Source organism: Dipodomys spectabilis, unplaced genomic scaffold, assembly GCF_019054845.1.
Source record: "Dipodomys spectabilis isolate Male_0828 unplaced genomic scaffold, ASM1905484v1 ptg000511l, whole genome shotgun sequence".
Taxonomy (NCBI): Eukaryota; Metazoa; Chordata; class Mammalia; order Rodentia; family Heteromyidae; genus Dipodomys; species Dipodomys spectabilis.
The window spans coordinates 1,034,178-1,104,227 of NW_024871188.1; the positions used below are offsets into that span (position 1 = coordinate 1,034,178).

At 53.6% G+C, this 70,050-nt stretch overlaps 2 protein-coding genes across 2 annotated transcripts; one reads left to right on the top strand and one right to left on the bottom strand.

The window, feature by feature from the left end:
- Window positions 1-10,496: 10,496 nt before the first annotated feature.
- On the top strand, window positions 10,497-53,966 carry LOC122099323 (extensin-like). The gene is made up of 2 exons (XM_042669908.1): window positions 10,497-10,706; window positions 53,157-53,966. The coding sequence occupies exons 1-2, from the start codon at window positions 10,497-10,499 to the stop codon at window positions 53,964-53,966; spliced, it is 1,020 nt and encodes a 339-aa protein (XP_042525842.1).
- A 6,038-nt stretch (window positions 53,967-60,004) lies between these two features.
- On the bottom strand, window positions 60,005-60,657 carry Diras1 (DIRAS family GTPase 1). Its single transcript, XM_042669861.1, has one exon. The coding sequence runs from the start codon at window positions 60,655-60,657 to the stop codon at window positions 60,061-60,063; it is 597 nt and encodes a 198-aa protein (XP_042525795.1). The 3' UTR covers window positions 60,005-60,060.
- Between the last annotated feature and the right edge of the window lie 9,393 nt (window positions 60,658-70,050).

Genomic DNA, 70,050 nt, shown 5'->3' on the forward strand with positions numbered 1-70,050 from the left:
CAAACAAGGCTGGGGGCGGGGCTCAATGACAGGGCGGGGCTCAGCTGGAAGGGGCGTGGTAAAGTGAGGAGGGTGTGTCTGCAGCCAGAGGACTCCCAGGCCCTCAGTTTAAATCCCATAATCCCAAATAAATAAAACACAACGTGGGGCAGCAGGGCCCACAGCTGGTGTGTGCAGGGGACAGTCCTGCATGAACACGGGTGGGCCTGGCTTCTAGGCTGACCTCCCTGAACACCCTTGTGTCCCTCTTACCCAAGGGCCTCCTGTCTCCCTTGGCCATCTACTGAAAGATTGGGGGGCCGGGGGCAGTCACTGCCATGTCCTCCCCTCCTCCCAGTGGGGCCTGGTGGAGCAGAACAAACCTGGAACACCAGCTCCCACGTCTTGTCTTGAAGGGTTGTGTGATCCTTAACCCCTTCCCATGCTGTGCCTGCTGCTCTGGGGAGGGGGCCAGGAGACCCCCCCAAACCAACAAATGGTAGAGAAAGAAGGTAGTCATGCAGGGGACACCTGCTAACGCCCATGTAAAGTGATAAACCGTGACCCCCCTCTTCAGTCTGCACCCTGACAAAGGCACAATGGCCTGGGAAATCTCCCCAGGGCTTTTAGAAAAACAAGTGCATCACAGCTGGAATGTCATCAAGGAAAGGGGGACCCTGGGAACCCCAGCCTCCTCCAGCATTTCACACGCACCTCTAATGTGTTTTAGACAAGATGGGATTGGTGGAAATTGAGACACCAGCCAGCAAAAGCATTCATAAAAAGAGCCGGGCCATCCCAGCTACTCAGGAGGCTGCGATCTGAGGAGTGAGGTTCGAAGCCAGCTCCAGGCAAGAAAGTCCACGAGACTCTCCAATCAAGCACCTCCCCACGCCCCCCCAAAAAAAGCTAGAAATGGAGCTATGGCTCATGTAGTCAAGCAGTAGGTAAGCAAAAATGTTCAAGTACAGTGCTCAGGCGCTCAGTCCAAGCCCAGTGATGGACACACACCAAAAAAGAACAAGAAATAAAATAAATCAGTCCAACCTGTCATTCCGTGATCGCCCAGAGCAAGATGGCAGACACCACCTGCAGCTCCCCACCTCAAGTGTGTCTCCCCAGCTGTCACGGAGCAAAGCCAGGCGCCGTGCTATGGCTGTTCCTATGATTATTTGAAGCCACACAACCTCTGAATCCAAGTCGTTTGCTTCTGTCTGGAAAAGCACCGGGAGTTGCGCTGAAACCAGACACGTGGATGCAGCCATTCCACGGCCACAGCCCCCCCCCCCCCCCCCGGGGGAGGCTCAGGAGCGTCAGGCAGCCGCCCCCAAGCCCACTGGCTGTTGAGAATTTTGTTTCAGACAGGATATCACTAGGAAGCTCTAGCTGGCCTCTACCTCACGATCCTCGCGACTCAGCCTCCCAAGTACTGAGATTACAGGCATGTGTCACTATTCTCAGCTTGAGAAAGGTGAATTAATTTTCCTGGCCTCTCCCTTACCACCTTCCCCTCCAAAAAAAATAGGGGGGGGGGCTGTATTTCCTCAAAGGTGAGTGGGGAACTGGGAATGTGGTTAGTGGTAGAGTGCTTGCCTAGCATGCATGAAACCCTTGGTTTGATTCCTCAGCACCACATAAGCAGAAAAAGCAGGAAGTGGCGCTGTGGCTCAAGTGGTAGAGTGCTAGCCTTGAGCTGAAGAGCTGAGGGACAGCGCCCAGGCCCAGAGTTCAGGCCCAAAGACCGGACCCAAAAAAAAAAGAAGCTCAAGGACAGTGCCCAGGCCCTGAGTTCAAGTCCCAGGACTGGCAAAAAAAAAAGAAAAAGAAAAAGACTGGCCGGGAAGGTGGCTCAGTGGTAGAGTGTTTGCCTAGCATGCATGAGGCCCTGAGTCCGATTCTGAACACCACATAAACAGAAAAAGCCCGAAGTGGCACCATGGGTTAAATGATGGAGTGCTAGTCTTGAGCTGAAGAGCTGAGGGACTGAGGGACAGCACCCAGGCCCAGAGTTCAAGCCCCACAACCAAGAATAAACAATAGATTATAATTGTAACCCCTCTGTACAGTATTTTCACAATAAAAAATTAAAAAAATAAACAATAGATTAAAAAGCTAAGCAAAACAAAAAGTTTACAGGCACAGCCTTCATCCAAATTTAAATCCTTTATTTTTATTTTTAGCTTCCGAGGAAGCCAGAATGAATGTGAAAAGACAACCCACAAAATGGGAGAAAGGGTTTGCAAATCATAGATCTCCAAAGGTATTTATGTCTCTAGAATATATAAAGAAAGTTTTTCCTCTCCATTTTTGGATTGGGAATTGGACCTTAAGCTCTATCCCTTAAACCACATCCCAGCCATTTTGTTTGTATTTTGCTTTTCTGACAGGGTCTGGGTAAGTGCCCAGACTGGCCTCAAACTCATGATCTTCCTGCTTTTGCCTCCCAAGTAGCTTGAATTTATAGGTGTGAAACTCTAGGCTCAATCAAAAATATATAAGGAAGTCTTACAAATCAGCAACAGAGGAGCAAAAAGTGTGTGGGCTGGGCACAGTGACTCATGCCTGTAATCCCACCTACTGGGGAGGGAGAGATGGAGAGAGTGCAGATAAGAGGCCAGGCCAAACATTAGTGAGACCCCATTTTAACCAATTATCAGGCACAGTGGCATGTGCCTGGAATCCCAGTTACCCAGGAGACTATTAAGTAGGGTATTGTGTTTTGTCCACGGTCTCCTGTGGCATTGGGTGACCATGGGCAGAACACAGGACCCTACCTGAACATTAAAGCAAAAAGGAATTGCTTGTGTGGGTGAGCATGGTTCCAGATGTGGGGGCCTGGAGCGGGGCTCATACCTTTACATCTGCCTACCACAAATTCAAGGCCTCGCATGCAAACCCTACCATTTCCAGAAAAGACAAGAAAAATGGCCAAGGCAGGGCGTGAGTGGGTGGCTCACATCTGTCATCCCAGCCACTCAGGAGGCTGAGATCTGAGGATCGCAGTTTGAAACTGGCCCAGGCAGGAATGTCCAGGAGACTCTAATCTCTAATTAACCACCAAAAAGCCGGTAGTGGAGGTGTGGCTAAAGTGATAGAGCACCAGCCTTGAGCAAAAAAAAATCTCAGAGACAGTGCCCAGGCCCTGAGTTCAAGGCCCAGGACCAGCGCGCGCACACACACACACACACACACACACACACACAAATACGAACGCTACCATAGGGGTGAAGATGCAGGTTCAAAGATGAGTGACTGCCTAGTAAATGGGAATTCCTGGGCTTAATCCCCAGCATTGAAAAAAAAAAATGGGGGGTGGGGATAAAAGGCTCTGAATAGAAACTTCTCCAAAAAAGGTATGCAAATGATCAATATACAGATGAAAAGCCATTCGCTAGCATTAGTCATCAGGGAAATGCAAATTGAAACCACAGAGTTGGCCCTGTGAGGGCCGCTATGGTGGAGACAGAAAGTACAGTGTGGGTCAGGATGTGAACTCAGAACGCGCAGGCGTGGCGCGTGGGGACGTGAGGTCAGACAGCAGATTGGGAAATGGGCAGGTGGCTCTGGGAAAGGTCACATGTGGAGCCACCCCAAGACCTGTGATTCCCCTGCTAGAAATGCTGCCTCAGAGAAATGGAAACTCCTGCGTGGACGTTCACGGGGCCCAGTGTTAATTAATCCTGAGGGAGTATCATACAGCCAGGAACAAGACCAAGTTAGGATCCACACAGCAATGCCCAGTGTGAAAGGTCCCCATTGACACTGTGTTCGCTGAGAGAAAGAGACGTAAAAGGCCCTCAGTGTGTGGCTCCATTGATAGGAAACATCTAGAACAGGTGAGTCCAGAGACAGGAAGTGGGGCTGAGGCTGGGAAAGGGACGGGCATGATGCTCACGGGGACATGGCTTCCTTTTGTTTGCGTGTGCGGGCTCTGGGGATTGAACCCCGGGTCTGGGCACCATTCTTGAGCTTCTTTTGCTCGAGGCTGACACTCTACCACTTGAGCCACAGCTCCACTTCTGGCTTTTTGGTGGTTCATTAGAGATAACGAGTCTCACAGACTTTCCTGCCCTGGCTGCCTTCGAACCATGATCCTCAGATCTGAACCCCCTGAGCGGCTCAGATGACAGGCCTGGGCCACCGGCACCCGGCTCTGTCTTACATTTTGGCAAGTGCCATTTCTGGCTTGATGGATGGCATATTTGACCTTCCCAAAGACCTTGAGCATCCACAGGTCAACGCCTTCATGACCCTGTCTCTCAATACTACCCAGCATCACTCTACAGCGCTGGGTACCAAGCTCTGCGTTTCCATGGCAACCTTGCCGCAGCCCCTCCCCACACTCCCCGGTAGAGTTCTGCACCCAAGCACTGCAGGTGCACAGAGGTGCACGTGCTCAAGACAGGAGCGTGAATCTCCCCTGCGCTACCGTACCGCCAAGATCTCGTAGGGGAAAATGAGGGCAGATTTCCAGACAAGGTTTAATACTCCTCCCAGAAGTTTCAAGCAGCAAATTTGGAGGCAGCCCAGGGCCAGGAGTCTTGTGGGAGGGATTCCGAGAAAGAGGCCCTGTGGGTCAGGCTGCAGCTCCAGTGTCTGCTCCAGTGTCTGCCCAAAGGCCTGGATTGACTTTGCCCAGCTCCCTGCCCTCCCCTCCTCCCTCTCCCCTGCACCCCCTCCCCCAGTCCAAGCAACACACAGCCAGAAGAACAGCCTGTGCACAAGGCCTCAGCTACACTGACCTCGAAAGTCAGAGCAAATCAGAGCCAATGAATGCCGGTCCTCAAGCCAGGACTGGGCAGGCCAGGGTGGCCGCTTGGGGCTGGGAGTCCAAACCACGCCACTATGCATGTGCTGAGGCTGACGGTGTTCTGGGAACTGAAATGAATGCCGTATGCCAGACAGAGAACCAGAAGCGGGAGCCAACTCAGGGCTGGGCAGCTGGCCCACCCTTCCTCTTCCTGGCCTCCCAGTTCTCTTAGATCACAATTGCCTTTTATAGCCAGGTTAATATTGAACCATCAGGAGTCTGAGGATTGAGAAGTGAAACTCAGCAGTGTAAGGCAAGTGGGAAGAGCGATTGGATCGGGGCTGAGGTGTGGACCAGTAGACAGGGACTTAAGCACGGACACAGCCAGGACAGGCTGGAGGGGGTAGTTAGTGTCCAGCAAGAGAAGAAAAGACATATTCCCTGCCTTATTTGCTATTATTATTATTACTACTACTACTACTACTTCCAGTCCCAGGATTTGAACTAAAGGCCTTGCATCTACTTGGCTGACTTCCTTGACTGTTGCTTTACCCCTTGAGCCACGCCTCTAGTCTGGCTTTTTGATGGATAATTGGAGATGTAATCTCACAAACTTTTCTGCCCAGGCTGGCTTTAAACGGAGATCCTCTAGAGCTCAACCTTCTGAGTGGCTGGATGTGAGCCCTGAGCTTATGTCTTATTTTTCTTTTTATTGTTTCCCTGTGCCTATATTGGGACTTGAACTCACAGCCTGGGTGCTGTCCCTTAGTTTCTTTCCTGCTCTAGGCTGGCACTTTTCCCACTTGAGTCCTAGCTCAACTTCTGGGGTTTTTTGTTGTTGTTTTTATTGTTAGTTTATTGGAGATAAGAGTCTAAGAGTCTCATGGACTTTCCTGTCTAGGCTGGCTTTGAACCACAGGTCCTCAGATCACAGCCTCCTAAATAGCTAGGATTACTGGTGTGAGCCCCTGGCGCTTGGTGGGGCTGGTTTATAAAGAGAGAGGTTCGCTGTTCCATCCAGTCATGTAGCAAGGGACAAGTTCATGTTCGGAAGGACATCTCACTGGCTTCTGCCAGACTGCTGAGAGGACGCTGACCCCCGACCGCAGGGGACATGCGGGGGGGGGGGGGGGGGGGATCAGGGACTCGCTAAGGCAGGAAATGCCAGGCAAAGAAGCTTTAAGGAATGCAACAGGCTCACTCAGAAATGCCAAGTCAGGGCTGTGTATTTACAGATTGGGGGGGATGACTGAAAATCCCCCCCCCCCCCCCCCCCCCGGCCTGGATTGCTCCTGAGGAGCAGCAGGCTAAATTTAGGAGGGCCAACTATGTGGGGAATGTCAGCTTGTCCGGCTGGCTGACAGGACTGGCTTGTCAGTTCCTAGATGGAGTTCTGAGCAGGCTGAGAGGCCTGGGGGAGCCTGGGAGTTTGTCTTAGCTGGCTTTATTTTAGGGGGGGGACAGAGTCATAAGGAGGGGGTACAATGAACTCTCTTGTGCCTCCTGCTTACAACTAATAGCATGCGAGCTTTCCCCATGACCCCAGGACCCTGGCGGGTGACACTTAAGAGCATCCTACCACTCTAAAATTCAGAGATGAAAACACCTATGGTGTTTGGAGGCGTGGCTCCGTGGGTAGAGCACTAGCCAATGAGTGAAAGTGTCAGGTACTGAGTTGGAGTCCCGGTCTAGGACCAAAGAAAAGAAAGAAAAGAATAACAAGTAGGTGTGGCTTCTCTGCTCCATGGACCCAGGGGATGGTTTATTTAGATACAGCTGTAGGCATCCAAACCCTTTAGTGGTCAGTATGGGCTTCTTGTAGCTGCTGTAACAAAACACATCACTTTGGTGGAATAAAACAACAGTGATGCTGGGCGCTCGTGGCTCACGCCTGTCATCCTAGCTACTCAGGAGGCTGAGATCTGAGGATCGCGGTTCAAAGCCAGCCTGGGCAGAAAAGTCTGGGAGACGCTGATCCCCAATAAACCACTAGAAAACCGGAAGTGGTGCTGTGGCTCAAGTGGTAGAGCGCTGGCCTTGAGCTGAAGAGCTGAGGGACAGCGCCCAGGCCCAGAGTTCAGGCCCCACAACTGGCAAAGAAAAAGAAAGAACAAGAGAAAAACATAACTGCTCAAGTCAGTGTGAGACTCCTTCCACTGGGGGCGCAGCCCAGCCCCACCTCCGCCCACAACCTTTCTTTTCCCAGCTTAGTGACAGAGCTGCCACCAACTATAAGGGGAAGAGGCCTGAGAGCTGCGCGAGGGCAGGGGAACCCCTGGACCACAGAGGGGCTTTCTGGGCAGGCAGAGCAAGGTGCAATGCAACAACAGAACACGCGGCTCACAAGACCTGTGCGAGCCTCTGCAAGGGAACTGAAGAGACAGCGTGGCATTTGGGAGGAAAGGTCACGTGAGCCGCAACTGTGTGGGAAAGCGAGTCGGGGAGAAGGCAGGGCAGGCATGACCCCAGCTCAAAGTCAGAGCCGGCTGCAAGTGGCCTGGAGGAGACGGAGGGAGAGGGCCAAGGACAAGAACAGAGCTGCCCGCTGCACCCACACTCCCCACCCACCCCCCAGGATGCCAGCGGGACCCCCTCCCCCATGCCAGCACCAGCCCGCACCAGGTAAAACCAGCCGAGGGCAGCCACAGTCCCCCTTTCAGTGTCAGCTCAGAGGAGGTGGCTGCAATAGCCGGCGCTCTGGCAGCCTTGGGTGCCCCCAGTGAAGTGGGGTTGTAATCCAGGGACAAGAGGAGGTACATCTGTGCACCCCAAATGGCCAAGGCCGCATATGAGACCCAGAAAGCTTGCTTTCTTCCCGATACCCTAAGGCCCGGTGCTCTGGCCTCTCCCAGCACTCCATTTCCAGGGGAGGGTGAAGAGGAGTTTGATCTTCTCAGGGTCTCCAGAGCATTAAGAGTCTTCCAGGACACCTGGATTTCAAGCTTGTATTTGCAAGTACCACCCCACACACCTGTGTCCACAGGAAGTCTGCATCCTGTTCCAAACTTAGACTCCCAACCAAGTTTTAAAACTCGCAGGGAGATTTGCATAATATAAGATTGACTGTTCTCAAATGAGTAAGTGACTCACGCCTGTAATCCCAGCCACTCAAGGAGAATGAGACCTCCGGATCCTGGCTCAAAGCCAATCTGGGCAGAAAAGTCCTCGTGAGGATTTTGTTTTTTGTTTTCTGCCAGTCCTAGGGCTTGAACTTAGGGCCTGGGCACTGTCCCTGAGCTTCTTTTGCTCAAGGCTAGCACTCTACCACTTGAGCCACAGCACCACTTCTGGCTTTTTCTGTGTATGTATGTGGTACTGAGGAATCAAACTCAGGGCTTTGTGCATGCTAGGCAAGTACTCTTCCACTAAGCCCCTTTCCCAGGATCTCTGTGTATTCTCCCTTCATGTGGCTTGTGTCTGAGCTCCGTTCCTGTTCAGGGCTGAGTAGTATTCCAGTGCACAGATGGATCCCACTGTGTTTATCCACCATCTGTTGGTGGGTGTTTGAATTGTTCCCACCTTTTGGCTGCTGTGGAAATGGTACTTTTGTCTGAAGATCTGTTTCCCACACAGCCTGGGGAACTGCTGGGTAATGACTTCTTACCTTTGGCCCTGACCACGCCTCCTCTCCTGCACTCACTCCAGTGTGACTAGCTCTTTAGTTAGACTTGGCTGGTGCCTGGCTACCTATGTGCTGTCCTCAGCCCCCAGCATGCATGCAGCAGCAGTGCAGGGGAGGCAGGGCCCCCCAGGGCACTTTAAGTATAAGGCTCCCCAGAAGACAGACTGCTGGGCGCAGGGCAGCGGCACTGGTGAGGGTTCTATGCCTTGTTAGATCCTGGTGGAAACAGCCCTGGCAGGGACAGGAAGCGGGGAAGCCCCCGGTGCCTCCCCCCCAGGGGAGCAGGGCCTCCTTTGCAGAGCTTTCTAGCATGCCTGATCTTTGGGGAAGCTCAGAGCCGGCTTCCAGTGGGATCTGTTTGGCAGATGGCGCCAGCGGACATGGCTTCTGCCCTACCTGGCCCCAGCTCTGTTCCCCCAGCAGCAAGCTCTGGGTCCCCAGCTTCCTCCTCCCAGTTCTCCCCACCTGGTGTGTCTGTGTGTGTGGGGGGGGGGGGAGGAGATACAGAGGAAACTTCTAGAAAGCAAGACCCAGCAGGGCTACAGCTTAGTGTCTGGTGGCATGGGTTCATTTCTGTCACCACTCCCGAATTCCTGCAGAATTCTCCCCACCCCCCAGGACCTCAGAATGTGACCTCATTACGGCTGATTGCAGATGGCGGATGACACCCCAGCCAAGCAGGTTGGACTCTTAATCTGATGCTAGGAACTCAAGAGGGTCCAGGCGCCAGTGGCTCACGTCTGTAATCCTAGCTAGTCAGGAGGCTGAGATCTGAGGATCGTAGTTCAAAGTCAGGCGAAGGAGGAAAGTCTAGGAGACTTCTCCCAGTGAACCACCAAAAAAGCTGGAAGCGGCACTGTAGCCTTGAGCGGAAAAAGCTCAGGGACAGCGCCCAGGCCCTGAGTTCAAGCCCTAGGGGTCGCACTGGGGATCGAATTCAGCACGTTGCACTTGTTAGGCCAGGCACGGTGCCAACGGAGCCACGCCCACCCACTGAGCGCAAGCCACGCCCCCAGCCGGAGCCACGCCCCTCGGAGGAGCCACGCCCCCAGCCTGTTCTCGTGTTTGGAGTCTCTGCAACTTTTCCTGCAGGGCCTGGCTTTGAACTGTGATTTTTCAGATCTCAGCCTTCTGGGTAGCTAAGATGACAGGTCCCCAGCAGATAGGCACGGTGGGGGTCAGGGACCACTGTGGGGAGACAGAGGACTCCCCAGGTCAGGGCCGGCCCTGCCCAGCCCTGCCTGACCTGGACTCTGGTCCTCCGGAAGGGATCGGAAGGAGGACGTTTTGCTGTGGAAGGCACCTGTGCGCGCTTCATTATTCCAGCAGAGCTATCCACTGGGCTGAGATCTGTCTTTAACTCCTGGCAGCCAGAGACGCCCCCCCCCCCTCCCCGGGACAATGGGAGGGACGTAGGAGTAGACCAGGGCAACTGCGGGGAGGAGGACCCCTCAGTGGTCCAGGGGAGCCAGAACGGTCTGGTGGACGGGGAATAGGACCCTACAACCCAGCTCGGGAGGCGTGACCAAGTGCCTGCCCAGCAGTGGAGGCCCAGCAGCAGAGGCCTGGCAGTGGAGGCCCGGCTCCACTCAGTAAAGATAAGGGAGGAGACCCAGGGGTTGGGGAAGGGCTCTGGGCAGGTGTCTCCCCCCCACACACACGCACCCAGGGGACAGCTCACTGACATCAGAGAACATTACAAAGCCCAACTTTGGGGGGATTGTGTTTTTTGGGGGGAGAGGGGTGGTGCTGGGTCTGAATTCGGAGCCTCCACCTCCCCCCTTATTTTTTCCAGTTAATTTTTTAATCTGCTGTCTCCTTCTGTTCCAGGCAGCCTGGGATGCGTCTCTCAAGCAGGCAGGGCTGGGCAGCAGCCAGACACCTGAGACACAGCTCCAGAAACTCGAGGCTGGCCTCCAGGGAGGCCCTGGGCAGGACAGAGGGCCAGCTGGGGAGAGGGGGACATTCTCAGAAGTCAGGCTGCTGGCTGCCACCTCCTGCCCTTGCAGCTGGGTGGAGTGAGGGTGGCGCTGGCCCCTTGCTGGGCAGCGGAGCTTCCCTCCCATGCCCCCCCTCACCTCCCAGCCCTTACTAAGCCTCTCTGTGGCGGGATCCAGGGCCCAGGCTAGACAGCCTGGGAGACACATGGCGGGAAGCGATGACGGCAAGGGATGGCAGCGCGCCGGCTCGGTCTCCTCTCCACAGGCTGACTACACGGGAGAGGAATTCCGCCGGCCAGTGTCTAGACTGCGGGGACCGGGGACGCAGCGAGGTGCAGCCAGGAGCCAGGGTGGAGGCAGAGGCAGAGGCGGGCTCTGCTGCCACCTGGCGGGCGGTCACAGCCTGCGCTTGCAGGTGCATGGGGGGGGGAAGGAGCAGGGAGGGGAGGGTGCAGGGAGGGGAGGGTGCATGCTGGGGGGGAGGAGCAGGGAGGGGAGGGTGCAGGGGAGGGGAGGGTACAGGGAGGGGAGGGTGCATGGTGGGGGGGGAGGAGCAGGGAGGGGAGGGTGCACAGGAGGGGGGGAGCAGGGAGGGGAGGGGGAGCCCGCTCCTGTTTCATAATCCAATCATATATCAGAAAAACAGTTTTTGGCAGCACTGAGGTGTTTTTGTTTTTATGTTTTTGTGCCAGTACTAGAACTTGAACTCAGGGCCTTGGAACCTCCCCTTTGTTGTTGTGGTGGTGGTCGTGGGTTTGAACTCAGGAGCTGGGCGCTGGAATCTGAGCTTTTTCACTCACGGCTAGTGCTCTACTACTTGAGCCACAGCTTCACTTCCATGTTGTTTTGTTTGTTTTGCTGGAATTGGAGATAAGTCGCCACAACTTTCCTGCCGGGGGTTGGCTTTGACCTCCTGAGTAGCTAGGCTCAAAGGTGTGAGTGAGCCACCAGCGCCTGGCTCAGCACTGAGGTTTGAACTCAAGACCTCACGCCTGCCAGGCAGGCCCTTTACTACGTGCCCCATACCTCCAGCTACGTCTTTTCACTGATCTTTTTTTTTTACATAAGGGGACAGGGAAACTTCGGGGGTCCACGGAATATTCTGGCATTCATGGTGATGGCAGAACAATCTGCAAATGTGCTAGAACTCACAGAGGTGAGTTTCCTGATGAAAGCTCAGTGAAGTGCGGGGGGGGGGGGGGGGGGGGCTCCAGGCCGTAGGATGAGTGGTAAGTCAGAGGCACGGCGTGGTCCTCCCCCTTCACTGTGCGTGACTTCCCTCCCCGCTGCCCACTCCTGCTCGAGACCACTGAGATGGCTAGGGACCCCACCCAGGACCCCACCCACACCCACAGCAGGGCCCACACCCTGGGACACCTGCTTCTCAGGTCTGCCATGAAGGCCGATGTCAGAACAAAGAGCCTCGGCCACTGACACAAACTAGAAGATCCAGGGCCGGAAGTCAGGGGCTCCCAGGGGTGATGGGCTTCTTGGGGTGGCGTATGTGGCCCTTGGGGTCTGGGGCTGTGCTGCTCCCAGGTTGCCCCAAGTTCACAGCTGCCTCTTGCAGAGAACAGACTTCTGGGCTGCCGGGTTCCAGGTGGAGCTGGGAACTCCAATAACCTCTCTGGGCGTTTTGAGTGTCTAGATTTGCTTATAAATGGGGAAAAAAAATGTCCACTCTCTCCTCCCAGGATGCTTGGAAGACAGCAATGGCCACTTGGCCTTTTTCCCTCTTCCTAAATAACCCCTACAGCCTATTGAGGACTGAGCATAGACTACCACCCCACTTCAGGGCTGCATAGTGTCCCCTTCCAAAGAAAAATGCATCTACTGAAACCTCAAAAGTGGACAGTTAGGGGCTAAACTATATTGCTTTCCATTCCCTGTGTCATGGCGGGGGTGGTGAGTCATGCCTACAATCCCAGCTACACAGGAGGTAGAGCTGGGGAAGACTGTGGTTAGAGGTCAGCCTGGGCAAAAAAAAAAGTTTGCCAAGACTTCATCTCAACCAACAAGTCAGGCTTGGTGATATGTACTATAATCCCGGCTATTCAAGAGCCATAAATAGAAAGGTTGAGGTCCTGGCGAGCCAAGGCCAAACCACGAGGTCCTCAAAATAACTAAAGCAAAAATAAAACCCACGCGGGGTGTGACTCAGGGAGCAGAGCGCGCCTGCCTAGCCAAGCACAAGGCCCTGAGTTCAAACCCCAGTACCGCAGATTTTTAAGCCCCCTAGAATGGTGGTCATGTGTCTCAGTAGCAATTATTTGCACTGTCCCCCCCCCCCCCACTCCCTCCAACTGCTGTCCCCACAGGAATTCAGGCTGTCATTCCCAGGGGTTTTGTCTTGCGTTGAGTGAGCTGGTTAATTGAGCATCTACCATATGTGGGGGACAGGCTCCCCTCCTGCCCTTAGCTGCCCTGACCCACAGGGCAGAGTGCTCAGCTTTACAAAGATCCAAAATGTGGCCCTGTCAAAACCAATGGTAGGCCAGGCATGGGGGGGGGACTCACACCTGCAATCCCAGCTACTCAGGAGGCTGAGATCTGAGGATGGCCATTCGAAGCCAGCCAGACTTGGTTAGGAAAAACTCCATTGAAGCACCAGGAAACCAGCAGTGGTGCTATGGCTGAAGGTGGTAAAGAGCTAGCTTTGAGCAAAAGCAGCTCAGGGACAGCGCCCAGGCCCTGAGTTCAAGCCCCAGGACTGACAATAGAAAAAAAAATGCCACTTCCTCCAGGAAGCCCTCCAGGCACATCCCCAGGGGCGGGTACTGACTTGCACCCTAGAACAGTCTTGTCTTTGACAGCTCAGTCATGGGGGGGGGGGGTCTTATCCTGGGGGACCCTGTGGGGGGGTGCCATGCCCCTGGCATGGAGCCGGTGGAGGCCAGGGGCCGGGCTCAGCCCTACACAGGGCCCAGGGTGTCCCAGGAGAACAACCTGGGTCCCCACCCATCAGCAGAGAGATAAGCGGGCAGCCGGCTGTACAGTGTGGCGCCAGGAGTTGGGGGTGCCCTGGTTAATGGTTTTCTGGGGGGTGCTGAGGGCGCCTCCCCCATTGCTATCTCCCTGAACACACGCCCCTCTCCCAAAGGCTGGCTCCTCCTAGCCTCCAGGACCGGGGTGCTGGCAGCAGGCTTGTAAACACTCTGGGCCCCTCCTCTTCCTTCTCCCTCCCCCCCCCTCCTCCCTGGGGCTTCGGATTCCAGGGGGACAGCTCCGCTCCCAGCCCGCTACTGACTCAGCAGAATGTGTGTGTGTGTGTGTGTGTGTGTGTGTGTGTGTGTGGAGGGGGAGGAACGGGGGACAGGGCACTGGGGACAGGATGCCACATTCCAGAGGCTTCCAGCTCCATGGCTCAGCCCTTAGCCGGCAGCTGACTCAGCCAGGCTGGACGCGTGTGACCCTGTCTCTTTTGGGGGAGCACAACAGTTATGTTCTCGAGGCTCTCTGTGCACTGGTCCCCCCCCCCCATAAGGTCGCCTCCGTGCGGGTCAGGAGAGGATGGTGGGGTTCTTTCCCTCCTTCTCTGAACATCTGGAAGGGCTTTCGCTCACGGGCCAGCTGCTGTGCGGCGCTGGGCACAGCACGCAGCCTCTCTGTGGACTGTCCGCCCTGCCCGCTCGGGAAACGGGGAGTTGGCTAAGGCTGAAAGCAAAGTCTTGGTCAGGGCGGGTGGGGGTGGGGGGAAGTGGGGTGCTTCTTCACCTGGGATTGGAGTTCCTGTTCAAGTTCACCAGGGCTGGGCCCCATTTTCTTTTTTTTTTTTTTTTTTTTTTTTTTTTTTTTGTTTTTTTTTTTTTTGGGTCTGGTCATGGGGCCTGAACTCTGGGGCTGGGCGCTGTCCCTCAGCTCTTCAGCTCAAGGCTAGCACTCTACCACTTGAGCCACAGCACCATTTCCGACTTTTTTCTTTTTGCTTATGTGGTGCTGAGGAATCGAACCCAGGGCCTTGGGCATGCAAGGCAAGCGCTCTACCACTGAGCCACCTTCCCAGCCCTGGGCCCCATTTTCTGGCTGTTGGGTGGGGGCTGCCCTGGGGCTCTGCCTCCTGCCCCATGCTGGGGCAGCTCGCAGCTGGGCTATTTCCAGACTCTCTCTCTCTCTCTCTCTCTCTCTCTCTCTGGCTCTGTCTGTCTGTCCCACCGTCTCTTCATGTCTTATAGAAAATCCCCCCACTTTACCACAGTTGTGTGCTGGGCCACTGGAACGCGTGGATTCTCGCCTCTGTCCCCCGTGGAGCCACCCGTGACTCCCCAGCCCCTGGGCCCCAGGTCCCCGACCCACTATCCCTCTTCCTGTCTGAATCTGCCACCCCTGGGTGTACTTCCGGTCTCTTGGACGATATCAGAGTTCATGATGGGGGGGCTTCATTTACACCTGCAAAAGGCTTTCTGCCTATTACACAAACCCAGGGAGGGGGATTAGATAAGGCAGGGACGCCCAAGGGTGCCATCCTGGAACGGTGCCATCCTGGAACGCAGCCATCTTGGACTGGTGCCATCTTGGAACTGTGCCTACTACAGCAGGGACACACAAAAAAACATGCTGGCAATGGCACCTCGGCAAACACATGACCAGTAACCTATAAAGAACGTGCCCCATGAAGTCCAGGCTCCATGAAGGCACACAGAAGATTCCACAGAGGAGAGTGGAGAGAGGATCAGTCCACTCGCGTTTTCAGGAGGTCTGCGCAGGCTGGGAAGCAAGGGACAGGTCTACGCTTGAGCTTTTCCGTGTCTCTGGGGATAGATGGCCAGTGTGCATCGCAGAGCTCAGCTGTTGGTTGAGAAGGAGTTTATCAAGCTTTCAGGCCTGAGCTGACCTCTAATCCTTATCCTCAGATCTCCCAAGTAGCTGTGATTACCGGCATGGGCGTAACCTTGCCATCTGCCTCTGTGTTCCTCACACAGGAAGGCATGGACAGCCATAGCTGTCCATGGAGGGACACTCCATGGCTGTCTTCCCCCTCCCCCCACCCCCCTCACCCCCCCTCCCTGCCCAAGTAGCTTCCTCAGAGAGACCTTTGACCTTTGACCACCTTCCAAAATGACCTCATGACTGCAGAATTCAGCACCTGACAGTTCCACTTTCTGCTTTTTTGGATAGTTTATTGGCAATAAGATTCTCATGGACTTTCTTGCCCAGGCGGGCTTTGAGCTGCCATCCTTATAGCTCAGCCTCCCGAGTAGCTAGGATTACAGGCGTGAGCTACCAGTACCTAGCTTAGGAAGCCACTCACCCTGCTGGGCCTCAGTGTCCTATCTGTGCAGGGGGTGTGCTGCAGACCTGCGGACATCTGTGTGTTCTCAACAGAGAGCTTTCCTGAGACAGCTGGAGATGAGGGTGTGGCCCAGACCCATCAGGAATTTGGGGTGCTGGACTTGCAAGGGGATAGTTATCAATGGGGTCGGGGAGATTCAGAAAAAAAAATGTCCATCACAGCATGCTGAAATTCTCCGAAGATCAGAGACTTGAAGATTGAAAAGACACACATAGGGGGCAGACAGAAAGACAGACACACCCACCCAACAAGCTGAAGGCTGGGTGTGGTGGCACATGCCGCTCATCTCAGCTACAAGGGCAACACAGGTGGGAGGGTGGACAATGGTCCAGGCCAGCATGACCAAAAAGCTTGAGACTTTTATATGGAAAATAAAGGAAGCAGGAGCTGGAGGCGTGGCTTACATTGTGTGGGCGTGACTTAAGCGGTGGGCGTGAGGCCTAGGTGGCAGGACTCATGTCCGTGGGCGTGGCTTGTGTGGTGGGGGCGTGGTCCAGTGGTAGTACACCAGCTTAGCAGATGCTAGGAAGAACAGAGCAGGAAGCTGATTGGCTCCAGGAACACCCAGAGATGCCAACTGTATAAGGTGAATATCCTGATTGGTCTTGGGCTGTCAGTGGGGAAGAGGAGAAAGGCACCTCATCTCTGTGAGATGTTCCCCAAACTTAAGTCAGGGGGGGAAAGAGATCCTGGCTAGGAGGTCAGTGTGAAGAACACGGGGCCAGCTGCCACACAACCAAGTTTGAAGTCTCAGAGGTGAGAGATGTCTGAGCAGCTGTCATGGCTCAGAAGAGCCCGAGGACATGCATGCCACCTGGGCTCCTGGACCACGGCGAGGGCACCAACTAAGCTGGGGGGTTCAGCTAAGTGCAGGTCATCAGAGTTGGTTTCTTTGCTGTGTAAAATGTTGCCGCAAAGAGAAAATAGGTGTGCACTCAATCTTGCCGGATTTTCTGTAAGCCCAAAGTGAAAAGATTTTTCAGACTTGCCAGGTATGGTGACATATGCCTGTAATCTCAGCGCTGTGAAGGCTAAAGCCAAAGGATCTTGAGTTCCAGACCAGCCTGGGAGACACAGCAAAACCTTGGCTCAAAAAACCAAACCAAGGGCTGGGAAGGTGGCTCAGTGGTAGAGTGCTTGCCTCACATGTATGAGGCCCTGGGTTCGATTCCTCAGACCACATAAACAGAAAAAGCCAGAAGTGGCGCTGTGGCTCAAATGGTAGAGTGCTAGCCTTGAGCATAAGCAGCCCAGGGATAGTGCCCAGGCCCTGAGTTCAAGCCCCAGGAATGGCAAAAAACAAAAATTATATATAACTATATATAAAATATATATTACATATATAGAATTATATATATATATATATATATATATATATATATATATATATATCAAGAAAGAATTCAGAAACACATCTGGCAAAACAGCCCACATTAAGTAGTTAACCCTTCGCTGTCTAAGCTTTTCAGGTGGAGCAGGAGGGCTTTGTCAGTGCCCACAACTTTTTTTTTTTTTTTCCCAGTACTGAGATTTAAACGCAAGGCCTCCTGGTGGTGCACTACCATTTGAGTTAAGTCTTCAGCCCAGCTTTGTTGCTGCTTAATTGGCAATGGAGTCCTATGGGCTCCCTGGGCTGGTCTTAAACTTTGGTCCTCCAGAGCTCTTGCCTCCTAAGTGGCTAGGCTTACAGGAGTGACCCACCAGCATGGACTGGAGCCCCAACTGCTTAGCAGACACCACCTGGGCCCTTCAGGCTGAGTCCCTGTGGCGGGGACTCTGAGGCAGAGCTCTGAGCGTGGATGCTGGCCTGACACAAGCTTTTTTTTTTTTTTTGGTCCAACCCTAATGAACCCTTTCCAGCTCCCACAGGGCTCCACATGTTCCCACAGCCCCCAGACATCTTATCATACATGGCTCCCATCCCCATGAGTGTTTTGAGTCAAAGGAGGCCGAGGTTCCACAAATCCTCAGTGACCAAGCTGTGTGTCACTCCTGCTCTGTGGGAGGCTGACTGCTCAAGTGTGTGGTTGCTCAGCAACAGGCCTTATGCTTGTAGTAGCTGGGCTCACTGGGATAGCTCGCCCCACCCCCCGCCCCCAGCAACCCCTGAGCCCCACTCTCACTACCCCGAACTCGGAGATGGTGGATATGAACCTCTCTGGGTGTTGGTTTCTTCATCTGTTAAACGTGGTGGTAGCAATGTTTGCTTCAGTCATAAAGCCCAAATCAGCTCAGGAGTGGGTTGCTATCCAAGGCTTTTGCAGGAACCATGGGAGTGTCATGACGTAGCCCCAAGCTGGCATGGAACTCTCTAGATCCTCCTGTCTCTGCCTCCCAAGGGCTGGGGTTACAGGCATGCGCCACCAGGGCTGGCTGAGAGGAAGGGCTTAAGTCACCCTGTTAGGTAAGCTTCTGGCATGACAGGGCTCTCCCTCAGCATCATGGGCTCCTGGGGCAGGAGCATTCGTTGTTTGAGGGGTCATCCTGTGTATTGCCTGGTGCTGAGCAGTGTCTCCAGTAGGAAACATCTAGAAATCCTGACAGTTAAAAATATCTCCTGGCTGGGCACTAGTGGCTCATGCCTGTCATCCTAGCTACTCAAGAGGCTGAGAGCTGAGGATCACAGTTCAGTTCAAAGCCAGCCAGAGCAGGAAAGTCCATGAGACTCTTATCTCCAGTTAAACACCAGAAAATCAGAAGTGGCTGAAAATGGTAGAGTGCTAGCCTTGAGCAGAAAAGCTCAGGGACAGCGCCCAGGCCCAAGCCCCATGACTGACCCCCTCCAAAAACAACAAAAAACAAAAACAAAACACAAAAATCTCCTAGAGGCAAAAACTGTTCCAGCTGAGAGCCTGAGTCTGGGATCCCAACGGGTCCAAAGAAATTCTGCGTCCATAGTTATCTCCCCTCCTGGAATCCTAAGTCACTCCCAACTTGGAATGGAAAGAAGAGAGGATGGTGGTTCCCAATGCTGAGTTTCCCCAGCAGTGTGTCCTGCTAGCTCTTGGGAGCAGGGAGAGGACTGGACTGTGTCAATAATTAATGCAAAGTCTTTCCCTCTGTCCCCAGGGCACGAGGGCTTGGTTGCTCTTTGTCTGGCATGTCCCTGACCTCCACCTCCACCATGACAGGCATTCCCCAGTTGTGAAAGCCACATATCCCCAGATAACCCTGCAGGGTTTTCTGCAGAGGGCAGGACCACCCTGAAGTGACCCCGGCTTCTAGGGCATCGGTGTCATGCTTAAGCTCCCTACAAAGCAACCCAGCTTCCCTTTAGCTGCAGACAGGGCAGGGAGAAGGTTCCAGGCATGGTGTGCTACAAGCAAGGGGGCCCCTTTGTTGGGTCTCAGCACAGCACCCGTAATTATGCGTGCATCGTGTATAATTATGCACAGCCAGCAGCCGTGACCATCCTCAGTCAGAACGCTAAGGTTTCCACTGGATTATCTTGGCAGATCTTTCAGAGAACAGCTTGTCCGCAGAGAGAACTGATAATAACATGAGTTTCAACACGCCCGCACAGACTGCAAGGTGGTGACCAGGCAGAGGCCTGCTCTGATGTGGTGGATGGCAGCATAGGAGGTCCACTCTGATTGGTGGATGCTGAAGCTGGAAGCCTGCTCTGATTGGTAGAATGAGGCACTGGAGGCCAGCTCTGACTGGTGGATGGTAGAGTTGGAAGCCTGCTCTGGTGGATGATGAGGAGGACACTAGAGGCCTGTTCTGATTAGTGGATGGTGAAGCTTGAGGCCTGCTCTGATTGGTGGACTATGGCACTGGAGGCTAGCTCTGATTGGTGGATGGTAGAGTGGAGATCAGCTCTGATTGGTGCATGGTGCTGGGGGTCCACTTTGATTGGTGGATGATGCTGGAGTTTGTTCCCACATGAGGCCACTCTCCAGATAAAAGTCTCCCATAATAGCTGGGCGATGGTGGCTCATGCCTGTCATCCTACCTACTCAGGAGACTGAGATCTGAGAATCGTGGTTCGAAGCCAGCCCAGGCAGGAAAGTCTGTGAAACTCTTATCTCCAATTAATCACCAGAAAACTGGAAGTGGCGCTGTGGCTCAAGGGGGAGAAAGCTTGCTTTGAACTGAAGAGCTGAAGGAGAGCGCCCAGGCCCAGAGTTCAAGCGCCACGACTGACCAAAAAAAAAAAAAAGTCTCTCATGATGCTTTTTAGAAGAGACCTTTACTATCTCTCCCGAAGAACCAGGAACTCTGGAAAAACACACTCAGCTACTTGAAGGGCACAGGGACAGTTTGTAGTCTAAGATGAGGTGCTGAGTGATAGACACAGCTTGTGTTGGGGTGGCGATCCCCGCAGCGTGATGAGCCAGCAGATCATTCTCTGGGGTTGTCCCACCCTGCAGGGGGCTGAACAGCGTCTCCCTCCACCTCGGGTCAGGGTCTCCCCCAGCATGACTGCCACATGTCCGCAGACCTCTCCCAGAATCCTCAGTGCCTATAGAATAGCTCCAGCAGTAATGACAAGAAAGCGAGCAGCAAGCTGGGTGCGGTGGCTCACGCCTGTCATCCTAGCTACTCAGGAGGCTGAGATCTGAGGATCACAGTTCAAAGCCAGCCTGGGCAGGAAAGACTGTGAGACACCTATCTCCAATAAACCACCAGAAAACCAGAAGTGGCGCTGTGGCTCAAGTGGTAGAGCGCTCCCCTTGAGCTGAAGAGCTGGACAGCGCCCAGGCCAGAGTTCAAGCCCCACGACTGACAAAGAAAAAAAAAAAAAGGAAGAAAGCAAGCAGCAAGTTTTGGAAAAACAACTGAGGTTGCTCCCACACCAAGAACCTACGCCCAGAACCCACACGCTGGGGCTGCAAGTGTGAGCTAGGAGACCCTGGCTTCTAGGGCCAACCACTGTCTATTCCCAGTGACCACACTCAACAAACCCCAGGGCAGGGGACCCCCACGTTGTCATCCTGCAGACAAAGTAGTCTGTAGCCATCTGGAGAATCTGGAGGAGGTGACAGCCAGCCTGGTCCTGACACTTCCCTTGGCTGGGTCCCTGGGGGCCATGTGTCTATGCCCTGGTCCTGGTGGGTTGTGGGGTGCTGCTAAAGAATGGGTTTGTACCTCCTCCTCCTCCCCAAACACCTAGCAACAAGGGGCCACAGAGTCGGGTGGTGGGTGCTGGCGTGGGGAGAAGCCTCAGGTCTGTGATAGGAGGCCACCGGACAGTCTAAGGAGCAGAATAATGTCGCTGCCAGCTGACACAGTGGACCCCAGTTCTCAAAGAGGGGAGTGAGATTTGCCATAGGCATCTAAGGGGTGGCCCAACGGCCTCACCTCCATCCATCTTCACTCACCTGCATTTCTACACCCACTTCCTCAAGCTCAGGGCCAGGCCCCTGAAAATTGTCAGCCTACTCTGCCCTCTGGTGGTCTTTTGTGATAATAACAGGCCCTCGAACCATAGAGCACGGAACCACCTGAGCAAGCTCCCCAGAGTAGGGGCAAGGATGTAGGGGTTGGGGGGAGGGGGTGCTGAGGGTCTCCCTAGGGGACACTGTGGCTGGCCTGGATACAAGCTCGGGGCTCTGTCCCCAACACAGCGTCCAGACTCAGTATGATTCACAATGGGGCTGTCCTGGGCTCTACAGGGAACTGAGCAGGGCCTTTGTCCTTCCCAATCAAAAACAAGTGTCCTGAACCAGGCGCCGGTGGCTCACGCCTGTCATCCTAGCTACTCAGGAGGCTGAGATCTGAGGATCATGGTTCAAAGCCATCCTGGGCAGAAAAGGCTGTGAGACTTTTATCTCCAGTAAACCACTCAGAAAACTGGAAGTGGCGCTGTGGCTCAAGTGGTAGAGCGCTCGCCTTGAGCTGAAGAGGTGAGGGACAGCACCCAGGCCCAGAGTTCAAGCCCCATGACCAACAAAACAAAAACAAAACCACAACAAGTGTCCTTTTTGACCAAGGGACCAGATGGGACACCCCCAGTGAGACCAACTAGTAGAGATAAAGCTTTATGGGACTCAAGATTCAACTACAACCAATATATACAGAAATGTTTAAGTAATGTTAAAGTCTGGAAGACTAAACAGATCAGCAATGCTCAGTTCTCTGTAGAAAACCCCCTCCAGCATGAAGCTGGGTGCTGGTGGCTCACGCCTATAATCTTAGTTATGCAGGAGGCTGAGATCTGAGTTCAAGGCCCAGAATAGGCAGGAAAGTCCATGAGACTCTTATCTCTAATGAACCACCAGAAAACTGAAAGTGGTGCTGTGGCTCAAAGTGGTAGAGCACTTGCCTTGAGCAAAAGAGTTCAGGGACAGTGCACAGGCCTTGAGTTCAAGCCCCACAACTGATGATTTTAAAAACAAAAACAAAAACACAACAGTCCATCACGAGCAAAAGCTAAAATATTGAGATTCTCAGAAAAAGATCTGTAATATATGTAACCAAGAGACAAATACACACACACACACACACACACACACACACACACACACACACACGCAACTCCAACAGGTCAGGGACAGAAAAATCCCCCATGGAAAAGTCAGCAAAGGAGCCCAGTATGGTGGAGCGTGCCTGTAATCCCAGCCCTAGGGAGGCAGAGGCAAGAGGGTCTGAGGCCAGCGTGGGTTACTTGGTGAAATCGTGTCACAAAAAGCCAAGCAAATCAAACCAAATCAAAACAAAACAAAAAGTGAAGCCAGCAAAGAACACAGGGACCGCTCAGCTCAGAAACCCAAAGATGACCCGACACGACAATAAAGGATTGTTTTTTGCTGGCCAGAGTTGCAGAGGTTTTAAAATTGCACTGGGACTGGGCGCCAGTGGCTCCTCGGGAGGCTGAGATCTGAGGATCGTGGATCAACCCCAGCCAAAGGCACGAAAGCCCACGAGACTCTTCTCTTCAATGAACCACCAAAAAGCCGGAAGCGGAGCTATGGCTCAAGTGGTAGAGCACTAGCCTTGATCAGAAAAGCTCAAGAGACAGTGTCTAGACCCTGAGATCAAGCCCCAGGAGCAGCGCACGCGTACGCATGCATGCACACACAGAGGAACTTCATCAAGATATAATTCCTAGACCATCCAACAGGTCAATTCAGTGGCATTTAGGCCAATTTAGTGGCATTTACTTAAGGAGCCATACAACCATCACCAATAACTACTTCTAGAACATTCCATCCCCTTGAAAGTATACTTATCCTCACTGGGTGGGGGAGGGAGGGGCTGCGTGGGTTGCTCTCACTGAGTGCCGTGGCCTCGTGGTCCCTCCACACTGTGGCTTGCGTCACAGCCCTGGCTTGTTCCTGGCTGATTAATATTCTACTCTGTGGACAGATGGTGCTGTGTCCGCTGGGCCCTCCACCGGCCCTGGACTCGTGTATTTCTACGTGCGCACACACACGTCCTCTGCTTTTTAAGTATGTCCAGCTCTAGATCATTTCCTGTCACCACGGGCAAAAGGCAGGAGTGGCTGGGTGACCCAGTGAGGGACGGGTGCGCCCCCCCCCCCCCGCATCCCCCCGCCCCAATGTCTGCTGTGGCCTCCAGGACCATAAGCTAGAACAACCTTTTGTCTTTCTACAGCGCCCAGCCTTGGGTGTTTTCTCACAGCAACAGAAAACAGACAACCAAGTTCCAAATGTGCATCACCTCCAAAGGCTTCGGGTGTCTGCGGTGACGTGTGAGGGCTGGCCACTCCCCCATGAGATCTGGAAATGGGAGGAAAGGGCTGTGGAGTGGAGCTCAGACAACCAAGAGGCAGGTATTACAGGTGTGCACGTCCGCGCTGGCGCGACACTGTCTGAGGTTCTGGATGACAGCTCCATCAGCACCACCATCTCCGGCCACGCATCAGTGGCCCAGGACCACACACCCGAGCGGGCCCTTGTAGTCACAGCCAGATGCGGTCTCTGCAGGAATCAATACTCCCCCTCCCCTGCATCCCAGCTTCACCCTCCCCAACTCCATGTCAAATGCAAATAGAAATATCACAGTGCCTACCTGTGCTGCGGGCTTTGCCTTCCCCTGCTCGATTCCAGCCCCGAGCTTTCTTCCCTACAAGAGAAACAGCACATTAGCCGGGAAACGCCAGCTGCTGACTGGAGTTCATCCCCATGGATGGTTACGATGGTGACAGACATCACTTTGCAAGTCCTGCCTCCAAGTCGCTCCTTCAGGCTGAGGATGGCACCAACCAGAGGCTCCCAGATGCCACCCCACCAAACACAAAGGAAAGCTTTTTAAAAGATGCAAGAGACCAAGCCGGGCACTGGTGGCTCACACCTGTCATCCTAGCTACTCAGGAGGCTGAGATCTGAGGATCACAGTTCAAAGCCAGCCTGGGCAGGAAAGTCTGTGGGACTCTTATCTCCAATGAACCACTCAGAAAACGGGAAGTGGCACTGTGGCTCACAAGGTAGAGCGTTAGCCTTGATTTGTACACACAAGATGTTCATCTAGAGGGCCAAGTGCCATAGCTCATGCCTGTAATTCCAGCTACCCAGGAGGTGGAAGTGGCTATATCTAAATCTGAGGCTGCTCCAGGTGAAAAGCATGCCATTCTATCTAACAACCTAACGAACACATACAGGACTAGGGGTGTGGCTCAGCCTCCCAAGCACAAGATCTAAGTTCAAACCCCAGTAATCCACACTCACAAAAAAACCAAGCAAAATATTTTTTTGCCAGTCCTGGGGCTTGAACTCAGGGCCTGGGCACTGTCCCTGAGCTTCTTTTGCTCAAAGCTAGCACTATACCATTTGAGTCACAGCGCCACTTCTGGCCTTTTCTTTGTATGTGGTACTGAGGAATGGAACCCAGGGCTTCATGCATGCTAGGCAAGCACTCAACCACTAAGCCACCTTCCCAGCCCAACAAAATGAATTTTTGTATGTTTTTTATTGTAAAGATACTGCACAGAGGGGTTATAGTTACATGAGCAAGGTCGTGAGTACATTTCCTATGGAGCATTGTTGCCTCCTCTTTTGTTTTTCCCCTACCATCCCTTCCCTCTCACCTTCACAACTGTCGGTCGTGGGGCCTGAACTCTGGGCCTGGGCCCTGTCCCCTAGCTCTTCAGCTCAAGGCGAGTGCTCTACCACTTGAGCCACAGTGCTACTTCCAGCTTTTTCTGTTTATGTGGTGCTGAGGAGTTGAATCCAGGCCTCATTTGTGCAAGGCAAGCGCTCTACCACTGAGCCACCTTCCCAGCTCAAAATTAATTTATTTTAATTTTTTTTAAGGTTTTATTGTTTTCTTCCTGAACTTCCTCCAATCCGCTGTCAACTTTCAGGCGGAAACCTGTAATCCCCACCATCACCTGCAGGGGGCACCATCTCCCCAGAAATGTTCTGAACGTCCTTAGGGAAGCACAGAGGCTGGGACTGGACAGAATCTGAGGCCTTGGAGCTCCTGTGGCCCTGAGGCAAGTGGGGGACCGTCCAAGCAGATGATGTCAACTGGGATGACAGATGAAAAGGCTGGCACAGAGCAGCCGGAGGCCGTGCCTCTACCTTGAGGACCTGTCTGTGCTACTTTTGACTAATCAATTAGAATTAAAAAAAAAAAAAAAAACTTGCAGAGATAGGATAAGGAGGTTCCCAGGCCAGTGGTGCCAACAGTGACACACAATAGTGACTTTATGGGAGAGGGGGTTGGGGGGAGGGAGATGTGAGGAGAGGAAGAAGGAAGAAGTACCTCACACCAGTAATCCCTGCTACTCAGGACACTGAGACTCAGAAGATTGTGGTTCAAGGTCAGCCTGGACAGAAGTCTGAAGACTCCATCTCCCATGAACCAGCAAAATGCCAGATTGGAGGGATGGCTCAAGTGGTAGAGCACCAGCTGTGAGCCAGAAAGTGGAGCAAGTGCTTGAGTTTGTGAGTTCAAGCTCCAGTCCTGCACCAAGAAAAGGAAGAGGGAGGGAGGGAGGGAAGAGTAAGGGAGAAATGGAGGAAGAAAGGGAGTAGGAACTTATCCCAGGCACCATGTTGGTTATTTTAACAGCTGAATTTGCTCAACAAACCAGACAAATTGGCCCGAGACAAAGCCAGGCTGGCCTTGGCCAAATGTCCTTTCCAGCAGACTGTGGGGTCATGAGCGGCTAATGGCTGAAGGTCAGGTTTGTCTTCCCCCTCCTGCCACTCCTCTGTCGAGCTCTGTAGGGCTCTACATGAGTCTTGCCCACCCAGTCCAATGTGTGCCCCCTGACCGGATACAAGGCCCTCCTCCACTCAGGTCACTGCATGGGACACAGAGTCCCTTTCTCTCTGCCCTGCTTTGGACATCATAGTCAAGGGTGAAAGCTTGAACATGGCCAAAAGAGTAGCACCACTTCCGGTTTCCTGGTGGTTTATTGGAGATAAGAGTCAAGGCACCAGCCCTGAGTTCAAGGCCCACGATCAACCAACGAAGCAGCCTGGGCAGGAAGGTCTGTAAGACTCTTATCTCCAATAAACCACTAAAAATCCAGAAGCAGAGCTGTGGCTCAAGTGGTAGAGCACCAGCCTTGAGCACAAATGCTAAGGGACAGCGCTCAGGCCCTGAGTTCAAGCCCTAGCACTAGCATAAAAAATATAGAAATAAAAAAAAGAAAAAACTGTAATTCTACCCAGAGGGCTCCCAGAATAGAATGCGCTAGAACACTGACAGCTGCTTAACTCCTGGTGAAATTCTCTATGTTCTACACCATTCCCCAGTCATAGTAAGTGGCATGCCTTTGTTGTCTGTTTATAGGGATGTGAGCCGGTGATAAGGTAAATGTGCCCATCTTTATCTTTATCTTTATGTTGGTTTAGAGATAGGGTCTTGCTGTGTAACCCACACTGGCCTGGAACTGAAGATTCCCCCCCCCTGCCCCCCAGCCCTGCCTGCTGCGTGCTGGGACTACAGGTATGTACCACCATGCCCAGCCTCCATCTTCATTTTCAGAAATAAGCTTAACTGCTTCTCGTTTCCTTAAGGATTCTTATGATTCTGCCTCCTGGTGTCCAAGCCTTTGAGTAGAATGGTCCCACTTCCTATCAGGCTTATTGTCCATGCCTAGAACATTCCAGAAGCCAAAGGTGTCACTTCCAAGGCTAACTGGTAAAAAAGAAAAAGAAAAATCCCACTGGTCTTTGCGGGCTCTTCTATGGATCAGGTGCTGTGGGGCAAACCTCATTATGGGTACACTCAGCTTTGGAGAGAGGCTCACACAGCCCCAGCCCACACTTCCCGCTCAGCTGTTTCCTCAGCGGGAGTTGGGGGGGGAGGGCTTGCTGGTGTGTGAAGCAGGGTGATCCATCGCTGCCATGGAGTCTGGGGCACACCTGCCCAGGAAGGGCTGAGCCACCTGTCAGCTCCAAACAAGCAGGTGTGTGGCCACCTACAGAAGTGTGTCCCCCAGAAGGGAACACAGGCCAGGTGCGGGTGGCTCACGCCTGTCATCCTAGCTACTCAGGAGGCTGAGATCTGAGGATCGTGGTTCAAAGCCAGCCTGGGCAGGGAAGTCCATGAGACTCTTATCTCCAATAAACCACCAGGAAACCGGAAGTGGTGCTGTGGCTCAAGTGGTAGAGCACTAGCCTTGAGCTGAAGAGCTGAGGGACAACGCCCAGGCCCAGAGTTCAAGCCCCAGGACAGAAAAGGAAGGAAAGAAGGAAGGAAGGAAGGAGGGAAGGAAGGAAAGAAGGAAGGGTACAGAGAACCATGCGGGGTACTCGGAGGAACCCCTGGGCCAAGAATGCATTTTGAAAATGATCAAAATTGAGTGAGACGGGTGGGGTGACCTTGTCCAAAAAGAAAGGTACTCTTCACCTGACTTATGCAACTGCCACCCCACCCCTCTGACCACCTTTATAATAACAATAGATTGTGTTTTAAAGAAAGAATCTCGGTCATGTTGAAGGTCCTCAAGGAACCCACTCTCTCTGTTTCTCTCCATCTCCCTCCCTGGCCTCCACCCATTCCAGGCCAGGAGCGTCTCTCCCCCGAAATGACAGCCACACGTGTCCCCAGACCGGGCTGTGTCCCCTGAAGGACACAGTATCTTCAGGACATTGGAAGGTCAGGGACAGCCAGGGACCAGCACTGGGTGCCAGGGCCCCCCTCCCCCGCCCAGTGCACGGCTCCACATCCTCCTGGGACCTGAGTGGGTGGGTGGGTAGAACATGACAGCCCCCCTCTTCCCACGCTGACGTCAGCACGTGTGACCGAGGACGCTCGATATAGAAAGCTGAAGCTGTCACCCTCAGCCTTCACTCATCACCACGGCAACCATCTAAATATGTCACCGCGGGGAGAAGCGCTGATTGCCAAGGCAGGGGTGGCAGAGCCTGGGGGCGCCTCCCGCCCAGGCTTGGGGTGCAAGAGAGTCAAGGGAAAGGTACCCCGAGCCTAGGGAAGTTTATCAGCCAATGACAGGGCCCGGCCAGGCCAGACCCAGAGCTGGCTGTGCCCCAGCCCTGCGCAGATAAGGCACAGGGGCAGCTGAGCTTTGAACCTGGGAGACAAAAGATAGAATAAGGGGTGGGGGGAGATATTCCCAACCCTACCTTCTGACCCCGGCCTCAGTTTCCGGGTCTTCTTAGGGGCTATTAGGTAGCAGCTGCCTCCTGAACTTGTCTATAGGATAGAAACTATGAGTATCTATACCACACTTGAGCTGGCCGGGTACCAGTGGCTCCCGCCTGTCATCCTAGCTACTCAGGAGGCTGAGATCTGAGGATTGCAGTTCAATGCCAGCCTGGGAAAAGGAAGTCTGCGAGGATCTGATGGCCAATTAGCTACCAAAAAGCCAGAAGTGGAGCTGTGGCTCCAGTGGTACAGTGCTAGCCTTGAGCAAAAAAAAAGCTCAGGGATGGTGCCTGGGCCCTGAGTTCCCTGGGCTCTTCCACTTATGGCTGGTGCTCTGCTACTTGAGTCATACCTGTACGTGGCATTTTGCTGGGGGTTTTTTTGAAGATGGATTCTGAGAGTTTTCTCCGCAGCTCAGTTTTGAATGAAGATTCTCCAGGTCTCAGCCTCCTGAGTGCTGGGATTATAGGCACGCACCACCACTCACTCTGGGCTTTGTTCCTTTTAATTCAAATCAGGACCATTGCTTTGTCCCCATCCTCATTCTTCCATGTGCAGATACCGCACCATTTTCTTCTCTTTGTGCTGGTCGTGGGGCTTGAACTCAGAGCCTGGGCATTGTTTCTAAGCTTCTTTTGCTCAAGGCTAGCACTCTACCACTTGAACCACAGCACCACTTCCAGCTTTTTCAGAATAGTTTACTGGAGGTAAGAGTCTCACGGACTTTCCTGCCCAGGCTGGCTTTGAACTGCGATCCTCAGATCTCAGCCTCCTGAGTATCTAGGATGACAGGTGTGCACCACCGGCAGCCAACTTACCTCACCGTTTTCTACTGGTTAGAAAATGTTGACTGCATTCGGCTTTCCACATACCTAATTTTAGTGAGCAACATTTTCATGTCATTCAAATCGGATCTGCATCCCGTAATGACCCCTTCCCTGAGTGACAAACCTTCCCACTGCCAGAGAAACAAAGGACACACAGCTAAATCTGAATTTCAGAGAAACCACACATTGGAGAAAAGCAGTGGGAACTGAACTCAAGACCTTGTGTAGGTCTTGAGTGGCTAGGCAGGGAGCTACCACGTAGCCACGCCCTCGGTGCACTGGCCACGCCCCTACTGCTGGAGCCAAGCCTGTTATCAGGCACAGTCATGCCTCTACCACTCAAGCCACGCCTGTTAACACTGACCACGCCCCTAACGCTTTGGCCACGCCCACAACCCCTTCTGCTTTCAGTTTTACAGATACAGTCTCCCTCTTTTGTTCTGGGCCATCTTCCTATCTTTGCCTCCTCAGTAGCTAGGATGGTAGATGGACACAACCACACTGGCTAGATTTTAGCATAAGGATGACCTAGGCAATATCTGAGATATACACAGGACTGTTTGATTTATGAATCTCTGCTTTGGGTTATGTTGAGCTCAAAAGGCAAGAAGGGGGAGATGGGGACATGGGTCAGGAAGGGGCAGCATCAGGCTCTTCCTTCCAGCCATCCAAACCTTGAAACTGATAGAGAGCTGCTCCTATGTGGAGTACTTATGAAGTACTCATTATACTGGGACACCTGACAGCCTCTGTTCCGCCAGGTGTGCTAGGGTGCCTGTCTGGAAAGCATGAGGCCCTAAGTTCAAATCCCAGTACCAGAAAAAAAAAAAAAAAAGTATAAATTCCCGAGGGTAGAGAACAAGGAATACCAATGGAGAAAGCCTGAGGAAAAAAAAATGTGGTAACAGTACCACTCAAAGGCCAAGTATTGTGGCTCATATTTATAATCCCAGATATCTGGGAGGTAGAAATTGGGAGGATCATAGCTCAAGACCAGCTTGAGCAAAAAGTTATGGAACCTACTCCCCATCCCAACCAACAAGCCGGATATGGTGGCTTACTCCTATCACCCCAGCTAGGGGGGTGGTATAAGTAGTAGGATCAGAGTTTAAGGCCCATCCTAGTGAAAAACTATCAGAGTCTATTGAAAATATAATTTTATAAAACAGAGCTGTGGACAGGACTCAAGTAGTAAAGAAGCCTGCCTGGCAAGTTCAAGGTCCTGAGTTCAAACCCCAGTACCACTGAAAATAAATCAATTAATAAACAAGTAACTTGTGGATCCTGGATCCAGTTCTGAGGCAGAAAAAAGGGCCGTGGGGCTACGTGCAGGGTAATCTGATGCTGTGTGCCCCTGGCGTGCATGAACACGGGGCTGTTCACGGAGACGAGTGTCGCAGGTAGTCGTTAACGACAGGCACAGTGGGTGTGGAGCGCGCGGGGGCCTCTGAACTGAGCAGATTTAGATTTAACAATCTAAAATGCTTCTGAAATGAAGAGCTTTTTTTTTTTAAAGAAGAAGAAACAGGGAGGAGAGAAGACAGGCAAGAGCAAGACAGGAAAGGAGCTACTTACATAGAAGATGCTTTGGAACGTGAGGGAGGGGGCATTCAGGGCTATGACAGCCTCATAATGAGACGATTATATAAAATTGAAAAGAAAGGGGCTAAAAACAGGATATGCAAATTGGCTAGCTCGCATCAGAGGAATAGGAGAGGAGACAGGTGGCTGAGCCCACTCCTGGAGGGGCGGGGGGCCTCCATGTCAGACCCCCGTACAGTGAGAACATGATATGGCACGGAGGGCACTCTACTACTTGAGCCATGCCTCCGGTCCAGCTTTTGGCTGGTTCACTGGAGTCTCTCAGACTTTTTTTTTTTCTGGCCGGTCACGGGGCTTGAACTCTGGGCTTGGGGGCTGTCCCTGTGCTCTTCAGCTCAAGGTGAGCGCTCTACCACTTGAGCCATAGCACCACGTCACCACTTCCGGCTTTCTAGTGGTTTATTGGAGATAAGAGTCTCACGGACTTTCCTGCCCGGGCTGGCTTTGAACCGTGTTCCTTAGATCTCAGCCTCCTGAGTAGCTAAGATGACAAGTGTATAACACCAGTAACAGTCAATTCTGATTTTTGTTTTTGTTTTTTTGACAGTCCTGGGGCTTGGACTCAGGATCTAAGTGCTGTCCTGAGTTTAAGTTCAAGGTTAGCACTCTACCACTTGAGCCACAGCTCCAGTTCTGGCTTTTTTGGTAGTTAACTGGAGATAAGAGTCTCATGGGCTTTCCTGCCTGGCTGGCTTTGAACTGTGATCCTCAGATCTCAGCCTCCTGAATAGTTAAGATGATAGGCGTGAGCCACCAGTGCCTGACAATCCTGGTCTTTTTTTTTTTCCTTTTTCTTTTTTTCTTGCTTGTCCCAGGTCTTGAACTCTGGGCCTGGGCACTGTCCCTGAGTCTCTTTTTGCTCAAGGCTAGTGCTCTACCACGTGAGCCACAGCACCACTTCCAGATTTTTCTGATTAGTTTACTGGAGATAAGAATTGCATAGACTTTCCTGCCTGGGCTGGCTTTGAACCGGGATTCTCAGATCTCAGCCTCCTGAGTAGTTAGCATGACAGGCACTGGTACTCGGCTCAATCCTGGTCTTCTTTTTTTTTTTTTAAAGGATAACTTGTTAGTCATTTGCACTTATAGCTGGGTTTTTCTGCCTTGGTGCTGACATTTTGGTCGGTGTTCTCTGTGCTGGGCACTGCAGGGCGGGGGTGGGGCTGAGCAGTGTCCCTGGCCACCACCCCCTCCGTGCCAGGAGCTCCCTTAGCTAGGACAGACAGAGTTCCCGCGGGGCACAGTCCTTCCCCCGCCTTTGTCATATAATAGCCAATGCAATCAATCCAACAATTGCATAGGCTATGAATCATGCTCATTTTATAGATGTGGAAACTGAGGCTCAGAGAGGAGCTAAAACTAGCCCAGGTAAGGAAGCACTCAAAAGTGTCAAAAGGGCCTGCCAACTGGATCATGTGGATATCATAGAACCCAAGTCAGAAAGCCAAATCCGGCCCATCATTTGTTCTTGTCAATAAAGTTTTATTGATACAGTCATGCCTTTACAAACCATGTTTCCCACAGCAATGACAGAGCTGAGCAGTTTCATCAAGGACACCACTGGCTGGTAAAGCTAGTTATCAGTTCTCTGGTGCTTTGGGGCAAACATCTGTACCACTTGGGTAATGACTACTTCCCTTTTCATTTTAAGACCTCTGACTATCTTGTTGCAAACTCTAGGGTAATATTTTGTTGTGGAAAAGAAAAAAGAACAAAGCCCAGCACTGGTGGCTCACGCCTGTAACCCTAGCTACCCAGGTGGCTAAGATCTGAGGATGGCAATTCAAAGCCAGCCCAAACGGAAAAGTCCCATGAGACTCTTATCTCCAATTAACCAGAAAACTGGAAGCGGTGCTGTGGCTCAAAGCGGTAGAGTACCCACCTTGAACAAAAGAGCTCAGGAACAGCACCCAGGCCCCAAGTTCAAGGCCCATGACTGACTTAAAAAAGAAAAAAACAGAAGTCTTCCTGGGAGTAGAATGAGCTCCACCTGGTCCTGGTTAAGGTGACTGTCATGACTAGCCTGGGGGGGGGGGGACTGGACCCCACTAGCTGGGCTCCACTGTCACCACCTCCAGGGCCCTGTGTGGGCTGCACTGTCACATGGGGTGCCCGGGGACTCCGCAGCCAGCTCTGGGTCTGCAGGGCTGGTTTTGTGACCCCCACAAGGTCAGCTGGCCACAGGCACGTGGGTGGGGTATATGGGGGGGCGGGGAGACAAGACTTGCTGAGTCGACACCAGATGCTACGGTTTTCCCAGGGCCTGAGCTCAGCCCTGTCTCCAGCTCAGCTCAGTGTCCTGTGCTGAGATCACAGAATGTTCTGTCGAGGTCACCTTCATCCCAGGGTCTGCCCTGTGTGCACTGGGCTGGATCCATCTCTAGAGGGGTGGAGGGGGGGTGTCCTGGTACTGTGGGATCAGAACAGAGTCCCTGACTCCTACCTAGGCCAGGCCAAACACTATAATCCAGCTAAGCCCACCATGCCTCAACCCCTCATTCCATCCGGAGCTCCCTATGAACAAACAGGATATGCAGGGCAGGACCCATCCGGGTGACTGACAGACACTGAAAATTCTGGAAATCTTTCCCTCCAAATAGGCACCTGGAAGATTATCCTAAAGCAATATGCCATCTTAGGAAATTACTGGTTGCACCAGGAAACAGAAATAACAGTCAGGGTGGCCAGGTATTGGTGGTTCATGAATGCCTGTCATCCTAGCTACTCAGGAGGCTGAGATTGGAGGATCACAGTTTGAAGCCAGCCTGGGACAGCCAAAGTCCATGAAATTCTTATCTTTCATTAACCACCAAAAAACTGAAAGTGGCTCTGTGGCTCTAAGGCTAGAGCACTCTCTTTTTTGCAAAAAAAGCTCAGGGATAGTGCCCAGGCCCTGAGTTTGAACCCCAGGACCAGCACAAGACAGAAAGACAGAAAGAAAGACAGAGAGAAAGAGAGGGGGGGGGGGGGGAAATGAAGGCAGGAAGGCAGGAAGGAAGGCAGGCAGGCAGGCAGGCAGGCAGGCAGGCAGGCAGGCAGGAAGGAAGGAAGGAAGGAAGGAAGGAAGGAAGGGGGGGGACATAAGAGAAATACAGTGAAACCAGGTGCTGGTGGCTCACGCCTGTCATCCTAGCTACTCAGGAGGCTGAGATATGAGGATTGTGGTTCAAAGCCAGCCCAGGCAGGAAAGGGTGTGAGACTCTTATCTCCAATAAACCACCAGAAAACTGGAAGTGCCACTGTGGCTCAAGTAGAGCACTCTCCCTGGGACAGTGCCCAGGCTCTGAGTTCAAGCCCCATGACCAAAAAAAGAAAAGAAGAAAGAAAGAGAGAAAGAAAGAAAGAAAGAAAGAAGGAAGGAAGGAAGGAGGGAAGGAAGGAAGGAAGGAAGGAAGAAATACAGTGAATTCAAAGCTTGGCAAGAGCACCTCTTGTTCAACCAAAATCTATTCTGTTCCCCTTGGCCCCCTCGGCCCCCTCGGCCCCCCTCTGCCCCCCTCGGCCATCTACCTCACTCACCACCAGTCACATCTAGCAACATGGAGGACACTCAAAGACAGTCCCCCAACTCCTGGTCTTCAGGACATTCATGATGGCTCTGCCTGAGAGTGAGGAGACCTACCCATGACTTGTGCTAACTAGCACAGCATGGTGGAGGAGAGGGGGCTTCCCCTTCTGAGATTAGTTCACACTAGAGTCACACTGCCATCTAAGTGACAAACTGTTTCCCAAGTAAGTTTCCGTAGGGGAAGTTCCCACGTCAGTAGCCAATAAGCAGAGTAGGCTCCATGAGAAAGTAGAGTCAGCCACAAGGGTGAGCAAGTGGGCAACTCTTTCCCCTAGGTGAGTCTTCAGAGGAGACCGCAGCCCAGGTCTAACATCTATCTCGAAGCACATGACAAATCCTGGGCAGAAGGCCAGCCCAAGTTCCATCCAGATTCCTGACCCATGAGAATTGTTAATGGTATGTGTTGTTTCAGTTCATTAATATCAGCAGTACTTGTTATGCAGCAGTAGCTAACTCATACAGGCTGTCCCCTGCGATTCAGATCTACCCTTCAAAAAGAAAAAACGGAAAAATATTTAAAAGGGACATCAAAATATATAATTCAGATCTGTGGCGTGGACACCCCCCACACATACCTCCCAGATGCCTTTTGAAAAAGGAGACAGTGGGGGCGAGGGCCTGCAGATAAACAACATCCTTAGTTAACTCTCGTAACAGACTTGCGGGCTCTGTACCAACTACTACAAGGGGCAGTTTCTCTATGTGATGAACAATCTAGTTATAAGAATGCTATATTGTTATATATACCATGATGCTTTGCTTAAAACAGAACTTCTCCAACGCCTCCCCCTCTGGCTAGGACTAGAATAGACAGAAATCCAGATTGTACACACGGGGGACTGGAAATGTTGTAACACATGGAGAACACCACAGCTGACAATCTGCATCCTACTTTCCAAATGTGTCTTCTGGGGTGCCAGCCACTCCTAGCAGTCGGGGTTCTGGCAAAAGAGCCAAAGCAGATCATGTGTTTGTGCCGAGGGAGAAAGACGGACAGACACACAGTGAAGGGTTCCCTGTCCCTGTCCTCTCCCCCACCCCAGCACTAATGCAAAGCTCTATGCATCAGAAGACACCTAACTTAATCCCTGAACTATTTGACAAAAAAAAAAAAAAAATGGTTTTAAAAAATTATGAAGACTCCACGATGAGAACATGTTTTTTGTTTTTTTTTTTAGTATCACATCAATTGTGGGCTTGAACTCAGGGCCAGGGTACTACCCCTGAGCTTTTTCCCTCAAGGCTAGTGCTCTATCACTTAAGCCACAGTGCCACTTCTGGTTTTCTGGTGGTTCATTGGAGATAAGAGTCTCATGGACTTTCCTGCCCCGGCTGGCTTCAAGCCACCATCCTCAGATCTCAGCCTCCTGAGTAGCTAGGATGACAGGTATGAGCCTCCTGCCCTTGAGGAGAACAATTCTTTTGCCAATTCTTTTCAACAATTCCATTGTCATCCATGGAAAAGCTACAACCACAAAGACCAGGAAATGCCCTGAATGACAACCTGCAATGCCAGCTTCAAGGAAGGCAGGGATTGAGAAGATTGCGGTGATCTTTGAGGCCAACCTGGGCAAAGCATTAATGAGATCTGATCATAACAAACAAGCTGGTGTCTATCTGTGGTCTCAGCTGTGTGGGAGGTGCAAATAGGAGGACTGAGGTCCAGGCTAGCCAGCATGTAAGTTCAAGGGTGTGAGTTCAAAACCCCAGTGCCACTGAGAAAAAGAAAAAGAGAAAGTGAGGCTAGCTGGGCGTCTGTAGCTCACGCCTGTCATCCTAGCTACTCAGGAGGCTGAGATCTGAGGCTCGCAGTTCAAAGCCAACCCGGGCATGAAAGTCCGTGAGATTCTTATCTCCAATAAACCACTAGAAAACTGGAAGTGGTGCTGTGGCTCAAGTGGTAGAGCCCTATCCTTGAGTTGAAGAGCTGAGGGACAGTGCCCAGGCCCAGAGTTCAAGCCCCATGACCGGCAAAAACAAAACAAAACCAAAAAAAAAAATAATAAGGCTACTGGGAAGAAAAGAAGCCAGAAGAGTTCAGAGCAACTGGGTTGTTTAACGACTAGAAAACAGATTACAAAGTCCCCGCTGTGGACAGCGCTGAGGGACAGCTCTGACCTCTATGGCTCAGCAGGGAGACTTGCCTCAGGATACAAGCAAAGCACTGGAAAGATGCATGCCTTCTGTGACATTCTTACAAGGGTAGGAGTGGGGGTAACTGCCTCCAGGGGACCAAGGGTACATGCTGGGGCTGTCAGGATCAGGGGTGGATTGGAGGCGGGGGCAGGGCCACTGATACTCAGCCCCCATCCCCAGGGCCCACAGACGGGGAGACCCTGGGTTAATTATGTGACAAAACCGATTTTCACTTGGATGTCACAGAATATGACCTTATTTGGAAATAAATCACAGCCTTCAGTAGTTCAAGTGAGAGCACAGAAGACAGGGTCTGAAAGCTGCTGGTGGCCTGTGTCCTCCGAAGATGAGCTGGGTCTGGACAAAAAACACCTGGTGGGGGGGGGGGGGGTGGTAAGGGGGGGGTCAGCCAAGGGAAGGCAGAGGCAGAAACAGAAGAGATGGGGGCCCAAAGCATAAACTTCAACTTCCGCCGCACGAGAAGCTAGATTTGGCACAGAAAAGAGGCAGTCCTGGTCCCTCCAGACCACGCCTAGCCCTGCCCTAACCTGGATCTCAGACTCATGGGCTTCAGGATTGTTTCTTTGGGGATTTGGTGTTTGTATGTGCAGTGCTGAGGACAGACCCCCCCCCCCCCCCCCGCGCCTCACCCAGGTTGGGTAAACCCTCGCCACTGAGGCAGGAAGGAAAGAAGAAACCCCTGCCATTCTGAGGCTCTCCCTGCATTTACAATCGTTTATGGTGGCTGTTGTTTATATGTAATATATTCCCTGCCCCCACCCCCCACAAGGCTCCAGTGTGGAAAGGCTGGTCGCCAGCAGGTGGCACTTCTGAGAGGGGACTGGATGGACCCTGGGACCCTAATAGGGTCATCCAGAGAGGATGTGGGGCCTGGCTGGAGGAAGTAAATCACTGAGTGTGACCCTTGAAAGGTGTGTCCTCTGTGTGTGTGTGTGTGAGAGAGAGAGAAAGAGAGAGAGAGAGAGAGAATGTGTGAGAGAGTGTCCTGGGGCTTGAACTCTGAGCCTAGGTGCTGTCCCAGAGCTTCTGTGAGCAAGGTTAGCACTCTAGGACTCGAGCTATTGCATTCCTTCTAGCTTTTATGTTGGTGGTGGTTATGGGGCTAGAACTCTGGGCCTGGGTGCTGTCCCTGAGCTCTTTTTGCTCAAAGCTAGTGCTCTACCACTTTGAGCCACAGCACCACATCCGGTTTTCTGGTGGTTCATTGGAAATGAGAGTCACATGGACTTTCCTGCCCAGGCTGGCTCCAAACCACGGTCCTCAGATCTCAGCCAGGATGCCCGGCGGGAGCCACCTACACCTGGTTGAAGGTTTATCTTAACTCCAGCCCTTCTTCTAACCTCCACTTCTCTCTGCTTCTTGGCAGGCAAGAGCTGAGCACCTTCACTCCACCAGCCCCTCCTGCCACAATGCTTGGCCTTACACTGACAATCTAAAAGTAACCAAGCTGGGATTACAGACATGTGTCACCAACCACACCCAGTTAGTTCTCACAATGATGTAATAGTGACTAGCACAGACCCAGGGAATAAACATCCCCCCAAATATCCAGACTGCACCCCCAACAGAAGGTCCAACCATAGCTACAGGGGGACCCCCCCACACTAATAGGCTCCTACCTCAGACCCCAGGACAGCCATTCTTGTGTCACTTCCCCTAGAAAGAATGGAGTATAGCCGGGCACCTGGGGCTCATGCCTGTAATCCTAGCTACTCAGGAGGCTGTGAGCTAAGGATCGCAGTTCAAAGCCAGCCCAGGCAAGAAAGGCTGTGAGACTCTTATCTACAATAAACCACTCAGAAAACCGGAAGTGGCAGTGGCGCTTTGGCACTAGTCTTGAGCTGAATAGCTCAGGGACAGTGCCCAAGCCCAGAGTTCAAGCATCATAACTGACAAAAAAAAAAAAAGGAGTGTGTGAAGCCAGCTGTTGGTGGCTCACGCCTGTAATCCTAGCCACTCAGGAGGCTGAGATCTGAGGATGTGGTTCAAAGCTAGCTGAGGCAGGAAAGTCCATGAGACTCTTATCTCCAGTCAGAAAACTACTCAAAACAAAACAAAACAAGGGGGCTGGGAATGTGGCTTAGTGGTAGAATGCTTGCCTAGCATGCATGAAGCCCTGGGTTCCATTCCTCAGTACCACATACACAGAAGAAGCTGGAAGTGGTGCTGTGGCTCAAGTGGTAGAGTGCTAGCCTTGAGCAAAAGCAGCTTAGGGACAGTGCCCAGGCTCTGAGTTCAAGCCCTAGAATTGACACCAAAGAGGAAGCAGGAGGAGGAAGAAGAAAAGGAGGAGAGGGAGGGGGAGGGGAGGGGGAGGAGGAGGAGAATGAAGTCTGGTTTTCATGTGGGCAGTGGTAGGGAGACCCAGCAAGACACAAACTCAGATCTCTGCCTGATCTCAGCTTGGGGAGCCTCCTGGCCTGACTCACACCCAGGTTTGAAGGGACTTGAGTAACGATCTATCACAGGACACAAATCTGTGTCACTACCGCAGAGGAAAAGCGGCCACTTAATTACACTGCCGAGTGCTCTGCAGAGAAACCTTCCCAGAGAACAGAGCGGAGGGCGAAGGCACTGGGGAGAGGAGCAAGCACTCCCCAGCGGGTGGACGGCACTGGGGCTCTGATCCCAGCTACAGTCTATCAACATGGCAGCACAGAGCCCTACAAAGCTCCACACTGATTTTGTTTAAAGCAGTACTGGAATTTGAACCCAGGGCCTCACACTTGCTAGGTAGATGCTCTGTTCTGCCTCTTAAGCCACAGCCTTCTGCTTCTGCTTTATTATTCAGGGAGGGGCTGAATAATAAAGCTGCCCAAGCTGAGACCAAGAGGTGGGTGGCTCATATAATCCTAGCTCTTTGGGAAGCTGAAATCTGAGGATCACAGTTTGAAGCCAGCCTGGGCAGAAAAAGTCCGTGAGACTCTTATCTCCAGGGAACCACCAAAAAGCTAGAAGTGGAGCTGTGTGGCCCAAGTGGTAGAGAGCTAGCCTCAAATGAAAAATAAAGCCAAGGGACAGCACCTGAGCCTTGAGTTCAAGCCTCAGGACTAGCAAAAACAAAAACCCACCATTGTAGCACGTGGAGGGCAGCGTGTAAGTCTGTGTGGCAGGGCTGGTCCTCCCTAAGGCTCCAAGGAGGACGCATGTCCTGCAGCCCTCAGCTCGCGGTCTCTTCCTCTCTCTTCACAGCAGCTCATGCTCTCAGTCCTTTGGCCTTTGGCCTCCTGCCTCCTCTCACAAAGACCTTGTGGTGGCGTTGGGGGCCCCCAAGATGACCACATCCAGAATGCTGAGCTTGATTCCAGCTGCTGGGCCCCCTCTGCCACAGGTGTGGAGGGCGAATAGCCACAGGCCCCCCAGGATGCAGCAGGACACATTTCTAGGCACTCTGGGGCCCACCACAGCCGCTTCCTGTTCTCACTGTCTCAGGCTTTTCTCTGAATGCAGACCCCCTACTCACCCACCACACACACACACACACACACACACACACACACACACACACACACACACACACACACACACACACACACACACCGATGCCCTGCCCGATCCTCTGCAGCGGGCTCACCTACCCTGGAGGTAGGGGCATCCATGACATGACATGAAGAACAAAAGGAAGATAGGGCCACGCCCCTCCCTCACCCCTGGGGAGGTGGGTGTCTTCTGGAGTTGTCACCTGAGCACAAAGCTAAAGGGTGATGAGGAGAGGAGGTGGGTAGAGAGTGGGTGGGGGGAGTAGGGAGGGGTGGCTCATCAAAGTCAATAGTAAGAAGAAAAACAGAAAGAACCCCAGAGGCAGGAGAAGAAGCTGACTGCCACAGGAACTCGGGCCGGACGGGCTCAGCTTGATAAAGAAGCTACAAATGGACAAAAATCCCAGCGGGCATAAAGGCGCACGCCGAGCATGCTCAGTGGGTTATGCAAAGTGCACAGCGGCCCTGCTGTGACCCTTGTGGGGTGGATCTGAGAGATGGAAACGCACGGGACACAGAAGCCTGGGTACCGATGTCCACGGCAGCCCCCGTGTCCCAGGATGGCTGGGTGGATTTGCACAATGGGGGTCTCTTCACACAATGGAATATTTATTAGACCAGAAAATCTGAATGTAGATGAACACCGAGGACATTGTACTGATAAAAGCAGCTGACATAAAAGGCCACACAGCAGGATGTGACCCCCTCCCCAAGGATAAGAAATGTCCAGAAAAAAGTGGACCTGTACAGAGAGATGGTAGTGTTGGCTGCACAGCAGGTAGAAGGCTGGATGCCGCTGGGCTGGGCACTGGCAATTAGTTACATGGCTTCTGTTCCAATCAAACACAATACAAGCCAGGGCCAGTGCCCCACACCTGTAGTCTCAGCCATACAGTAGTCTGAGATCTGGAGGATCAAGGTTCCAAAGCCAGCCCAGGAAGGAAAGCCCTCAAGATTCATCTCTAATTAACCAGCGAAGCCAGATTAGAGGTATGGCACAAGTGGTAGTTTGCCCAGAGGGAGGTAGGGCCCTAGTGGAGGTGCTTAGATCATTGAGGACTGACCCCAGTGGGACCACACTGTGGGGCCCAGTGTCTCTCTGTCACACTCTCTGCTCATGCCCAGACCCTGAGTTCAAGCCCCAGCACCCCCCCCCCCCGAAACCTACAACCCTACCAGCCCAGAGCAGAGAACAGTCCACAAAGACCTCAGCCAGGGCTCAAGACAGTCAAGGTCACAAGACATCAAAAGTTGAAGAATGTGGCCTAGCCTGAAGAAGCCCAAGGAGAGATGGCCACTACATGTCACGTGGGATTCTGGGCAGAAAAAGGGTTTTTAGGGGGAAATGATTGAGATCTGAATAGGATGTGGAAAAATACCAAGTTAGCCAGGCACTAGTGTCTCACAGTTGTAATCCTAGCTACTCAGGAGGCTGAGATCTAAGGATTGTGGCTCAAAGCCAGCCCAGACAGGAAAGACTCTTAACTCCAATTAACCACCAGAAAACAGAAAGTGGAGCTGAGACTCAAAGTGGTAGACAAGTAACTTTCAGAAAAGACAGGCCCTGAGTTCAAGTCCCATGATGTACATACATACATACACACATACATATATACATAAAGTACCCGGTTAAGGCAGATGTAGTAGCTCATGCTTGTAATACCATCCACTTGGGAGATTGAGATCGGGAGGTTTGAGACTCAAGGCTAGCTTGGGGATTAAAAATTCACAAGACTCCATCTCAACTAATTAAAGTTGGCATAGTGGTATATTCCTGTTATCCAAGTTCTGAAGGAGAAGCAACGTCCCAGGCTGCCACTGGGGAAAACCACTAGACTCCATCAGAAAATTAAGGGAAGAAAAAAAAAAAAAAGACTGGGGACGCGGTTGGGGGTTTGGCTAAAGCGAAAGGGAATTGGTTCAGGTGGTAGAATATCAAACTCCAGGCCTGAATTCAAATCCCAGAGAAGGGGGGGATGGAGAAAGGCGGAAAGAGGAGAGGGAAGGTAGGGGTGAGAGAGAGACAGAGAGACAGAGACAGAGAGACACACAGAGAGACACACAGACAGACAGAGAGAATATGGAAACAGATGGAAGGAGAAAAACAAGGCTAATTTCTTGCCAGGACAAAGGCACACAGGGCTTTATGGGCAGGATCTCAGAGTGCAGGAAAGCAATCTGCGGGCCATGGGGGAGCTCTCTGGTGGCTCTGGAAATGTAAAACCACTCCAAACTAAAAAGATGGGTTTGTTTTTTGTCTTTTTTTTTCAGAAAGCGTTGTACACCAGGACTCAGACTGCTGTTTCCTTGAGAGGCAGCCAGTGTCCGGCACCCCTGTGGGACACTGCGCCTCGTGCCAGGCACTGGGCGACTTTGATCCAGGAAGTGATGGATGCCACTTGTGGTTTTCCATCATCCTGCGACCTGTGTCACAGCCAGGATGATGGGGAGGGATGGGGGACAGTGCCACAGAGGCAGAGCCCGGGCTGGAAGGACCAGTGTTGACAATCCGCGGCTCCTGCTCCTGCACATCTGCATCCCAAATCTACACACACCATCTGTGGAGTAGAAGCACATGTGCTTGGGTTTTCTTTACTCTGAATGAGAGCATCTGAGAGAGAGGGAGAGGGTGAGGGAGCTCGCGTGCGCGCGCATGTGAGAGAGACAGACAGACAGACAGACAGAGACAGACAGACAGAGACAGAGAAAACAGCCAGAGAAAGACAAAAAGACAGAGACAAAGATGAAAACAGGGAGAAAAAGAGAGAGAAGCCAGATTATTATTCGTCCAGTAATAAGACCTGAACTCAAGCTGGGCGCCGGTGGCTCATGCCTGTCATCCTAGCTACTCAGGAGGCTGAGATCTGAGGATCATGGTTCAAAGACAGCCCGGGCAGGAAAGTCCATGAGACTCTTATCTCCAGTAAACCGCTAGAAAACTGGAAGTGGCGCTGTGGCTCAAGCAGTAGAGCGCTCGCCTTGAGCTGAAGAGCACATGGACAGCACCCAAGCCCAGAGTTCAAGCTCCATGACCAACCAAAAAAAAAAAAAAAAGACTTGAACTTAGGGCCTAGGCGCTGACCCTAACCATTTTCACTCAAGGTTAGTGCTCTACCACTTGAGCATAGCCCCATTTCCCTCTTTTGGGGAGTTAATGGGAGATAGTCTCACAGACACTCCTGCCTAGGCTGGCTTTGAACCCTGATCCTCACATCTCAGCCCCCTGAGTAACTAGGATTACAGGTGTGAGCCACCAGGTGCCCAGCTCAGATTATTTTCTAAAATAAATAAATAAATAGCCAATCGGGGCTGTAGGTTCAGAAGTGATGACCTAACATAACAATACCTGGATTCCATCCCCAGTACCACAAAAACAACAAGAAAAAAAATCATTAAATATGTACAACTATTATGATCCAATTTTTTTAAAAAAGCAAACAACTGATCACAAAACTCCAAGAGCTTCATTTCTTCCCATCTCCCCTGCAACTTGATCTTTGAAAATTCAAGTGAAAAACAATGATGTATTTTTACAAGTAGCAATTTGCAAAAATAATCCTAATAATAATTAAAGCCGGGCGCTGGTGGCTCACGCCTGTAATCCTAGCTACTCAGGAGGCTGAGATCTGAGGATCGCGGTTCAAAGCCAGCCCGGGCAGGAGAGACCGTGAGACGCCTATCTCCAATAAACCACCAGAAAACCGGAAGTGGCGCTGTAGCTCAAGTGGTAGAGCGCTCGCCTTGAGCTGAAGAGCTGAGTGACAGCGCCCAGGCCCAGAGTTCAAGCCCCACAACCGACAAAAAAAAAAAAAATAATTAAATTAAAAATTCAGAAAAAGCACTCCTCTGATGAAAGGCCTAATGGTGTCTCAAGTTCTCAGCTCACCAATGACAAACAGAAAACAGCCATCAGGCTCTTAGAATTTTACTCAGACACTGCACCTGGCAAGTGGGGACCCTTCAAATACCATCTGAATAAACCCATGCCCAGCCGAGCACTGGTGGCTCACTCCTGTAATCCTAGCTATTCAGGAGGCTGAGATCTGAGGATCGCAGTTCAAAGCCAGTCAGGGCAGGAAAGTCAGGGAGACTCTTATTTCCAATAAACCACCAGGAAACCGGAAGTGGCGCTCACCTTGAGCTGAAGAGCTGAGGGACAGTGCTCAGGCCCAGAGTTCAAGCCCCAGGACCAACCAAAAATAAGAATAAAAAAGAATTAGAGATGCTTACATGAAACAAGAAAAGCTAAAGGATCAAATTCTAAAATCAAGTCCAGCCTTCCTACTAATAAGTCAGTAAATCCCCAGGTCCCCATCTGGTCATTGGTAAAACAAAGATTGGACAAGAGAGGCCCATGGACTTTCCCTGCAAGGCACCCCATCTTCCATGTCTGCAGCTTCGTGGGACATACAAGGTCTGTGCGGCACCCAGAGGACCATTCTTGTCTGCATAAGATGGGCTGAGTGTCACCCAAATGCAGCCTCTAAGGCCCAGAGAGGAAGGAGGATGGAGGAGGATGGATAAGCAGCTTACTCGCAATTTGTCCTATATCAAATGTTCAAATGGTAAGGTTACATCTCCAGAGCGAAGAGCAATGTATCACTAGAATGAGTTTCCACTTGTTATTCTCTCTGGAATCAGGCTGGGAGAATATTTAAAATTAGGTAGGAACCCAGGGTGGTAATCCCAGCACTCAGAAAGTGAAGACAGGATTGTCAAATTTCAGGCCTAAACAACATAGTGAAACCTTTCCTCAAAAACAAAAAAAAGAGCCAGGTACCAGTGTAATCCTAGCTACTCAGGAGGCTGAGATCTAAGGATCACGGTTCAAAGCCAGCCAAGGCAGGAAAGTCCATGAGACTCTTATCTCCAATAAACCACTAGAAAACCAGAAGTGGCGCTGTGGCTCAGGCGGTAGAGCACTCACCTTGAGCTGAAGAGCTCAAAGACAGCACCCAGGCCCAGGGTTCAAGCCCACGACCAACAACAACAAAAAAAAAGGCACCTAATATATGAAATCATAACCCCTTTGTACAAATCCTTAAAAGTAACAATAACAAAGATAAAATAAATAATATATACGCGCATATATATGTATATATATGGGCTGGGAATGTGACTTCGTAGTAGAGTGCTTGCCTAGCATGCATGAAGACCTGGGTTCAGTTCCTTCGTACCACATAAACAGAAAAAGCTGGAAATGGCGCTGTGGCTCAAGTGGTAGAGTGCTAGCCTTGAGTAAAAGAAGCTCAGGGACAGTCCCTAGACCCTGAGTTCAAGCCCCAGGACCAGCCCCCCCCCCCCAAAAAAAAGTTTTTTTAAAGGCTGGCAATGTGGCTCATGCCTATAATTCCAGTTATAAGGAGGCAGAGATTGGGAAGGTTGTGATTTGAGGCCATCCCAGGCAAAAAGTTTGTGAGATCTCCCATGCCCCATTTCAGCTAATAGCTGGGCACAGTGGTGGCACACACCTACCTTTCAGTGCTGTGGGCAACAGAAATAGGAGGATTAGGGTTCCGGCTGATGTGGTAATAAATGCAAGACTATTTGAAAAACTAACTGAAGTCAAAAGGACTGAAGACTTGGCTCTGGTGGTAGAGTATCTGTCCAGCAAATTCAAAGCCCTGAGTTCAAATCCCAGAATCATAAGACCGAACGAGCAAGAAACTCAAAGGAAATGAGAAAGAATAGGTATAATGTTTTCACTGTGTTCCCTTGAGTAGCGCTGTTTCTTAGGGTGAAGGGCTTGGAAGAATGTGTCACCAGGCCTGGGGTATAGCTCAGTGGCAGAGTCCTGAACTTACTGCATGCCTAGAGTCCCACTCTGAAATAGGCCATGGTCAGCTCCCCCAAGGTCACCCAAGGTCACTGTACTGAGCTTATGTCACAGAATACACTGGGGAGGGTAGATGGGTAGGTGGAACACAGGATCCATTTTTTTATGTGTGTGTGCTGGTCCTAGGGCTTGAACTCATGGCTCAAGGCTAGCACTCTACCACTTGAGCCACAGCGTCCTTTCCAGCTTTTTTAGTAGTTAATTGGAGATAAGAACCTCAGACTTTCCTGCCCAGGCTAGCTTTGAACCTCCATCCTCAGATCTCAGTCTTTTTATTTTTTTAAGATTTCTTTTTATTATCTGTTGTTGTTGTTGTTGTTGATCGAACTCAGGGCCTCATGCATGCTAGGCAAGCACTCTCACTAAGCTACCTTCCCAGCCCTAGATCTCAGTCTTCTGAGTAGCTAAGATTACAGATGCGAGGCACCAGCCTCAATTCCTCTTCCTCCCTTTTGACTTTTGTGAATTATGCTGCTGTTTAGGGGGTTTTGTTCTGGGGGGTGGGGCGATCACTGAACAGTATATGAGGTAATCTTTGCGGGGTGATTCTGCCTCTGCTAGTACCCCATGTTACAAAGGGGCTCTGAGCTTCCACACGGGCTCTGCCACTCCAACCCAGTGGTCCCCTGCACATGACCAGAAGTCCTTGGGTCAGCCCAGGAGGGCCGCAGCTTCTGCACCTTCACCATCCATCACCGCTGCAGGAGTCCTGCCAAACGCCGCCCCAGCCCCGCTGCTACCAGAGTTCCCAGGGTGTCCTTGGCTGGAACCCCCTTCGCCAGCTCCCCCGCTGCGCCCCGGCACTTGCCCTGGCTTCCTGGACACCTCTGTTGCTGTCTCCTTTGTGTGAAATGTTCCTTCCTTCCTTCCTCTCTTCAACAAAGGCCTGTTGTGTGCCTATTTTAAGCCTCAGAACTTGTGCCAGGGCCTGGGAGCGCCACGTGAATGGGGTGCTTGTGAGATGCCTTGGGGGAGTAGGGCTGGAAGCCAGGGGCCATTCCAGTGGTCAAAGGTTTGCTGGGCCCGGCTGCTCATCTGGCTCTTGGATCTGGGGCCTCAGGCAGGCCTGGGCATCTCATCGAGTGCCAGGCATAGTGGTGCACACCTGTAATCCCAGCGCTTGGGAAGATGAGGCAGGAGGATGGAGAGCCTGGATTACACAGGGAGACCCTGACTCCAAAAGAGAAAGAGAGAGGAGAGTGGGGGGAAGCATCAGGCCAAACCATTTGTAATAAAAGAGCTTATGATTCTGTGATTGCATTAAAATAGTCGGATACATTTGGGTTTTTAAAAATAGACTTTGTTTTTTTAGAGGAGTTTTAGGTTCCCAGTAAAATTAAGCAGAAGTCTTCCCACACACTCCCTGCCCCTCCTCACTGCCAGGTTCTGCCCTACAAGTCCCTGTCAGAGGGGCCATTGTTACATCATTGTCATCTGGGTGGGGGCCAGAGGTGACACTAAGGCTCATTATAGGCTGAACAAAACCACTGCACAGCCCTAAAAGTCCTGTAACCCAAGCCAGGCAATCGTAGCTTGTTCCTGCAATCCCAGCTACTCAGGAGGCTGAGGATCACAGTTCAAAATCAGCCTGGATAGGAAAGTGTATGAGACTCTTATCTCCAATTAACTACCAAAAAGCCAGAAGTGGAGCTGTTGCTCATGTGGTGAATCACTAGCCTTGAGCAAAAAAGCTGGGGACAGCACCCAGGCCCTGAGTTCAAGCACTAGGCCTGGTACCAAAAAAAGAAGAAGAAAAAAGGAACCATCTAGGCTGATCCATAGATGATGGATATGTAGATAGGCAGATGGAAGGATGGATAGGTAGAAAGTTATAATGGATGGTGGATGGAAGGATATGTGGATGGATAGATGAATGGCTGGATAGATAGATGGATGTGTGTGGATGGATGGAAGGATATGTGGATTGATAGATGGATGGATGGATAGACAGATGATGGATGAATGGGTGATGGATAGATGGATCAATGTGTGGATGGAGAGATGGATGGATGGGTGATGGATAGATAGATGGATGAATGAATGGATATGTAGATGGATAGATGACGGATGGTTGTGTGGATGGATGGATGGATAGATGATGGATGGAATGGATGAATGTGTGGATGGTTGGATGGATGATGGGTGAAGAGTAGATGAATGAATGTGTGGATGGATTGATGGGTGATGGGTAGATGGATGAATGTGTGGATGGATGGATAGGTGGATGAATGGATGGACACCACAGGCATGGTCCATCCACATGCTAGAATACTAGTCACCTATGAACAGGATGAGGCTCTGACCCATGCCACAGTGTGGAGGGACCTGAGGGCACCATGCTCAGTAAGAAAAGTAGACACTAAAGGCACCCACAATGTATGGCCCGAGAACAGGAAGATGCAGAGGCAGGAAGTGGACTTGTGGGGGCCAGGGCCTGGGGAGGAGATGGGGTGAAGGCTCAGGGGAAAGGGATCTAACAGGGTAATATCAAGTTGTAAAATTCAGTTTATAAGCCAGGTCCAGTGGCTCACACCTATAATCCCAGCTATTCAAGGGGGCAGAGATAAGGAGGATAGTGATTTGAGCTAGCGTGAATAAAAAGGTCCCAAGACCCCTTACAACCAGTGAGCTGGACATATTAGTGCATGCCTGACATCCCAGGTACTCCAGACACCATACGTGGGAGAACTGAGGCCTGAAGTCAACCCCAGCAACAATGCAAGACCCTACCTCAAAGACAACTAAAGCAAAAAAGGGCTGGAGATGTGGCTCAAGTAGTAGAACACCTCTCTTGAAAGTGAGAGGCCCTGAATTCTAACCCCACTACTGCCTCCCCCTCAAAATCCATTTATGGAAATGGCTGCATAAGCTTATCAAAACCCCCTAAATTATATGCATAAAACGGCTGAATTTTAAGATATGCAAATTATGCCTCCATCCATTTAAAATTCAAAAGCTGTGTAAGACTTCTCCCTTTGCAGAAATCTCGAGAAGAACCTACAATGGCATATAGAAGCTCTGAGGAGCTGTCACCTACCAGTGGTGTGATGAGACATGAGGGGTCCCCCAGAAACCCAGGGAGAATGGGGTCCATCCCCACAGGAAAAGGGGAGCAAACACGCGGAGGCTGGTGTGTGCCCCCAGACAACTCACCCCAAACCTTAGAGTTTCCCATTTAGACATCACACTTGCTTTTTTCCCCCAGCTCTTAGGGGACAGGGACAGTGGATGGACACTGGGGTTTGAACTCAGGGACTTAAGAAGAATTGCCTGTGACAAACCTCCCAGTGAAGGAAAAGCGAGCTCAGGCATTCACTCACGCTGGGCTGCCTCCAGGACACAAGACAGAAACTCTGTTTCCATCAACCCTGACCGGTGCCATGATGGCCACAGCAATGGTCTTCTCTAGAAAATTCCAAACTCAGAGGCCAATCACAGCCTTTTTGAAAGAAATTACAAACCTACCCAAGGTTCTGGCAGCTCACTCCTGTCATCCTAGCTACTGAGAGGGCTGAGATCTGAGGGTCCAAGTGAGAAGCTAGCCCAGGCAGGAAAGTCCAGACTGGAGAGGTGGCTCAAGTGGTAGAGCTCCAGTCAAGCAAGCAACCTGAGCACACTCAAGGCCCTGAGTTCAAGCCCCAGGGCTAGCACAAAAAGACAAAACAAAACGAATTACAAGCCAGGTGCAGTAGGATCCATCTGTAATCCCAGCACTTAGGAGACTGAGGTAGGAGGATTCAAGGGCAGCTTGGGCTACATTAGAAACAAAACAAAATAAAATAAATATAGTATTTACAATGGTTGGGACGTCGAAGAATGAAGTTTAACTACCATGCACACAGCTTGGGGTTCTATTTCTAACACAAAAGGAAGAAAGGAAGGGAAAGAGAGTTATAAAGGTTTTTTGAGGCAGAGCGCTGGTGGCTCATAGCTACTCAGAAGGCTGAGATCTGAGGATCACAGTTCAAAGCAGGAAAGTCTGTGAGACTCTTATCTCCAATAAACCACTAGAAAACCCAAAGTGGTGCTATGGCTCGAGCGGTACAGCACTGGCCTTGAGCTGAAGAGTGCAGGGGCAGCCCCACAACCAACAACAACAACAAAAAAGTTAAAAATTTAAATTTAATAAACACTATTGCTTGTTAAATGTGTGTGTGTTTGTGTTTGTGTGTGTGTGTGTGTGTGTGTGTGTGTGTGTGTGTGTGTGTGTGTGTGTGTGTGTGTGTGTGTGCCAGTAATGGGTCCTAAACTCAGGGCCTAGACACGATCCCTTAGTTTTTTTGCCCAGGGCTGGTACTCTACCATCTGAGCCACAGCTCCACTTCCAGCTTTTTGCTGGTTATTTGGAGATGAGTCTCAGAATTTCCTGCCTGGGATGGCTTCCACCTGTGATCCTCAGCTCTTGGCCAGCTGAGTAGCTAGGATGACAGGCATGAGCCACCAGCTCCCCTGAAATCAACACCTTTTGGGGGTTCTATTTTTGCTGTATTGGGATGAAAACCCAGGTCCTAAGGAAGTGCTGGCCACTGAGCCACACCTCAGGCCAGTAAATACCATTTAAAAGACCATCTGCTTCCAGCTGCAAATGAGAAAAGCTGCTACAACACCTTGAATAGAAACGCAACTTTTTAAAATGTTACTATGCAGTGCACAAAAAGAAAAAAATCCATTCAGTAAGCACCAAGCCAGTGAGGTGTATGAGTGAAGATAATTCCTGTGTGCTTTTCATTCAAACAACAGGGTCCCACGCTTGACGAAGCATGAAACTCGGACAGAAAATAAGAGCATTACTCAACAGATATCCCCCTGAATGCTGTTCCCTACAAGACCAAGAATCACCCCAGGACCTCAAACGTGCTTCCCACCCCCACCCCCAAGCCCCACTGAAAACCAAAGACAGAAATTGTCCCCATGGCCATTTTTCCATGCCTGATACTGGTCAGTCAAGTCACAAAGGAAAAACAAATCACTCTGTGGAGAATTCTCTAGAAGCAGTGTGATTCCTTTCTCCTCTCCAGGTGAGATTTTTTTTTTTTCTTTTTGTACTGGTCCTGGGGTTTGAACTCAGGGCCTGGGCGCTGTCCCTGAGCTTTTTGGGCTCAAGGCTAGTTCTCTACCATTTGAGCCACACATCCATTTCCAGCTTTTTGGTGGTTCATTGGACATTAGGAGTGTTCTGGACTTTCCTGCCTAAGCTGCTCTGAACTACAATCCTCAAGTATCAGCTTCCTGAGTAGCTGGGATTACAGGTGGGTCCAACCAGCACACAGGTGTGAGCTTGCAATGATTTCTTACGGCGTTGGCTCTAAATCGGAATAATCAAGCACCCTTATCTCAAATAGACAAGTTGTTTCTTCACCACTGGATGTGGGATCCAGACATATTCTTCCTATTTAGTGTTCCCTTCACTTTCACTCATATGTTTATTTTCTATGTGCCTGGTGAGTGCTAGGCAAATGCTCTTTTATTTTTTTTTTATTTTTATTTTTTTGTCAGTTCTGGGGCTTGAACTCTGGACCTGGGCTCTGTCCCTGAGCCTGTCTATGCTTAAAGGTAGCGCTCTATCACTTGAGCCACAGCACCACTTCCAGCCTTTCCTATTTATGTGGCACTGAGGAATCGAACCCAGGGCTTCATGCATCTAGGCAAGCACTCTTCCACTAAGCCACATTCCCAGCCCTAATTTATTTTTGTTGGCCGTGGGGCTTGAACTCAGGGCCTGGGCACGGTCCCTGAGCTTTTCTGCTCAAGGCTAGCCTTTTATCACCCTGAGTCACAACTCCACTTCTGGTTTTCTGGTGGTTAACTAGAGATAAGACTTGCACAGACTTTCCTGCCCGGGCTGGCTTTGAACCTTGATCCTCAGATCTCAGCCTCCTGGGTAGCCAAGATTGTTAGTGTGAGTCACCAGCACCTGGCCTCTCTTTTTTAATAATATGAAAATGTTTGCATGCTTGCCTGTCTGCCTTCATTCCTTCTCCCTCTCTCCTTTCCTTTTGTCCCTTATTTGCAAATTCATTTTTGAAACTCCTGGGGTTCTTCTTCCATGTACCAATATGGTAGTGCAGGCCTCGAGCTGCAATTCTTTTCTCTCTTCTATGACAACCCTGTCATCCCCTCCATCTCCTCCCAGCCCCCCAAGAAAATCCTTAATTTAGAACACTGTGTTCAAAGCTTCAAGCATGCTGCCAGCCTAGGGGAGGGGGCCCTGGCACATGGGGGGGGGCGCGTGGGGAGGGGGCGCATGCGCAGGGGTGTCCCAACCAGGTATACCATTGTCTTTCTCACGCCCTCAAGATGGGGGAGGAGGGAAGAGCACAGAAGTGAGACCAGCTAAAGGCAAACTCTGAACACAGGTCCATCCATCTCCCAGCGCTGGGACATAATCTTGCAGGGTCCTGGCTACACCAGGACACGCGCACGGACGCATGGACACACGCATGCGCATGGCACAAGACCAGCTTGTGAACTTGGCCTTGGCGGTTTGATACCTAGCAACACCATCACAGCCTCTCAGCAAGTCACCAGCCAATCTCCAGCTGTCCCCCTTCACCCCAGGGGAAGAAATGCCACCCACATCCTTTGGCATCATTCCCCCCCCCCAAACTCCCAAGGTCATCCCTAAAAGATTCAAGCCCTGCCATGAGCCTCTATGCACCCCAGCGTGGCTCCATGGGCCCCTCCATCCTAGAAAGAGACCTTGGGGTGTTGATGCACCCTTCTTCCAGGGAGCTTCACCCCATCTCAATCTGAACCCCAGGTGATTAGTGCTCCCTCCTCACCAGGGCCTGGAGAGATTAGTCTCCAAATCTTTAGGGGAAAACCCATCCCAGCCCCTCCCAATTCTCCTAAGTGGTCACCTCCATCCAGTAGGGCACCTGGCCTAGGCCATCTCAGCCTCTGCCCCCCACCCACCTCCTCCCAGGACCCCAGACAGGGACCAGCCCCCCCCTCCCCCCCACACTCCTCCAGATCAAGCCTGGCCCTCACCCCCACGTAGAACCTCTCTGTTCCTCAAGCTCTGTCCTAACTTCGCTGGACCTTTCCAGAAAACCCTATCCAGGAGCCCTCCCATTCCTCTCTAACTGGGACTCAAGTATGTTCCTCACCCCCTGCCTGGCTCCCCCCAACTTCTAACAGCTTCTGCTGCACAAACCCTACTTCAGACTCCAGCCCCAATTCTCCCCAGCTAATCTGCACCCCAACTCCTGCCTCCCCTTGTTCACCTGAACCTCAACTCCAGCTCCTCCTCTGGACCCCAATTCCAGACCCTTGGCTAACCCGGACCCCGACTCCAGCCCCCCTCGATAACCCGGACCCCGACTCCAGCCTCAGCCCCCGACTCCGGCCCCCCTCACTAACCCGGACCCCGACTCCAGCCTCAGCCCCCGACTCCGGCCCCCCTCACTAACCCGGACCCCGACTCCGGCCCCCCGGACCCTGACACCGGCCCCCCTCACTAACCCGGACCCCGACTCCTGGCCCCCCTCACTAACCCGGACCCCGACTCCGGCCCCCCTCACTAACCCGGACCCCGACTCCGGCCCCCCTCACTAACCCGGACCCCGACTCCAGCCTCAGCCCCCGACTCCGGCCCCCCTCACTAACCCGGACCCCGACTCAGGCCCCCCGGACCCTGACTCCGGCCCCCGGACCCCCGACTCCGGTCCCCGGACCCCCGACTCCGGCCCCCGGCCCCCGACTCCGGCCCCCGGACCCCGACTCCGGCCCCCGGACCCCGACTCCGGCCCCCGGACCCCCGACTCCGGCCCCCGGACCCCGACTCCGGCCCCCGGACCCCGACTCCGGCCCCCGGACCCCCGACTCCGGCCCCCGGCCCCCGACTCCGGCCCCCGGACCCCGACTCCGGCCCCCGGACCCCGACTCCGGCCCCCGGACCCCCGACTCCGGCCCCCGGACCCCGACTCCGGCCCCCCGACTCTGACCCCCGAACTCCGACTCCAGCCCCCCCGGACCCCCGACTGCAACTCGCTCTCCTCAGCCAGCTTCGACCCCACCAACCGCGCTCCTTCCCGAGAGAACCCCGCGCCCCAACTCCAGCCCCAGCCTCCGTCCGCCGGCGCCGAGCCCCAGGCCGGCGGCGGAGCCCCGACGGCGCGGGCGACCTTACCTGCGCTCGGCCGCGGCCGCCTCAGTCCCGCCGCGCAGCCGAACCCGCCGCCCCGGCCCGCCGGCGCTCTCCCCTCCGCAGGGCGGGGCCTGCTGCCGGGGGCGGAACCCAAGGGTCCCGCAATGACCAATCACAAGCCACGACTGCAGAGGCCGGAGCCGGGGGCGGGGCGCGGAGCCGGCAGCGGGGTAGGCTGCGCGGAGGAGAGAGGGGCGGGGCTTCGGGCCCGGCCAGAGTCGAGGGCGGAGCTGTGAGTGACAGTGCGGCTGGCCACCCGCGAGCGGGAAAGGCGCGGGTGGGCGGGATATGCTAATACTGGCGTTCCGTGGTGGACTTGGCGGTGGCCCGGGTGAGGCTTTCCGGAGGTGATTGCGTGACGTCGAGGAGGCGCTAGTCAGCCTCGAGTTCGAATCCCGGGCAGGGGCACAGCTTCCAATTCCTGAATCCTAGCTCTGAGCGTTTTCTTGAGTGGAGAGAATGCCAATAACAAATGATTTCATGAGTGCTGCTTAGGCTCCCCCTCGTGGAACTTCTGGGAATAAGGCCTGGATATGAAATTATTATAACTATATTAACTCACTGTTTAAAAAGTGGTAATGGGGTTAGAACTTGATCCTGGCCCTAGCTAGGCGAGCATTCCACCACTCGAGCCACTCCTCGGCTCTTACTTGCTTTATTTTCCGAGTTGGGTCTCACCTTCTCATCCAGAGCCAGCCTGGACCTGTCTTCCTCCCTGTACCTCCTAGCTGGGATGAAAGGCACACATCACCATGTCCACCTTATTGATTGAAATGGGATCTCACTATTTCCCTCCCTCCCCCCCCCCCCCAACCTACATCCGCCAGATCTCCAACTCCTGAGTAGTCAGGATGACAGGCATGCGCTACCATGCCTGGCCTTGGCACCTGCATTTTTAACCAGTCCTGCTGTGCGTGTCTCTGCAAGCAGTGTGCAGTCCTGAACAGAGTCTTAGCTAGGAAGGAGAAAGCAGCCATCATAGTCAGGTGACTAACATTGGTCCAACACTGGTGTTCTGTGATCCCAAGCTAACAGGCTCCCCAAGGCACCTGTCACCCCGGAAGGAGCCTCTCTTTCCTTCTGCTAGCCCCCAGCTGTCTCTGACTCTGGGAATAGGGAAAATGAGGCCCCTGGGTGTGGGTGTTTCCCTCCCTGTCTGTCTGTTCCCCTGGCTAGCCTCTGCCCCCAGCCTACATCCCTCATGAGAAGTCTAAACAAAGATGGCAGACTACCAGTGAAATGGGATCCAAAAGTCTACCATTTTTTCAATTCCTTGTTAATGAGCCAAGCATGGTGGTTATGCTGTCTTTCCAGTCCTCAAGTTCTAGGCCAGCCTGGCCTACCACACAGAGATGCTGGCTCAGAAAAAGAAGAAAAAATGAATCCGAATGTTTCCCCCAAAGAAAGTTTGATCTCCAGGTGTTCTTGAAAAATCAGAATACCCAGAATTTTCCTGAAGTTACCGGATGTAGTGACTGAGAACACATCACTGAGGTGAGGCTGAAGCCAGCACAGGCTGGGTGGAGGGGACGAGGACATCTGATCCAGACCCTGAATTTGGGGTATTTGGGGGGGGGGGGGGGTAGGTACAAACACTGAGGCTTAAACTCAGAGGCTAGGCCCTGTCTCTGAGCTAGCTCAAGACTGGCGCTCAATCACTTGAGCCACAGCTCCACTTCTGGCTCTGTGTGTGTGTGTGTGTGTGTTCACTCAAGGCTGGTGCTCTACCACTTGAGCCACAACTCCACTACTGGATTTTTGCAGACTAACTGGAGATTAATTGGACAGACTTGCCTTGTCAAAATTGGCTTCTAACTTCAATCCTCAGAACTCAGCCTCCTAAAAAGCTAGGATTACAAGCATGAGGTACTGGCGCCTGGCGCCGGCTACTATTTTTAAATGATATTATTTTTAGCTTGAGATCAGGACACAGTCATGCAGAATTAATAGAGAGGAAGCTTGTGTTTGCTCCCTCAGTTCCGGGCTATGAGGACCTCTGTCCCATACAATGTCAGCCAGGACACCCACCTTGCTATAACACGTCTCTACCACCAGGAGGATCCCTCCAGCCTTTGTGGTCATGCCCCCTTCCCAGCAGACCTGGCCAATCAGGGTCTCCATATGTGTCATTCCTGAATGCTATTATAGGCAGTCAGGCCTAGTGGCACCTGCCTGTAATCCCAGAACTCCACAGGGGAGCGGTGATGGGAGCAGAGGGGATGGGCGGAGGACCCCATCTCCAAAGAAAAGATCAATGGTTACAAAGGATGTCAGCTTTGTCTATTGGCTTATATATTTCCAGTTCATATCATTACCTGGAGATGGTGCTAAAGTTGTGGCTTCTATCAACATTTTGCTTCTTTGTTCATGTCAGGATTGAACCCAGAGCCTTTTTGTATGCACTCTACCGCTGAGCTATGTACCCAGACTTCTCCTTTTTTTTTTTGGTCGGTCGTAGGGCTTGAACTCTGGGCCTGGGCGCTGTCCCTGCGCTCTTCAGCTCAAGGTGAGCGCTCTACCACTTGAGCCACAGCGCCACTTCCGGTTTTCTAGTGGTTTATTGGAGATAAGAGTCTCACGGACTTTTCTGCCTGGGCTGGCTTTGAACCGCGATCCTCAGATCTCAACCTCCTGAGTAGCTAGGATTACAGGCGTGAGCCACCGGCACCCGGCTCAGACTTCTCCTTTTGATTGCCTTAATTCCATGATGTGAATAGACCAGTTTGTTTAAACATCCACCTATGTAATGAAGACCAACTTCGTTGTTTCCAGTTTGGGCTTTTACAAACAAATCTGTGTGAACCAAAGCCTTTGTTGCTCTGGCTTTGGACAGTGATCCTCCACCTCCCACATGACTGAGACCACCACACTGTGGTGTCGCCATGCCCAGCCTGTTTATACTATAGATGTTTACTAACTTTTGCCTGGGATGGCTTTAACTACATTGTTATCTCCAGCTCCCAAATAGCCGGGATTACAGGGGTGTGTACCATCATGCCTGGATCACTTCATTTTTTTCTCCTAGTCCTGGGGCTTAAACTCTGGCCCGGATGCTATCCCTAGGCTCCTTTTGCTCAAGGCTAGTGCTCTACCACATGAACCACAGCGCCACTGTGGTTGGTTGGAGGTTAAGCGTCTCACAGACTTTCCTGCCCAGGCTGGTTTTGAACCACGATCCTCAGATCTCAGCCTCCTGAGTAGCTAGGATGACAGGTGGGAGCCACTGGTGGTCAGCATCCTTTGCCCCTTAAATTCAGTGGAACACCTGCCTTCTTCTCCACTCTCTTCCTCCCTCCTCCTCCCCCCTTCCCTTCCTTCCCCCTCCTTTCCTTCCCCTCCTTCCCCGTGCTCCACATCCACTCCCCTCCCCCCTCACTCCCGCCATCCTTTGCAGGACTAGCACCACCCTCTCCCCAAAGAAGGATCGGGACACTGCTGGGGAAGGCAGGATCCACATCTTTATTGCAGGAAGACTATGTCTAGAGCGAATGCTACACGGACCCCACAGCAGGGTTGGGGGGCTCCCACATGCGGGGTGGGGAAAAGTGGGACAGGGGTCACCACAAGTGTGGCCTGGCAGGGTCCCCAGCACCAGGGATGTCCAGGTGTCACGGCCAGCAGCCGGGGCAGGCTCCGGGCCCTCCTCACACCGCCCTCCCCGCCCCCACCAGGGTCGGGCAGGCTGGAACAGGGGAGACCCTGGGGAGGCCAGGGGTTCCCCCTCTCCCGGGAGATTGTGCTACCAGGGTGTGTCCCTGAGTCAGGGCTGCAGCCCCTGTCCAGCCAGGAGCCACTTGGGGGCAGTGGGTTTGTGGGGGGGAGGGGTCACCAGCTGCTGGGTCCTCCAGATTGGCTAAAAGACAAGGGGGTCAGCTACACTCAGAGACAGTGCCCCACCTCCATGAGACCAGGACATGCACAAAATGCACACAGGCATGCGCACACACAGCCTCTTCACCCTCCAGAACATGGACATCCGCCCTTGTAAGGGTCCTTTCTCTCTCTCTTGCCATGTTTCCAGCTCCACTATGGAGAAGTCCCCGTGGCCAGAAACCACAGGAGGCCCCAAGGCCACAGGCAGCCGGCAAGGGGCTGAGGTCTTCCGTGTGGCATCCACAAGGCACAGTAGCTGGCGCTGGAAGCAGATTCCCCACTGTTGCTTCTCCAGGGGAAGACCCCAGCCCAGCCAGCACTGTGATCACAGCCTACAAGAGTCCAGATCAGGGCCCACCTCGGCCTCTGGCCTCCCCAGAACCTCCAAGATAATACACCTACAGGGTGTCGTACCAGTGCTACACTGGCAATCACTCCTTACGCAGCACTAGCTGACTGATACAGATTTTGAGCCATGAGTTAGCGGGTCCCAGCCTGGAATGGGCACAGAGTCACAGAGCTACAGTTCAGACACATCTGGCCCTGCTGATCGCCAGCAATACAAGCCGCCACGCTCCCCACCAGGACTTAATGCCCTACGTCCTCCTTCTGTCCAGACTGGCATAAAAACCTAACATCTGCGGACAGACAGACAGACATACGCACCCACGCACACCAAGTCATGCCTCGCTCACACCCACGTTCGCACACCCTCTGGGCTCATGGGTGTGCCCGGTCCCCCAAATTTCACTGCTACAGGTACTCAAGCCTGGGACAGTCTGTCTCCGGGGCCTGCTAGTGCCCACTCCCATCCCTGCCCCCCCAATGCATGTTTGCTTTACGTATGGCCAGGCCCTGCACCCCGCCCCCCTGACCAAGCACCCTGAGGTCCCCACCGAGGGGTTTGGCGATGACTTGCTGTCAGGCCAGTGTCTCTGTCTCCACAGAGGGGCGATCCTGGGTGGAAAGGGTGCCGGGGGTCCGTGGAGGGTTGTCCCCCACTCTTGCCTCCTTGGGGGAGCCAACCCGGCCAGTCCCAGGCTCCTGTGGTGGCTGTGCGCTGGCCGGGGCTGGGATGGATGGCTGGCCCAGGCTGCTGCAGGCCCTTGGTTATTGCCTGGTGGCCTGAGGCCCATCCCATGGGGCTCCTCCACCCCGAGTGTGCAGATGAGGTGAAAGGGGTGCTCTGGGACCTGGGGTGGGGGGAGCGCAGGTCAGAGGTCACAAAGGATGAGGGATGGGTGGATGTGTGTCCCAGAGTGAAGAGAAGACAGGAAGAAGAGACTTTGAGGTCGCTGTGCATTTCACCTCCCCCAGCCCCCCAAGGTCACAGTGATCCAATGCGGTGGAGGGGCAGATGGATGGCAGGGGTGGGGGGCAGAGACTGAGCTGAAGGAAGGCCTGCCTGTCTAGTCCCAGCTTCTTTGGATGGCTCTCCGTTTCATTTCCTATCTGCAGGCAAAGGGGCCTAGGCCTACCTCCAGCACTCAGGGGTGGGGTACAGACAGAACAGGGGGTGACAGAAAGGGGTGGGAGGGAACAGACGGGTGTCCTAGTGAGGAGGAGGCAGATGGGGGCCCCATCCCTGCCCCAGGCCAGCTAGGGTGTGGGACAAGGAAGGAGGGAAGGAAGAGGAATAGGAAGGAGAGAGGAGGAGGAGGAGGAGGATGTAGATCAAGGAGGAAGATGAAAAAGCCAGGCAATGGTGGCTCACGCCTGTAATCCTAGCTACTCGGGAGGCTGAGCTCTGAGGATCTGGGCAGGAAAAGTCTGTGAGCCCAATGAACCACCAAAAAGCCAGAAGTAGAGCTGTGGCTCAAAGTGGTAGAGCACTAACTCAGGGATAGGGCCCAGGCCCTGAGTTCAAACCCCAGGACCAGCACACCAACAAAAAGAAAAGAAGGAAGGAAGGAGAGGAGGGAGAGAAGGAAAAAAGGAAGGAAGGAGAGAGGGAAGGAGAGGAGGGAGGGAAGGTAGGAGGGAGGGAGACAGGGAAGGAGGGAAAAGAAAAGAAAAGCCAGGTACGGTGGCTCACGCCTGTAATCCTAAGCTACTCAGGAGGCTGAGATCTGAGGATCGTGGTTCAAAGCCAGTCCGGGCAGGAAAGGCTGTGAAACTCTTATCTCCAATTAAACAAACAAACACCAGAAAACCAGAAGTGGCGCTGTGGCTCAAGGGGTAGAGCTCTCACCTTAAACTGAAGAGCTGAGGGACAGCGCCCAGGCCCAGAGTTCAAGCCCCATGACCGACAAAAAAAAAGAAAAAAGGAAAGAAAGAGGAAGATGAAGAAGACCTGGAAGAAGGAGGAAGAGGGAGGAAGATTGGGGGGGGGAGGGGAACATGGAGGAAGACATGGATTAGGGAGGACTCAGAAAGAGGAAGAGGAGGCAGCGGTGGCCGAGGAGATGTCGATGGCAATGATGACGACGGGCGGTGGCGGTGGGCGGGCCTCGGGGCTCACATGAGGCTGCACTTGCCCCGGATGCGATCGGCCCTCTTCTGCTTGCTGGAGCGCTTGCCGTCGATGTTGAGGCTCATGCTGCGACGGGTCTCGAGCGTGAGCAGCTCCTGAAAGAGCTCCTTCACGTTGTAGTTCATCTTGGCCGACGTCTCCATGAAGGCGCACTTCCACTGCTGCGCCAGGGCCTGGGCCTCGCGGGTATCCACCTCCCTCTGCGTCTCGTCACACTTGTTCCCCACCAGCATCACGGGGATGTCCTCCACACTGCCCTTGATCTGCACGATGAGCTGGTAGATGGGGCTCAGCTCCTCCAGCGACTGCTTGCTGGTCACGGAAAAGACCAGGATGAAGGCGTGGCCCTTGGAGATGGACAGCCGCTGCATGGCGGGGAACTGGTGGCTGCCCGTGGTGTCTGTGATCTGGAGCGTGCACACGCTCTTGTCACAGCTGATCACCTGCCGGTAGGTGTCCTCGATCGTGGGGATGTACGTGTCCCGGAACGTGCCCTTCACAAAGCGCAGGACCAGTGAGCTCTTCCCGACGCCGCCAGCGCCGAACACCACCACGCGGTAATCGTTGCTCTGCTCCGGCATCTTCCCGAGGCCGAGTGGGCACCGCGAGGGGGGTTGGGGGGCTAGCTGCTAAGAACCCCAGGTGAACCCTGTGCAGAGACAATGGTCAGAGGCCACCTAGCTTGCCAGGGGACTGGGATGCAGAAATGGGGCGGGGGGGCTCCTAGGAGGAGGTGTCCTAGAAGGCCCTTCTGGCAGGCCGGGCTGACTTAGCACTTCTGTCCCACAGGCGGGCTGGGTGCCAGCCCCTTTTGGCGTAGCTTCTAACAAAATCTGGGGCCTTCTTCCCCAAGGGTACTGGGAGTGGGAAGAAGCTTGGGAGGGGTGCGTGAGTACCTGAGCCCTCCCTGCCCCCTCCCATACAGGGGTCTCCCTACTCCAGCTGGGCCATTTCTCCCCCCTCCTTCCCCTCGTCCCTATCTGGTTTATGAGAGCCAGGCACTGCTCGGCACCTGTGTAGTGTGACCAGCTCAGCAAATCACCTTGATGGCCTGAGCATCTGAACCCTGGCAGCTCCCAGTACAGGAGAGGGAGGAAGAGGGTTTCAAATGCAGACTTCAGGGTTCCAGCTCCCCTAACGGCATGGAACAGGAACCACAGCCCTTGGCATCTACACTGTATGGCTACCAACCAAGTCCTTCATCTCCTGGAGTGTCATCTCCCCACCTCCCCGCTCCTCCATCCCTGAGGGAGACAGGAGCTCATAGACCAAGCACAAGAACAACAACAACAAACAAACAAACAAACAAACAAAAACCCAAAAGCTTGAAGCTAAAGATAAAGCTCCTCATTGCACAGTGAGGCCCATTCTGGCCACCTGCTCTCTGGACATGCTTTATGAGAGGGAGAGAGTCCTCTTCTCTTTTGTGCTCAGAGAGGTCTAGCAATCTCAGAAGGTCACACAGCACAGAGATTCCTGAAGGGCTGGAAATGGGAGGGGAAGAACTGTAGGGAAGGGGCATAGGAAGGCAAATACATCTAGGCAGAGGTGGAGACAAGGAATCAGTTTCTAAGCTTTCCCTGCCTCCCTCCCAGGCACTGTGGGCAAGTTCTGACCCTCGGTCATGTGTGGGAAAGGTGACCTCAGAAGCGGACACGACCCTGCAGTGTGAACCTGCAGTAGGAACCGGAATAAGCAGATTCAAGTCAGTTTTGTTCACATGCCCAGCTTGTGAGGAAGCTGGAAGCTGTGATACGCACCGTAGACAGGGCCTGGCACGGAGGAGCCGGGTAGACAGCGAGGAACAGTTATTACTACAACCACTAGGGCTCTGTTGGGGGATGGGGGGCAAGGATGCAGGGGGTTGTCCCAGGGGCTTCCATGATCAAAGGCAAAGGCAACCATGATCAAAGGGGGGGGGGGGAGGCTGGCACCAGTGGCTCATGCCTGTAATCCCAACTACTCAGGAAAGAGGCTGAAAACTGAGGATTGTGGTTCAAAGCCAGCCTGGGCAGAAAAGTCTGAGACACTTATCTCCAATCAACTACCAAAAAAAAAAAAAACAAACAAACAGGTGTGGCGCTGTGGCTCAAGTGGTAGAGTGCCAGCCTTGAGCAAAAAAGCTAAGGGATAGCACCCAGGCCCTGAGTTCAAAACCCAGGACTGGCCTAAAAGAAAAGGGTTGAAAGGGACAAGCTGACACACAGGCCCCAGAGACAGGCAAAGTTGCAGGAGCTGAGCACTAACTCTGTGACTGGCAGGAAGGTGTGCGGCTGCATGCTTTGCACCCCAGAAGGCGGCTGGAGGGTACTGGGGGAGTCATCTAGTTCTGCAAACACTGCACTTCCCCAGGGGGTCACCCCAAAAGTGCGTACACGAGTGTGCAGATCGAAACTGTCACCACTAGCCTGGGGATCGAGGTCACTGACGGGGGGATTCAGGCTCCCTGGGGGTGCTGTGAGCCACAGCCTCCACTCCCTGGGGTGTCCTCCTGGAGGGGCCCCCCCGGGGGCCTGGGAGCCACCGTGAGGACCTTCAGTTTGTACGCTAGCGCAGGCGCAGTGGCCCCCGTCATGGGCCCCGCTGGGGTGCAGTGGTCCTGGGCGTTGAACTTGAATTTTTGGGGGGGTGGGAGGGGTTGGCTCAAGGTCATAGAGTGAGGAGGTGACAAGGCAGGGCAGGGTTCGAATCCCACCCTGTGCGCCTGCAGGGCCCCGGGGCTCTGCCCCTGCCAGGCAGCGCACCCTGAGAGCCGGGGCCCGGAAGGCCTCGGGGACCCCGAGTCCGCCGGCCAGTGAGCGCCAGGCTGGGCCCCGCGAGGTGGGAGCAACCTCAGCCAGGGGCAGCAGAAGCCCGAGCCCGGGGCTCGGGGGGCGGCGTCCGATCGGGGGTCCCTGACCGCAGGGGCTCCCGCAGGACGGGCGTGCTCCCGGGAAGGCTGGGGCCAGGGGGAGGGCAGGGGGCGCGGCCGGGCCTCCCGGGGTTCAGGGAGGGCCTTGGCGGAGGGGGGGTCCTGAGCGGAGCGAGGGCTCCATCGGCCCGGGGTCGGGAGGGTGGGCACCGCAGATGGCGCGCGGAGGGAGCCCCACGAGGGGACAGCCCGGGTCAGCCCCGGGGGGGCGGGCCCGCAGCGGGGGTCGGCCGGGGGGGGAAGGGGCGCCCGGGCAGGAGGGAGGCCGGGGCGCGGGCCCAGCGCGGACCCCGCCGCCTACCTGGCCGCCGCCGCCGCTCCTCCTCCTCCTCCTCCTCCTCCTCTTCGGATGCGTTCGGTGTCCGCTCGGCTCCGCGGCGCCCCCCGCCCGCCGCCGCCGCCGCCGCCGCCGCCGCCGCCGCCGCCGCCGTCACGCCCGCGCAGGCCCCGCCCCGCGCAGGCCCCGCCCCGCGCAGGCCCCGCCCCGCGCAGGCCCCGCCCCGCGCAGGCCCCGCCCCGCGCAGGCCCCGCCCCGCGCAGGCCCCGCCCCCGCCGCGCTCCGCCCCGCCCCGCCCCGCCCAAGGTCACCGACCCCCGACTGCGGGAATGGGGGGAAGGGGGACGGCCCCAGACCCCCCCTCCCCGCAAAACCTTGTACCGTCCCCTCCTCACCTCCTCCTCTGAGACGCGGGGGTCCCTGGGCAGCGCCCCGGGACATCCCAGGGTGGGGGATCCATCCATCCGTCAATCAGTGGCCGGGGGCGGGGCCTCGAGCCCCGCCCACACCCCCGGGGGCAGGGGAGAGGTCAGGGCAGCACGGCGGCTGTGGGTCCTGCTCCAAGCGGGCACTAGTGGGAACCCGGGCGGACACAGCTTCAAAGAGGGCTTTATCTCCTTGTGCCAGGTGTGTGTGTGTGTGTACACGCACGGGCCACCCCGGTCCTGGGGCTTGCACTCAGACCCTGGGCCCTGTCCCTGAGATCTTCTGCCCAAGGCTAGCGCTTTACCACTTGAGCCACAGCTCCACACCAGCTTTTTGTTGGTTAATTGGAGATAAACGTCGCACCGATTTCCCTGCCTGGGCTGGCTTTGACTCTCAGTCCCCAGATCTCAGCCTCCGGGGTAGCCAGGATTACAGGTGTGAGCCCCTGGAGCCTGGCTTCTCGTTTTGAGAGTCTCTTTAGATAGCCCAGGCTGGCCTCACACTCACGGTCCTCCTGACGGTGGGGATTACAGGCGGGTGCTACGATGCCTGGTTTGGAATAAACATTTCTCTTTGGGATGCACCTGCTTGTGTGACTCTGTGTCAGAGGTAAAGATGACAAGAAGCCATGCCCCCTCGCCTCCCTCCTGAAGACCAGGAGGTGGATGGCCTATCTTGACCTCGTCTAGGCAGAGTCACAGGAAAGACTGGACGTGGAGGTCCAGCAGGCCACTGGGGGGGGGGGGGGGGAGTGAGGCAGTCCACGGCTACTGTGAATTATACTTTCCTAGGAAATCTTGAGGCCCCTCAGGAGCCACGAGAGGGGCTTTTCAGAGCCTTGGGTGGCCAGAAGCTCGTGAGGGAGGTGGTGAGCTCCCATTGTGGGGTGTGGGAACCCCGGCTCTCAGCTCCTTGATTCCCACTGTCCAGCTTCTATGGCTTTGGCTGAGATGTGTATGGGGGGCACCATTCCTGCTTGCTTAGAGACCTGGCCGTGCCCCCCAAGTGTACCATCTTCCCTCCTGCTGGGGCCCTGGGACCCAGACGTGCCACTGTGTCTCTGTCTCCCTGACTCAGCCCAGCCTGGCCTCCTGGCATCCAACGCTCACTCTTGACCACGACCTTTTGTGCTCCAACGCTCTCATGGCTTCCACTGCCGCCTGGGGTCCCAGATGGTGACCCAGCCCCCCAGCCTTCATCTCTCAGCCACAGGAGCCCCGTGGGCACACAGAGCTCCTTTGGTCCAATGCTGTGCATGAGAAGCACACCACGGAGCCTCAGTTTCCCCGCCTGTAACAGGCTCGGGTTGCACCTTGTGGTTTCTTGTGTCCAGTGTACCCGATGCCCACCTGCATGGGGCTGCTGTGCACAGGGCACAGGGCGCTGGCCGCCCCGGGCGCTGGCTCGTCTCCTGTGCACCGCGGGCCCTGGGTTGGGCTCTGCTTCCTCGGGTGCCACCCAGGCCGGGCAGGCTGACTCATGCGTAGGAAGAGTGGGCAGAGCAGCAGCTCCGAGCTCCTTCTTGCTATTTATAGTTTGCCAGGCCAGGCTCCAGCCTCCGAGCCAGCGGAGGACAGGCCTCTGCCCCTCCTCGCTCTGCCTCCCGAACCAGGATGGACACAGGCTCAGTCCACGGCTGGCTGGTGGACAGAGCCACCCGGACACAGGGATGGTGTGACTCAAGACATTGGGGAGGCTGAGCAGCCAGCACTGGAATCTGGGGGTCCCCCGAGCCTCCCCCACAGAAGCCCTCACACCCTACTCTCCCTTTGGGGGAGTCTCTGAGAACTCTGGGCAGGGAGAGAAACCCCCTTTGGTCTCCCCAGCCCCTCCAGTATCCCGACATGCTCAACACCCATGCTAACTCCTCACAGTGAACCCCACGAGAGCTCTTGCACACACGGAGGCCCACTGAGGGGCCACTGGTTCTTCTTTCATCAAAACTGAGGGCCAGAGAGGGTAAGTGACTTGGTCAAGGTGGCACAGCGAAGAAGAGGCAGGGCCTCAACTAGAAACCCCTCCTTCCTGTCACCGCTAGAGGCCCTCTCTCAGGGGTCTTAGATTACAGACCCTCCTACAGCTATTTATCCCAAAGCTCTTCTTCTGGCCCGGCAGCCCTGTGGGACCTCCTCACACCCAGTTCCACCCACGGGGCGGGAAGGGACACCCCTCATACTCCATTCCCTTCTGGGTTCCTTGGATTAACGCAGCCATGTGGGCAGAGGCTTCCTGTGACTTTGGGAGAGGCCATCACAGGCCTGTTTGGCCCGCAAAGATTGCCGATGCTTTTTGTTTTTAAGTTTGGCATTGGTATTTTAAAATAAGGAGATCATTTGTCAACATCCAACTTGTCTTTCAAAATGACTAGGTTCGCTGGGCGCCAGTGGCTGGTGCCTGTCATCCTAGCTACTCAGGAGGCTGAGATCTGAGGATCGTGGTTCAAAGCCCACCCAGGCAGGAAAGTCCGTGAGCCTTATCACCAATAAACCACTGGAAAACCAGAAGTGGTGCTGTGGCTCAAGTGGCAGGCCCAGAGTTCTTACTACACATTAATACAAACAACAACAAAAAGCACAAAAATAGGGTCAAGCGCTGGTGGCTCACACCTGTCATCCTAGCTACTCAGGAGCCTGAGATCTGAGGATCTCAGTTCAAAGCCAGCCCAGGCAAGAAAGTCCATGAGATTCATCTCTAATCAACCACCAAAAAGTCCGAAGTGGTGCTCAGGAAAATTGGTCAGGGACAGCATGCAGGCCCTGAGTTCAAACCCCACGACTAACAAAAAACAAAAGAAAAGGCTTTAGTCAGATGTGGTGGTACACAACTGTATTCCCAGCTCTTGGGAAGTGGGAGCAGGAAGTTTGTGAGTTTGAGGCTGGCCTGAGTCATAGAGTGAAACCCCATTCCAAAACATCAAATAGGCTGGGAAGGTGGCTCAGTGGTAGAGAGAGTGCTTGCCTTGCATGCATGAGGCCCTGGGTTTGATTCCTCAGCACCACATAAACAGAAAAAGCTAGAAGTGGCGCTGTGGCTCAAGTGGTAGAGCACTAGCCTTGAGCTGAAGAGCTGAGGGACAGCGCCTAGGATCAGAGTTCAAGCCCCACTACCAACGCCCGCCCCCCCACCCCCCACAAAAACAAAAGCACCAAATAGGGTTGGGTGCCAGTGGCTCAGTCCTGTAATCCTAGCTACTCAAGAGGCTGAGACTTAAGAATTGCAGTTCAAAGCCAGGTCAGACAGAAAAGTCTATGAGAATCTTATCTCCAATTAACCACCAAAAAGCCAGAAGTGGGGCTGCAGTTCAAGTGGTAGAGCACCAACCTTAAGTGAAAACTCAGGGACAGTGCCTAGCCCCTAAGTTCAAGACTCAGGACTGGCATCAAAACAACCCACCAAATAGCATCTCCAACCCCTCCTGGCATCTCCAGGAGCTGGCAGGACAGCAAGAAAGACATGTCCTCCCCCCCTCCCACACACAGCTCAGTACACACAAGGGGTGCGGGCAATGACCGAAGCTCCTATCACTGGCAGGCTAACAACTAACTCTGATACTTGCGTCTCCTTACAGAGAACCCAGCCATTTTGAGTATCACCAGGAAAGGTCTGGACATGAGCGACCGTTACGATGGTGCTGTTCCTGCCTCGGACTGGGTGGAGGCCGGAGACCCTGCTCAGCACACGGCAGGACCACGATGCCCACAGGGCCTGCTGCCGTGCCCCGTGGCCAGCGGAGGCCCTGAAGTGAAGGCAGTGAGGTCACACTCCGCAGCCCAATAGAGCTGGCACTTCCTGGGAGCCTGGAGAGATCTGAACTCTAGACCACTGCCTGGAGCCAAGGAAGCTGCTTGGGCTGCTATGTTCACAGCACTGAGGTGACAGGTCATGTGTCTAAAGGCCACCTGGTCTGACTGGGCGACAGGGACCCTTTCTTCCCCCTTGGCGATCTAGCCTCCTGGCACGTGATCCTCGTGTGCTCTGAGTCTTCAGAGCCCAGCCTCTGGCTTGCAGCAACCACCCCAGGAGGACAGGACTGCCTGCAGCCTGGCTCAGAGGGACCAGAATGGCTGAGAAGTATGAACAGGAAAGCCGTGGTGAGGGCCCCCGAGGAAGGCAGGGCAGAGGGAGGGGAGGCCACCCATCCCCCCCCCCCCCCCCCCCCCCCCCGCTTCTCTGGGCCCCAAGAGGCTCAGTCTGCAGGGAGCTGGGAGCAGGAGCTGCCTTGTGCCATCCCTACCCACCCACGCTAATAACTTGTGCACAAACATGGCACAACACGAGCCAGACACGCCGTCATTATCTCCCCTCACCCGCCCCACTGGCCCCGCCCCCCACGGTAATTCCCACCAGGCGCACACTGAGGGGGACCCACTGCACCCCGGGGGCTCCCTCAGTCACAGAAGCCTAGACAGGGTTCAGGGCTCCCGGGTGGGGGCGGGGGTGGTGGTGGCAGTTACCTCAACTGAGAGTCACAGTCAATAAAGGACCTCCGCAAAGGAGCCCCCTCATTTTCCGGGTTTTGAAACTGCACAGATGCAGCTGCCTTCCATGGCCGATTGCAGCGTGACCCCAGTTTTTTGTTTGTTTGTTGCTGGTCCTAGGGCTTGAACTCAGCTTGCGCTCTGTCTCTGAGCCTTTTTTTTTTTTTTTTTTGCTGGTCGTGGGGCCTCAACTCTGGGCCTGGGCGCTGTCCCTCAGCTCTACTTCCGGCTTTTTCTGCTTGTTGTGCTAAGGAATTGAACCCAGGTCCTCATGCAATGCAAGGCAGGCACTCTACCACTGAGCCACCTTCCCAGCCCCTCTGGCTTTTTTCTAAGTAGTTTATATTAGAATTAAGAGTCTCAGGGACTTTCCTGCCCAGCTGGCCTCGAACTTTGATCCTCATATCTCAGCCTCCCGAGTAGTTAGGGTAACAGATGTGAGCCACCAGCACCCAGCTTGTGATTTCAGTGTTATCCAAGTTAGTCACTGGGACCAGGTACATGCCATTAGAGAGGGTGCTAAGACCTCGAGGAGACCCTGGCCTAAGGATCTCCCAGCTTGCAACCCCAGCTACTTAGGAGGAGGAGGGCAGGAGGATCATAATTGGAGGCTAGGCTGGGCAAAAAGTTTGAAAGACACCGCCCCCCCATCTCAAACAGTAAAAGCTGGGTTCACTGATCCACAGCTGTCATCCCAGGTATGCAGGCCTAGGTAAGAAGATTGTGGCCCAGGCTGACATAGACAAACGTTTGGCCCTAAATGAAAAATAAGCCCAAGGGGCTGGTAGCATGGATCAGCTGGCACAGCATCTGGCTAAGAAGTTCAAGGAGGCTCTGAATTGAAAGCCCGGATGTGGACCTGTCAGGGATCAGGCTTTGCTCTTCCTGTCTCCATTTCACTTGTCACCCCCAGCACAGCAACGTGTGCATCCCTTTATCAGAGTGGAGGAGCTGAGAGACCCATCACCACCTCCCCGAGGCCCCCAGAGGCACAGAGCCCAGGGCTGACCACAGCCCACAGGAGGGGTCAGCCCAGGGACAGGACCTTGCTGGTCAGGGGCAGAGGGTGGCAGGTGAGCAGGCAGGTCGCATGGTCATGGCCTGAGCAGCCTTGCTAGGCTTTAGGGCAGAGAGACCTGAAGCAAAGCGGCGGCAGGTGGGCTGTGGGCTGCGGAACCTTTACGCAGCTGTGCCGGGGCCCTGAGGAGGCAGCGGGCCCAAGGGTGCACAGGTGGCCAGTGTGACGGGGCTTGGGGTACCTCTGCAGCAAGCTCTTGCAGACAGGTCTACAAGCTTTCTGGTGTCCCCGGGACCATGCCAAAGGGCTGGCAGATGGCCAGTTACATTGTACTTTTGGCATTTCAGCAGTAGAGGGAGATGCCTTCCCACACCTACCAGCCCAGTCCTCCCTGGATGCCTCCTCTGTGCGGGCAGCAGCTCTCCAGGGCGGATGACCCTGAACCAGGATGGGAGGAGGCTCACGGGAGACCCTCCCATAGGAACAGGTGGGGGCCCTCCTGGGGGAGGGGCGGTAACACACCCCCAGTGCCCAGAGGTGGGGTTGAAATCTCCTTTATTTACAAGTGTTCAGGCACTCGCCCTGGCTTCCGGAAGTTCTTCCGGGGGGGACCAAAGGGAGAGCTGAGGTCATTTCCAAGTTCATGTGTCCCGAAGCTTGGTGGCCCACCTGGCCTTGGACAGAGTGCAGAGGCCAGGCAGATGGGGTCAGCCCCTGGTGGACAGGGCAGTGGGTGGCCCAGTGCCAGGCACAGGAAAGAAGTCCTGTGTGGAGGAGGGAGCAGCGTGGACACCTGAGAGACAAGGTGGCCTCAGTGGCCAGGACTGTAGTCCAGGCCCGGGCTCCAGGTGACAGCGGGGCAGT

Bases quoted from the DNA above. Each gene is read 5' to 3' on its own strand.
- LOC122099323 (XM_042669908.1), top strand. From the start codon at position 10,497: ATGGCGGGAAGCGATGACGGCAAGGGATGGCAGCGCGCCGGCTCGGTC. The intron at 10,707-53,156 runs GTGCATGGGGGG...CCCCGACTCCAG, and splicing joins GTCACAGCCTGCGCTTGCAG to CCTCAGCCCCCGACTCCGGC.
- Diras1 (XM_042669861.1), bottom strand. From the start codon at position 60,657: ATGCCGGAGCAGAGCAACGATTACCGCGTGGTGGTGTTCGGCGCTGGC.